This window comes from Ovis aries, chromosome 3 (genome assembly GCF_016772045.2).
Source record: "Ovis aries strain OAR_USU_Benz2616 breed Rambouillet chromosome 3, ARS-UI_Ramb_v3.0, whole genome shotgun sequence".
NCBI classification, from domain to species: Eukaryota; Metazoa; Chordata; class Mammalia; order Artiodactyla; family Bovidae; genus Ovis; species Ovis aries.
The window spans coordinates 22,560,904-22,632,992 of NC_056056.1; positions in this window are offsets into that span (position 1 = coordinate 22,560,904).

Sequence of the window (72,089 nt, forward strand, 5' to 3'; positions counted from 1 at the left end):
AAAAATATGAAATAATTAGTGCTTTTTTCATTAAAGTTCTGCTTCTATTTACTAATTAATAAAAATAATAACTGGAAGTCTAAAGGTTAAAGTAGTAAGTATTACATTTTGAGTGTCTTCAATAAATAAATTAGACATTTTATAGTGGATTCTGTCTTTTTTGCTATACTTTGGATCAACTGGAAAAGTAAAAACAGGATTTTTTTTTTCACTCAATTAAAAAAAAAGACTTCTAGCATAAATGTTAGGGAAAGATAGTTCACTTGTCTAGAATTTCTTAGAAATAAAAATAACAAAATTTGTATATTTTTATCCTATCTCTAATAGGAGCATTCAAATGGTCCATTACAACCCAGAATTATTTTAATGAACTTTAATGAGTCATTGATGCAGTCTAACAGTGCGCAATAAATGCCAAAAATGTTTGTGCCTTCTAAATCCCGTTAAATTTGTGCCTACATATCTAATTCCCTGGTTTCCAAAACAATCTTTCTATTTTTAATGTGCAAAGTTTCACATTCAAATGAGATACAAGGAACTAAAATATGAAGCTTTTAAAATGAGATTTAAGGATATGTAAAAATCAGATGTGCTAATTTTAAACGAAAGTATTATTTTCATCCTAAAATTCTCACTTAATCAGATTTAATTTTCTACAAAGTACATAGTCATTAAACTATATTAAGATGAGTCATAAGACTCTCCAGACTAATGGAAACTTTATAGATACTGTTGCAGAAATGAAGAAGAAGAAGAAAAAAAAAAAACACTTGGGAAGTGGAGAGAGAACAGCATTATTACATTAAGATTTTTCCTTAAATATAACTCTCTATAAAAAAATCATAATTTTATGACAAGTTCAGAAGATATCCATTTTTTATTAGATATAAATTGAAAGAAACTAATTTTCCTTGATATGGCTAAAGAATTTTTCCATATTCAACATAAAACTTTAATGCTGAAAGAAAGTGGTTTGGAAATTATGTTTACTAATTGTTATCTCATCACTTCTACAATGAATTGAATAAAATTTAACATAATATTAATAATTTATCTTTAACATAACAAAAATGCAAAATTTAAAGATTCAATGGAGGGACTATTCTGGTGGTGCAGTGGATAAGACCCTGTGCTTCCACTAGAAGGGAGGAGGCTTGATCCTTGATCAAGGAACTAATATTCTCCATACCTTTCACATGGCCAATATAAAGAAGCAAATATTTATGGAAATCTCCAAATCCCCACAGAACCACAGGCTTTGAAATGAGGAGGTTGGATTGATTCCTTTATTTGACGGTGTTGTTTCCAAAAGATATTTTTAACATATAAAATGTGTTATTTAGGTGGGCAAACAGAGACACTGTTAGTATTTATTAAGTTGTTTTATCTTCACATAAAAGGGATTCAATATAAAGGAATAATATCATGAGTAAAAGTTTAACAGAGTCATTTGGAGAAATATTTGAGAATGGATCTCTGTCTTTTCAGGGTGGTCTTCAGTTTCCTGAGCTCTGAAGAGCCTTGGCTAGCATTTTAAAATTCATTCCCTGAATGTTTATTGCACAACATACACTAGGAAGAGTTGTGGGCAGTGGTGGTGCATAAAAATCATTGAAACATAGTCCTTTCTCTCTTGTTACAGTTAAATAGCTGCATACAATGGAAAAAGACTTGAAATTATATGGTATATGCATATATATATACACACACACACGAATATATATATGTATATACACACAACATATATTTGACATATATAGTATGTATATACATACATATGTGTATATATATGTGTATATAAATAGATGTCACTCTATAATCAAAGACAATTAAAAAATATATTTTGCTATTGAGACATGGACGTTCCCTTGTAGCTCAGTTGACAAAGAATCTGCCTGCAATGCAGGGGACCCAGGTTCGAGTCCTTGGTCGGGAAGATACCCTGGAAAAGGAGATGGTGACCCATTCCAGTATTCTTGCCTGGAGAATCTCATGGACAGAGGAACCTGGAGGGCTACCATGGTGTTGCAAGAGTCAGACATGACTTAGCGACTAAACCATCCATTGAGGCATGAAAAGGCAGAAGTCCTGTAATTCTAAGTAGTTGAAAGAATTCTCAAACTCATTTCACAACAGTGTTATTTCTTCCTCATTATCCCTATATTCCTATTAACACCTGACAAAATTGTATTCTTCAGACATATTTTAGAAAAAGATACGTGATAACTGTGGTTCTCCAAATTGGTTGATGAGTATAAACACCCAAGGATGTCTCAGACCATGTTGTGGAGATACTGATTCAGTTTTTTATGTCTTGGATAGAAACACAGCATTTGTATTAAAAAATAATATAAGAAAGAAAGGGCAAGGACAAGATAAGGGGAAAAGAAAAAAATACAGTTATATTTCAGATGTTTTGCAGGCTCCATTTCAGACCACTGAAATAAAGTATCTCAATAAAGTAAGTCACACAAAGTTTTTGATTTCCAGGTGCATATAAAAGCTATGTTTGCACTATACTATTTTCTATTAAAAGTCCGATAGCATTATGTTTTAAAAGAAAACTAATGTGTGTTCCTTAATTAGAAAATACCTTAATGCTAAAAAATGCTAACCATCTGACAGCATAAGGTTGTCATACACCTTCAGTTTATGAAAACAGCAATATCTGGGAAGCCTGAATGAAGCAAAGTGCAATCAAAAGAGGTTTTCATGTACAGTTATTCGTCAGTATCTGTCTGGGATTGATTCCAGGACCCCCACAAGAGACCAAAATCCACCAGTACGCAAGTCCTTTATATAAAATGCCATAATACTTGTATATGATGTTATATACTTCCTCCTGTATACTTTAATTCATCTCTAGATTACTTATCACACCTACTACAATGTAAATGCTATGTAAATAACTGTAAATGCAATGTAAATGCTGTGTGAATTATTTCCTGCATGTAGCAATTTCTAATTTTACTTTTTGCAGAGTTCTGAATTTATTTCAATATTTTTGAGTCATGCTTAGTTGAATTTGCAGACAGAAAACCCATAGAAACATGATACAGCATGGCCATGTTTCAGAAATAAGACAAATTGAAAATTATATAGGAAAATAGTTTAGCAAGAGGTAATATAATCATATTGTTCTTCAGAATGACTGTTCCAGACACAAAGAAGTATGAGCAGAGGGAAACCTATTTTAATAATCCAGGAATATAGTTTTGGTCCTGGATTGATCCTATGGGAGCTGAACATGGTGAAAGCCAGAAGCAATTCTGAGAGGGAGCCATTAAGATGAATGAGTTGGATTTGGGGATAATGAAAGAGGAGATTTCAATGATCATTGCAGCCTTTGCATAAAGCAAAATAATAATGATAGTAATGGCAATGGCATTAACTGAATACAAAGAAAGAAATGAAACTTTCAGGGTTTTTTGTAAGAAATTATAATATTAACATTATGGAGAGTTTACTGTATGCCAATTAGTTTTCTAAGTGCTTCACACATAATAAATCATTTAATCCTCAGAGCTATTTTGTGATGTAAGTACTCCTGTTATTTCCAAAATATCAATGAAGAAAGTGAGATTAGAAATTGACCCAACATTAAAAATTATTAAATGGCATGGACAAGGATTGAGACCCATTTAGTCTAACTCTGGAAAGTGAAAGTATTAGTTGCTCAGTCCTGCCCAACGCTTTGCAACCCAGTGGACTGTAGCCTGCCAGGCTCCTCTCTCCATGGGATTCTTCAGGCAAGAATACTGGAGTGGGTTGCCATTCCCTTCTTCAGGGGATCTTCCTGACCCAGGGATTGAACCTTGGTCTCCCACATCGCATACAGATTATTTACTGTCTGAGCCACCAGGGAAGCCCAGTCCAACTCTAGGATATGTGCTAATAGCTAATGCTAATTCAGTGGTCTACAGGCTTTCAGTAAACAGTAGCCAAGTGTTTCTCTCTTTATCTCTGCTTTTTTGAAATACATAAGACCATCTAATATGACAATTAAAACTGCATATTTTGAGGTTTTTTTAATGTATTTAAATGAAACATTTGTAAAATAGTACTTCAAATTGGCAAGGAAAAATTGAGATATACAGAAATAATGTCTATGTATTTTATTGGAACAGTCAGTATAAAGCTGAAGTAGATTATGATAAGATGTAAACTACAAGCTCTAGAGAAATTTTAAAAAAACAGTAAGAAAATAATTTTTCAAATTTTAATTAATTCATCAATGTTCAAATAACCAGTGATAAGATATATAGGTCCTGGGGCGTAATGTACAGAATGGTGGCTATAGTTAACAATGCTGTATTGTAAATTTTGGATCACTAACAGAATACATCTTAAAAGTGCTCATCTCAGAAAAAAAAAATTAACCTTGTGGTGATGGATGTCAACTAAACTTTATATGGCAGTCATTTTACGATGACAATGATATATGCAATGACATAGATTATTAGGTTGTGTACTTAAAATAACTCAATGTTATATGTGAATTTTATCTAATGATTCAGTGGTACAATTCTCGCCTGCCACCTGAAGGCCTATGTTCAAATCCCAGTCCTTGCAGCCACAGCATCCCCTTTGGGCATCTCAGGTGGTAGTAGTGGGAAAGAATCTGCCTGCCAATACAGGAGATGCAAGAGACATGGGTTTGATCCCTGGGTCAGGAAAATCCCCTGGAAGAGGAAATGCACTCCACTCCAGTATTCTTGCCTGAAAAATCCCATGGGCAGAAGAGGCTGGCAAGCTACAGTCCATGGGACCGCAAAAATTAAGACAGGATTGAACAAGCACACACATAATTAATATAAGAGGAATCAAAATATTACAACGTAAAATATTCACTTAATATTATTACAAGGACATGGTTTGATGATTATGGAGTCTGGCAAAGCCCAAAATCTGCAGTCAATGTCCCAATTAAAGTACAAAGGCAGGAAGGCTGCTGTAAACCCAGGAACAGCTGATGTTCCGGTTCTAATGCCAAGAGGCAGGACAATTCTCTTTTATTTGGGAGAGAAGAATCTGCTTTATTGAGTCTGCCAGTTAGATATCAATCTCACCCAAAAACATCCTTTGGAAACATCCATTGTTTAACCAAATATCTAAGCATGTCATGACTCAGTCAAATTGATATATTAAAATTAACCATCATAGTGTATTTTCTAATTTTGTGATCCTATTTTGCCTCTTAATGTCCTTAATTCTACCAACTGCTTCCAGAAGAGACTTCTCTCTTGTTGACATTTTCTCCAACATCCTATTGTATGTCTGATATTTGCTTTAGAAGTCTTTTAGAAATATCAAACTTAGAATGTCCAAGGCAGAAAACTCATTCCTACAGTTTCATTAAGAACAATAAAGAAATGCAAAAGTGATGGAAAATGGCTAACAACTCATACTATTATGATAAATCATTTAGAGACAAAAGCAAATAAACATACTAAGATGTGTAAGATATGGTTTTGGTACCTAGGAAAATATGACATTTTAACATCTGTAAATTCATTTGTAATTTGAAACAGTTCTTATCAGCATGACTCTTACAATATTAAAAGATTAACAAACCAAAAGTCCGATGTATACTGGTTGTTTGAAAATATCATGGCTATTTGATGCAATGCATTCAAAAACTGATTCAATATTTTGTTTTTTTAAATGAGTATTCTGGTAATCTTTCAGCTCAGTAACAGCCACCAGCACCCCCGCACCCCCCCCCCGCAACACACACACACACACACACACACACACACCAAGAAATTGAGTCAGAGACAAATTACCAAATTTAATTTTAATTACTCTGTGATATTTGGCATTTAATCGGCATACAGAAAGTAATCATTCATGCATACATGTAATCATCATAACTCTTGTCCTGATGATGATGGAATATATGATTTCTGTGGTTTTTCATTCTTATGTTTTCTGTTTTATGTATTTATACGCATTTTAGAGATGGAAGCTTTCATATATTTGATGAAAAATTGTCACAAGAAAGTAGAAAAATACTTGATAGACTAAATCCAAGTAATGTACATCAAGCAAATTGGTTTGAACACTATCACACCAAAAGAGCAACATAGTTCTTGCAGTTCAAAAATTTAAGTCAGTAAATAATTAGTGAGTATCTTCCAGTTGCAGAGTCATAGTGGTACATTTCCTCAAAAATAATTAAGTCTATGAAAGACTGAGGTGACAAAATAATGTAGAAATAAGACAAATATTGTATAAACACACCTGTATGTGTGTGAGAGAGAAAGATTTAACTTTAATCATATAAAGAAGACGTCCTAATTTTCTGAGTTAATTTAAAAAAAACTTCTGTTAAATACGTAGCTTTTGAAATGGGCCTTGGAAGTCTGAAGGTAGAAATATGAAAAGGAAAACAAAAAGTTTCATAGCTGAAGCTACAATGTAAGGAATACTTTAGAGAATCACTGATTGATTGACGGGCTGTGTTTTATTCCGATTTAGTTTGTCAAATCAATAAAAACAAGCCAGGAAAAAAAAAAAGGCACTAGAGGACAAAGACTCAATAAGTAAAAATGAAAATAATAATGCTTGATAATCTCTTCACTGTCCTTGTGATTAATTTAGCTTTCAGATATATCTGATATTAAAAAGAACCCATTGTTAATAATACTTTTGAATTTGCTATAAGGGAAAATTAATATGTTTTTGAATAAGACCTACGACGTGTGCCTATTTCTATAAGCTTACAGTCAAAAATATCTTCCTAAAAGCAACTGATTTCCAGCAGGGTCATCTAAGTCTGCAGCTCTGTGTCTGTGAAACCAAGATTAAACACGCTTTCTTGTGTCATAAACATGCTTATAATTCCCTCTACCTTGGTCACTCTAAGGACACACTTGAATTTATTCCAAATGGGAAAATGAAAGCATATCATTCATTTTTACTTTCTAGTATTTTATGCATGTGCTTTCCTGGTGGCTCAGATGGTAAGGAATCTGCCTGCAAGGTGGGAGACCCAGGTTTAATCCCTGGGTCAGGAAGATCCCCTGGAGAAAGGCTACCCACTCCAGTATTCTTCCCTGGAGAATGCCATGGACAGAGGAGCTTGGTGGACTACAATCCATGGGGTCACAAAGAGTCAGACACAACTGAGAGACTAACACTTTTCACTTTGATACTATTCACCATCTTCGGGATATGTATTACATTTGTCCTAAGTTCAGCAGACAGCCAATATGAAGATGAATGCAAGATCTATATTTTAACTCTGACTGACAAGGACCAAGGTGACCAATGGTATTTCTTTTAAAATTATTCCCTTTTTCTGCCATATGTGTTTATGTTTTTAGGAATCAAGTCATATATTCTCTATGTTAATTACCATTCATCAATTAGTATCTCCTCTTTTAAAAATAGTACATTTAATATATACTTTAATAAAAGATGTGATTTAAAGAAATGGATCAGTAGCATTACTACTATCAGTTAAGGAAGAAGAGAAACAAAGTACCCATTATGAATGGATGAATGGATGGATGAATAGATGTAAATCAGATGAATGCGTGAATGAATGAAATCAGAATTCTCGCTATATATGGGAAATTCTCATGTGGTTAAGAGATAATTGTTGAATTCAAGTAAACTTATAAGCAAGTGAAAATAACATCTTCAATTTCTTTGGAGCTCTCTGTTTCACCTAGTTCCACTTTTTAGTGTGAATAAGAAATATGCCATCAGGTACACTTAAATATATGTCACAATTTAGACACATTCAGAAAATGTAAGGTGTCCATTTAGAAAGAAACATTTAGAAAAAGAATATCCAAAGCATTCTATGCGCTTTGCATAGACTCTAAAAATTTCTACCAACCTAACTTGTTTTGATAACCTCTATATATAATGTCTCATTTAATCCACAAAGTAAATAAATAGCTTGATCACAGGATAGACTTAAAGCAAAAGAGAAAGCAAAGATTTAAATCAGAATCTGGTTCCAAAAGCTATATTTTATACAAATTAGCATACTTCTCCAGAGTATGGGAAAGTATTTTCTCCTTCTGAATTATAAATACAAAGGAAGAAAAATATAGCCAATACCTACCCCACTGATAAATCATGCCTTATATATTTCAATTCAATTATACAACTATCTGTGTACACAGATGCAGAAGTTCCCACAAATATCTTAGTGTAGTATACTATTTGTTGTTGTTATTGTGATATAGTATTAAACAACAAGTTCAGTTCAGCTCATTCACTCATTCGTGTCCAAATCTTTGCAACCCCATGGACTGGAGCAGGATAGGCTTCCCTGTTCATCACCAGCCCCAAGAGATCACATCTTGATAAATTAAACTCTGCTCCTGTGTATTGTATGTTGATACTTGAAGCAGCAGTTCAGTTCAGTTCAGTTCAATCACTCAGTAGTGTCTGACTCTTTATGACCCCATGAACTGCAGTACCCTGTCCATCACCAACTCCCAGAGTCCACCCAAACCCATGTCCATTGAGTCGGTGATGCCATCCAGCCATGTCATCCTATGTTGTCCCCTTCTCCTCCCACCTTCAATCTTTCCCAGCATCAGGGCCTTTTCCAATGAGTCGGCACTTTGCAATGGGTGGCCAAAATAATGGAGTTTCACCTTCAACATCAGTCCTTGCAAAGAACACCCAGGACTGATCTCCTTTACGATGGATTGGTTGGATCTCCTTGCAGTCCAAGGGACTCTCAAGAGCCTTCTCCAACACCACAGTTCAAAAGCATCAATTCTTTGGTGCTCAGCTTTCTTTATAGTCTAACTCTCACATCCACACATGACCACTGGAAAAACCATAGCCTAGACTAGACACACCTTTGTTGAAGAAGTAATGTCTCTGCTTTTTAATATGCTGTCTAGGTTGGTCATAACTTTCCTTCCAAGGAGTTAGTGTCTTTTAATTTCATGATTGTAACCACCATCTGCAGTGATTTTAGAGCACAGAAAGATAAAGTCAGCGACTGTTTCCGTGGTTTCCCCATCTATTTCCCATGAAGTGATGGGGCCAGATGCCATGATCTTCATTTTCTTAATGTTGAGCTTTAAGCCAACTTTTTCAATCTCCTCTTTCACTTTCAAGAGTCTCTTTAAAAGAACAGACTTTTGGACTCTGTGGGAGAGGGCAGGATGATTTGGGAGAATGGCATTGAAACACGTATACTATCATGTAAGAAATGAATCGCTAGTCTAGGTTCGATACAGGATACAGGATGCTTGGGGCTGGTGCACTGGGATGACCTAGAGAGATGATATGGGGAGTGTGGTGGGAGGGGGGTTCAGGGTTGGGAGCTCATGTACACCTGTGGTGGATTCATGTCAATGTATGGCAAAACTAATACAGTATTGTAAAGTAAAAAAATAAAATTTAAATAATAAAAAAGAGGCTCTTTAGTTCTTCTTCACTTTCTGCCAAAGGGTGGTGTCATCTGCGTATCTGAGGTGATTGATATTTCTCCCAGCAATCTTGATTCCAGCTTGTGCTTCTAGTCTAGCATTTCTCGTGATGTACTCTGCATATAAGTTAAATAAGCAGGGTGACAATATATAGTCTTGATGTATTCCTTTTCCTATTTGAACCAGTCTGTTGTTCCATGTCTAGTTCTAACTGTTGCTTCCTGACCTGCATACAGGTTTCTCAAGAGGCAGGTCAGGTGGGCTGGTATTCCCATCTCTTTTAGAATTTTCCACAGTTTATTGTGATCCACACGGTCCAAGGCTTTGACATAGTCAATAAAGCAGAAATAGATGTTTTTCTGGAACTCTCTTGCTTTTTCCATCATCCAGCAGATGTTGGCAATTTGATTTCTGGTTTCTCTGCCTTTTCTAAAGCCAGCTTGAACATCTGGAAGTTCATGGTTCACGTATTGTTGAAGTCTGGCTTGGAGAATTTTGAGCCTTATTTTACTAGCGTGTGAGATGAGCGAAATTGTGTAGTAGTTTGAGCATTCTTTGGCATTGCCTTTCTTTGTGATTGGAATGAGAACTGACCTTTTCCAGTCCTGTGGCCACTGCTGAGTTTTTCAAGTTTGCTGGCATATTGAGTGCAGCACTTTCACAGCATCATCTTTCAGGATTTGAAATAGCTCAACTGGAATTCCATCTCCTCCACTAGCTTTGTTCGTAGTGATGCTTCCTAAGGCCCACTTCCCTTCTCAGTCCAGGATGTCTGGCTCTAAGTGAGTGATCACACCATCGTGATTTTCTGGGTCATGAAGATCTTTTGTATACTGTTCTTCCGTGTATTCTTGCCACCTCTTCTTAATATCTTCTGCTTCTGTTAGGTCCAGACAATTTCTGTCCTTTATCGAGCCCTTCTTTTCATGAAATGTTCCTTTGGTATCTCTAATTTTCTTGAAGAGTTCTCTAGTCTTTGCTATTCTGTTGTTTTCCTCTATTTCTTTGCAATGATCACTGAGGAAAGCTTTCTTATCTCTTCTTGCTATTCTTTGGAACTCTGCATTCAAATGGGTATATCTTTCCTTTTCTCCTTTGCTTTTAGCTTCCTTTATTTTCACAGCTATTTGTCAGGTCTCCTCAAACAGCCATTTTGCTCTTTTGCATTTATTTTCCATGGGAATGGTCTTGATCCCTGTCTCCTGTACAGTGTCACGAACCTCTGTCCATAGTTTATCAGGCACTCTGTCTATCAGATCTAGTCCTTTATGTCTATTTCTCACTTCCACTGTATAATCATAAGGGACTTGATTTAGGTCATACCTGAATGGTCTGTGGTTTTCTCCACTTTCTTCAATTTAAGTCTGAATTTGGCAATAAGGAGTTCATGATCTGAGCCACAGTCAGCTCTGGGTCTCGTTTTTGCTGACTGTATAGAGCTTCTCCATCTTCGGCTGCAAAGAATATAATCAATTGGATTTTAGTGTCGACCATCTGGTGATGTCCATATGTAGAGTCTTCTCTTGTGTTGTTGGAAGTGGGTGTATCTATGGCCAGTACAGTCTCTTGACAGAACTGTATTAGCCTTTGCCCTGCTTCATTCTGTACCCCAAGGCCAAATTCGCCTCTTACTCCAGGTGTTTCTTGACTTCCTATGTTTGCATTCCAGTCCCCTATAATGAAAAGGACACCTTTTTTGGGTGTTATTTCTAGAAGGTTTTGTAGGTCTTCATAGAACTGTTCAACTTCAGCTTCTTCAGCATTACTGGTCAGGGCATAGACTTGGATTACTGTAATATTGAATGTTTTGCCTTGGAAATGAACAGAGAAAATTCTGTCGTTTTTGAGATTGCATCCAAGGACTGCATTTTGGACTCTTTTGTTGACCATTATGGCTACTCAATTTTTTTCTAAGGGATTCCTGCCCACAGTAGTAGATATAATGGTCAGCTGAGTTAATTTCACCCATTCCAGTCCATCTTAGCTCGCTGATTCCTAGAATGTTGACATTCACTCTTGTCATCTCCTGTTTGACCGCTTCCAATCTGCCTTGATTCATGGACCTATCATTCCAGGTTCCTATGCAATATTGCTCTTTACAGCATCAGACCTTGCTCCTATTACCAGTCCCATCCACAACTGGGTGTTGTTTTTGCTTTGGCTCCATCCCTTCATTCTTTCTGGAGTTATTTCTCCCCTGATCTCCAACAGCATATTGGGCAGCTACTGACCTGGGGAGTTCATCTTTCAGTGTCCTATCTTTTTGTCTTTTCATATATACTGTTCATGGGGTTCTCAAGGCAAGACTACTGAAGTGGTTTGCCATTCCCTTCTCCACTGGACCACATTCTGTCCGACCTCTCCACCATGACCCACCCGTCTTGGGTGGCTCAGCAGCAGCAGTTCCTCTGCTGTCACCCACATGGCATGGCTTAGAAGCAGCAGTTCACATTTTGTCAATTAGAATTTCATCATTCCCAGAGGTTGACTGACTATAATATAACAAAATAATTTTATTATTTTCTTTTCCTTTGTGGTTTATTACCAGATGGTGAACAGAGTCCCCTGCACTATAAAATAAGACTTCGTTGTTTATTTATTCTATATACAGTAGTTTGCATCTGCTAATCCCAACCTCCCAATCCATCTCGATTCCCCCCTCCTCATTCCCCTCGGCAATCACAAGTCTGTTCTCTGTGTCTGTGAGTCTGTTTGTGTTTAGTAGATAAGTTCATATGTGTCGAATTTTAGATTCCATGTATAAGTTATATATAAAGTAACTTTGAAGATGGAGAATGAGATGAATGAGAAAGGAAAGTAGCTGAAGCAACATATAGAGGGAGATGCCAATCTTGAAAAAGAAGTGGAAGAAAGAGGAGTAAGGGCTCCGGTCCTTGGAAGAATGCAAGGGGATTGAATGCAAAGAACAGGTAGAAGGTTGGGCTAAAGGCTGAAGGGAGAAAGAACGTTTCTTACAACTAGATAAAATTGTGGTGGGGCTTCCCTGGTGGTTCAGGGGTAAAGAACTTGCCTGCTAATGCAGAAAGGGTGGGCTCATTAATTCCTGTTTGGGGAAGATCCCCTGGAGAAGGAAATAGCAACCCACTCCAGTATTCTTACCTGGGAAATCCCATGGACAGAGGAGACTGAAGGTCCATGGAGTTACAAAAGATTCGGATATGACTTAGCAACTAGACAACAAAAAGGTGCAGTACAATGTCTTCCTTCTTCAAAAGTATAAGGCTTTAAATCATGTTATCTCTAAACTTTTAGTTGCTAGCAGAAGTGTATCTTGAGCCTCACCTACTTTTATTTTCCTTTGAGGCTCAGTTGATGAAGTTCGTTTCCTTGGCTACATCTTCAAATCCTCACCCTGCATCCTTCTCACTCATCCTTTTCCAGCTGTTTGGTTACCAAGGCACCTGACTCAGTCCATCTTTTATTCTTTCCCCTGTATTTTCAAGATTACAACTTCAATGACTGATGTCATTTGATAGCTTAAAGTACTGATTATGTGGCCCAGCTGCCTATATTCAAACTCTGATTCCACACTTAGCAGATAACTAACTGGGGCAAGTTGTTTACCATTCATGTCTCAAATGCTTTGTTTATAAAATAGAGATAACAAAGCTAACCCATGCAAAATGCTTAAGAAAAATACCTGTTACATAATAAAATCAGTAAATATATTTTATTTTATCCTGTCTGTCACCCTACAAGTTTTTGATACTCTAAAATTTACCGATAAGATTAAAGCAAAAAGTAAGTTTTAAGGACACTCCTGGCAGTCCAGTGGTTAAGACTCTGTGTTCTCAATGCAGAGTTTCTGGGTTCATTCTCTGGTTAGGGAACTAAGATCCTGCATGCCACATGATGTGGACAAATAATAAATAAATAAAGATATAAAGACACCAATTTCTTTAAAAAATGTAAGGCTTAACACCCGCATAATCCTCTCTTCTCGTCCATACTTCCTCAAAGTGTGTTCTCCATGAAAGTTACATTTTTCTTGACTCCCATTCTGATAAAATGCTCTTCAATCTGGTTTCTGCACAATATTCTATTTAAACTACCTTCATAGCTCTCTATAGCTTTTGACAATATGGATTAGTTTTTTCATACTTAAATTTTTAAGACTTAGATTACATCCTTATACACAGTCTTGATTCTTCCTATCTGTCTCAGACTATAATTTTATCTCCATTTTGGAAGTTTCCTTTTCTTTTGTTAAATAATGCTAATCCTTACAGTCCTATACTCTTCTGATTACTCATATAAAATTATATGCATCCTTGATATAAACTGCTTATGCATTGTTGCATATTTTCACCCAATATCTTTCTTCTGACTTAAAAACACATATGTCTAAGTATACAAGAGACATCTCAATATACTGCTTTATATTTTTATGTCCTGCTTTATATTTTATATCGTTATGATTGCTTTATACTTTCCCCTCCCACATGTTCACATAATATGTTTTCATCTGGCAGGATCTTGACTCACTTGTCCATGTTAGAAACCCCAGGGTAAGGGTAGACACTATTCTCTCATATTCTGATTCAATCGTTAATTTATGCCAACTTCTGAAAATCCTTTTCTTTCCATCATTCCTGATCTAAGACATGTCTTCATCATTCCAGGAACTGACAACTTAAATATCTTTTAAAGTGTTTTGTCTTAAACTTTAACAACTGAATTTAATTTCATCCCAAGAAGTGGAGAGCAACGTGAAAATGAGATTCTGATTGAGTCACTTTACTACTAAGAACTTACTGTAGCTAACGGTTAAAAAAAAAAAAAAAAGACATTCAAAGTTTTTACCTGCATGTCCCCTGTCAGTCTCTTATGGCAAATTTGCTTTTCCTTCTACGCTGTATCAGTTCTGAAGTTCTAGAAGTTACGCTCATGTGCATGCTGGGTTTGAGTTCCCTGTGGTCTGCTTATACTGTTGTCACCACAATTAAAATAACTAAATTTATGAAAAAAAGGTGTTCTTCCTGCTCTTTTTAATTTAATTCATTGTTTTCTTGTCCTTTGATTGGCAATTTCAGCACTGTCTCTTGAGTCTACTTTCCTGAACTCATCTTCCTCACTGGCGAATTGAAGAGCTCTTTTGTAAAACAGCCACGTTGTCTATAAACAGTGGCATCAGGGACTTGTCATATTGATTTTGACTGCATGTTTCATTGATAGCCCATGAGCTCCTCAAGTTCAGTTCAGTCTCTCAGTCGTGTCCGACTCTTTGCGACCCCATGAATCGCAGCACGCCAGGCCTCCCTGTCCATCACCAACTCCTGGAGTTCACTCAGACTCAACGTCCATCGATCAAGTCGGTGATGCCATCCAGCCATCACATCCTCTGTCGTTCCCTTTTCAAGGCAAGTATTATATTATATTAATATTTGTATTCACATAATTTAGCATAGTGTCTCTCCCATATTAAGGCTTGGTTTATGCTTATTACAAAAATGATAAATGGTTCTTTAGAAATAATGAATTTTGTCAGAAATCAAGCCCCACAAATTTATGAATTTTTCTATATTGGTAAACCTTTGGTATAAATGCAACTTTTTCATGATGTATTATCTTTATGCTTTGTTGCTGATTTGCAAAAATAAAAATTTTGGCAGCCTTAGGGGTGCTCTTAAGAAGTATTAATATATACTTTTTTTATTGTTTTATTTTTACCATTTTTGCTGAGATATGGCATCAGGGTTATACTGACCTGAAATCCTTGGAGATCTCTGAATATTCATGTACTTTTATTTCCTTCTGTGCATGAATATATTCACAAACACATGTATTCATGCATGTACTCAAAGTAGTACACGTTTATCTTGTTTTATGAGTATGAACATAAATACTGGGTATGATTCCATGCAACTGTGTGAATGCCTTAGTGAAGTGATGGTAGAAGTTACTATAACATTTACTGGTCAGCACTAATATGCACACACACTTTCCTGTGTCCATGTTTTCATTCCTGGAGAATGCCCTGGTTTGTGCATGTGCGTTTACGTGTGCATGCTCATCCTTGTGACTGCATGCATGAAACCTACATGTGTGTCATATGTATGGAGTTTCATGTGGCTTTAAACATTAAGGTTCAAGTGTACTAGCTAGCTCATAGAGTAAAAATTAACTGTCGATCTCAGAGGAAAAAAAAATTCAAAATGGAAAATTGCCTTTGTTGGATATAAACTCTGTTCTCCTTTTGCTCACTCACGTTTGCATCCTTTATTTTCTAGTGTTTTATATAACCTGATGCTGCCAGGACTGTTTGAAGAATTCTTGCTTCAGGTCCCTTCCAGCAGTCTATGAAAAATTCATACCAGCTCTTGCAAAGACTGAATTCTAGCAAAGACTTTGCTAGGCAGGAGGTGGCAGCTATGTCCTGATATGCACCTGTCTCAGAGTAGCCTCTGAATATAGGGAAAAAGCTTTCCTAAACATTTCCATTTTAATTGTTTGGTAGAGACCAGCTTTCCAGCTGAGAAGCATGAATTTTTCTTCTATTCAATAAGGCAAATGGTTTCTTATCTTCGGATTTTCACTTCTTAAGCTGTACAAGGGTCTTTACACTTTTAAAGTGATTTTCACACATTATCTTAGATGGTCTTCTGTGACCTTGGTCATCTCATTTTTCTGAGTTTCAGTTTCTTTTCAGTTTCTGCAGGACTGTGATAATCATCAGTGTGCTGATAACTAGACACAGGCTCAGTGAAGATGCAAAGGAGATAGTGACAAGCTTGCAAGTTGTAAGATTAATATAAACAGGCCATAACTTTTTCTTATTGTCATTATATTCTTCTCAACAAGAATGCAGAGCATAAAATATTTTATAAGGTGCTCAGTTCAAACACTGAAGAACCAATTTCACATTCTCTGTTGACATGCTTGGAAAACAGAATATACCATAAGCTATTTTCTTTATACAAAATACAACCGAGATAATGCATTTTGTCCACTATATTTAAACTACTGAATTTAATTAATCATCAGTGTTAGCAACTGAGTGGATAAATTGGCATTCTAATATATTGTTGACAGTGTTGCTGTATGCTATTTTGCAAATTGTTTAGCTATATTGATCAAAATTTAAGTTCTGTCTAATCTTTAACCCATTCATTCCCATTCTTGGTATCTGAACTAAGGGAAAAAGATCATACATAAAATTCACATATTCATACATAAATATACAATACACATATATTCAAGTATTTCACAAGGATTGTAAGTTAATACATACTAGATATGTATATAAATAGAGGAGCATGTGCATTCATTTGTAAATACATATTGATGATGAGAGTATATATGAGATGTGCACATTGGTTAACATTTTAATACTTAATTAATCATTAAAAACCAACTCCATGTCTATCTGTAAGTGAGGGTAAATAAACTGTGCTCTATGTCTATCATAGGGCTCTATGAGCCATAAAAAGAATAGTTTACATCTAGTAGTAATATGGAAAAATACCCCATAGTATTACATTAAGTTGCAGAACACTATGCCTGGTGCTGCTGCTGCTGCTGCTAAGTCGCTTCGGTCGTGTCCGACTCTGGGCGACCCCGTCCCTGGGATTCTCCAGGCAAGAACACTGGAGTGGGTTGCCATTTCCTTCTCCAGTGCATGAAAGTGAAAAGTGAAAGTGAAGTCGCTCAGTCATGTCCGACTTTTGGCGACCCCATGGACTGCGGCCCACCAGGCTCCTCCATCCATGGGATTTTCCAGGCAAGAGTACTAGAGTGGGGTGCCATCGCCTTCTCTATGCCTGGTATAAGCCCACTAATCAAAAATAATATTTATAAATATAAATGGATTGGTTTAGAGGCGAAGACAGGCTTTGTCTCTACATGATTCTGTAGTAAGTTTGGATTTTATGATAATGTATCATTTTTATACTAAACAAAAGTTTATCAATATAATGAAGAAACTGTACACTAAAAGAGGATTTTTTTTTTTTTTTGGCCTTTAAATTTATTTATTTATTTATTTTTTGTTTTTGGTTTTTTTTAAATTTTTTATTTTTTTTTTTTAGTTTTTTATTTTTTAAATTTTAAAATCTTTAATTCTTACATGCATTCCCAAACATGAACCCCCCTCCCACTTCCCTCCCCATAACATCTCTCTGGGTCATCCCCATGCACCAGCCCCAAGCATGCTGCATCCTGCGTCAGAAAAGACAGAAAGTATATTAAAGTTCTTCAGAGACCATTCCATTGTACCGCTAACTGAGAGTAGCAGTGTGATCAGCAGTCGGAAGTGAATATCTAATAACTGCATGCTAATTCTGGCTCCTTCAATGCCGCCCTGTGGATCATCTAGAGGAAGCAATTTCGCTGTAGTCTTTTCTTTACAGTTTATTATGGGATTATAATAGCTATAATTTACTTCTCTGGATTTTCCTTCTGAACTAAAATAGTTGTCTTGATTGGAAGCAGTCCCTTGTGAAATGAAGGAGACTATGGGAAGATTTTTCTTAGGGAATGCAGATTCCTCAACAAGCTGTATCACACTGAATGCGCTCACCCTAACATTTTCATTCAGGGGGAACTGGATTGAAATTTCTATTCCAGTAAAGTTAAAATTTAACTTTTTTTTTTCCTATGGGCAGAGTCTTTAACAACTGAGCCACTAGGGAACTTCGTGGGCAGTACAAAGGGCAAGAATTTGTGCTTTGCCAAGTAGCACTTTCTCTGTGTGTTTAAGCTTTAACTGGAACTTGCAAGAACTTAGTGGTGTTCTTTGAGTCTCAGTCTCCTGGGGAATCTAAGAACTATCTTCGGGTGTTCTGTTCTTACTCTTAGAAGTAGACTCCTGAACAGAATCTAAATAGATTTAAAATATACATAAAACAATATTGGGGGTTATCCTAAATGGTGTGGAAAAAAATAAAGTCAAAAATTAGGAATTTTCTTTCTTGACTCTGGCAGTTACTAACTGCAAAAATTTAGTAAATCACATATTCTCTGAAATGCCATTTTGATCATTATGTAATGTCCTTCTTAGTCTCTAGCAAATATGGTGGCTTTGAAATCTACTCTGTTTGAAATTTATAGCTACTCTTTTTTTCTTTAGATTAATGGTAGCATGATACATTTTTCTCTATCCATTTGTCTAAAATTTGTACATATCTTTATATTCAAAGTGGGTTTCCTATAGACAATATAGAGTTGGGTCCTATTTTTTATTTGCTCTGACAATCTGTCTTTGCACTGATACATTTAGACCATTTATCTTCCTAATGACTATTTAGATATATTTAGATTAACATCTACCGTATTGGTTGTGCCATGTGTTTAGCCGTTCAGTGGTGTCTGACTCTTTGTGACCCTTTGGACTGTAGCCCACCAGACTTCTCTGTCCATGAGATTTTTCAGGTAAGAATACTGGAGCAGCTACCATTTCTCCATCTAGAGGATCTTTCTGACTCAGGGATCGAACCCACATCTCCTATATCTCCTGAATTGCAGGCAGATTCTTTAAACCTTGAGAGATCAGGGAAGCCATATTTGTTACTCTTTTCTATTTGTTGTCCTGTTTCTTTGTTCCTATTTTCCCTCCCATTCTTTTATTTTTTTTTTATCTTTTGTGGTTTCAATTATTTTATTAGATTCAGTTTTCTCTTTCTTCTTAGCATGTTAGTTATACATCTCTTTTTCTCATTTTTTAGTGGTTGCCACAGAGGTTGTAAATGCATTTATAATGAATCATACAACACTGTGAGTGCACTAAAAGCCTCTGACCTGCACACTTTAAAATGGTTAACTTTATCTGATTTTTACCTCAATTAAAAAAATTGATGGGAATGAAGCAGTTAAAAATAGACTCTTATAATAGTCAAGATAAGAGGTGATACTAGCTTACACTATCCTAGGAGCAGAGAAGATGGAGAAATTTGAAAAGATGAGGATTTGGTTAGAAAGGAAAATTGATAAGATTGGTGATGGCTTATGCATGGGAGCACAGGAAGATATAAGTTATTAACAATATAAATATTTCCTTGATTCTCGTACTAGTTACTCCCTTCTGGATAATCTATTATTTTGTGATTTTTCTATTATTTTTATTTTTATGATTTCAATAAATCATGCATCACAGGAAATTATAATAGATTGCAGATTTGTTTACTTTGATTCACTCTAAGGTTCCAAAGCATATATTGATCTATTAATTTTGTATCCCCATTGTTTGTCTGACACCAGGTGCTCTATGACTTTGGATGAGCAGGGATGATTACGTATAAACAGTTGTGTTAGTAATGCAAATGCCTGTGAAAGCTTACACATTTCTTAGCCAACATTTTGTTCATGAATATTGAAAATATCAAATGTATCCAAATTAAAATATAAAACATTGCAGTTATAATTGGTGTTGTCCCTATAATATCCTTATTACTAACATTGTATCCATAGATATGCCTGAGTTAACTAAATGAGTAAATGCATTAGAAAATCTCTTTAACATTGTGATGAATTAATGTATGAAATATATTTACACCAAATTTCAATTTTTGGATTTCTCTAAAACAGCCTGATTATTCATTTGCCAGAGAATAAATGGCTTGTTAGAAATGGAAAGCTTTAATATTGTAAATATTTCAACTCTTTTGAAATTAGTCTGCAAATGTAATCTTAATCAAATCTCAAAATATATTTTTAAAAATAGGCAAAATGATCTTAAATATGTCTGTAAGAAGAAATGCAGTATAATAACTGGGTTAGCAATATATTTCTAAAATTAATTATGTTAAACAGACAAAATAATTTACATGGCCCATGGCCATGAGAGAATAGGCAGACACATTAATGAAATAGCATAGAAAATATTTAAAAAGACATTAAACATAAAATTTAAAAGGATGTATGGCAAAACCAATACAATATTGTAAAATAATTAAACTCCAATTAAAATAAATAAATTTATATTTAAAAAATTTTTAAATAAAGGGGAAGGGCTTCCCTCAAGCCAGGCCAGTGTGGGTCAGGCCGTTCTTAAAAAAAAAAAATTAATTTTATTAGTCAGGTAATGAAATACTCAAATATGATGCCAGGAAACCCATTCCTTTGTTGAAAAAAAGCATTGAGCATGTCAGATAATGTATTTCGCATTTATACTAAAATAAACTAAATATAGTTTATATTTCAAAAATCATCAAAGAAGCAAAAGAAAGTATAATGAATAATTCTGTTATAGACTTGGCATATAAAACAGTTTTTAAAGCATATCAGTAAAAGCAGAAACCATGGAGAAAATGACTGATTAGATTTTATAGGTAATTTTTAAAATAAATATACAAAACTGTCAAACAGAATAAAAGTGATAAATTTAAGAAAATTATTTCAGCATATATAAAATAAGAAGATTTGTTATTCTTTACATTTAAAGTTATCACGTATCAGTAATAGAAATATTCTGGAGGATAACTTGAATCTGCATCACAGAAATATCACTAAACTAATAATTAAATTCACAAATATTTTTCCTAAAGAAATTGTCAGATAAGGGAAAGTTGATGTGATACACATATTTTCATCACAGTGTTGTTAAAAGTAGCAAAATAAAACTGGAACAAGCATAAATGTCCAGTAATAGATTTCGGATTACATGAGGTGAATTATTGTGTAAACATAAAATGAAATGATAGAGAAATATGAAATATTAGTGTATATATCTGGGCTTCTCAAGTGGTGCTAGGGGTAAAGAACCCTCCTGCCAGTGCAGGAGATGCAAGAGACATGGGTTCAATCCCTAGGTGGGAAGATCCCCTGACGGTATGGCAATCCACTCCAAGATTCTTGCCTGGAGAATCCCATGGACAGAGGAGCTGATGGGCTATAGATAGGGTTGCAAAGATTCAGACAGGACTGAAGCAGCTTAGGATGCTTCAGTGTTGGTATCTATTGACATGCATAAAATCCTCATATAATTAATATCAAAAAGCAGATTTCAAAAAACATTCTATATGATTATATATGTGTGTACAAGTTTGTGTAGATAGAAAAAATAACTGAAACATATAGCTTGATAGTGAAAAATAAACGTGTGCAAGTATATATATATACACACACACACACACATATATATATATATACTCATGCATCAGTGTGTATGGATATGGATAGAAACAAAGTTAAAGCCTAATGTCATAAATTAAAATGTTAACCATTATTTTTGAGTGATTTTTTGTTGTTACTTTTTCTATTATAGAATTCTTTATCACTTGTAATTTAATCTTTACTATTCAGCTTTGATAATGGGGAGTATTTGCTTTTGTTTGTTCATTTGAATTTTAGACTTCATTCTCTGAAACACTGCATACGCCCCAGATAATGCTAGGATCTGGAAATTTCCACGTAGAAGCCAGTAATCTTGAGGCAGCTGCTACAAGAGCTTCAATCATCTTTAGCTCTGAACAATACTGGAGGTATAATAAAAATGTCTTTTTATTGGTAAAATGGATGGTTTAAGGACGTTGAGATTGGAAATAATAATAATAATGGAGTTCTCAACCTTGCATGAATACAGTACCAGAATAGAGTGTATGAGCAACACCTCAGGCTTGATTCAAACGACTATGCTTCTGGACACTGACTCAGAATTTTTGTTGCCTGAATCCAACTAGGGGTAAGTAAATCGTGGTACTAAAATACTACCATATTTGTTTTGGGAGAACCTTTCATGCAAGGAGCTCTAAGTGCATTTTAAGTGTAACAGAACCAGAAACCATCGTAGAGATTACAGAACAAGTAGCAAGAAAATAGATTTTATGAGTAGCAGCTTGTAACTTGGTGATAGTTCGGAATCAAATAAAGAATTTTTTCCATAGTAACCTAATTTTTTTTCATTATAAGAGGTTGTAAAGAAGATACCTAAAGTAATAATGCTCATCAAAAAGACAGATTAATTGTGAATATCCAGAAAGATGTATCTCACTTTGCAAATATTATGGCTTGTCCTCACACTCATATGCAAATAATTTTTAAGCAGAGGGGATGCATTTTTTGAGGTGCTTTGTGATTTTTTTATTAAATTATTTATTTTAATTGGAGGTTAATTACTGTACAATATTGTAGTGGTTTATGCCATATTGACATGAATCAGCCATGGGTGTACATGTGTTCCCCATCCTGAACCTCCTCCCCCCACCTCCCTCCCTATCCCATCCCTCAGGGTCATCCCAGTGCACCACCCCTGAAGATCCTGTCTTATGCATTGAACCTGGACTGCAATCTATTTCACATATGATAATATACATGTTTCAGTGCTATTCTCTCAAGTCATCCCACCTCGCCTTCTCTCACAGAGTCCAAAAGACTGTTCTTTATTTCTGTGTCTCACATATAGGGTTATTGTTACCATCGTTCTAAATTCCATATATATGCATTGGTATACTATATTGGTGTTTTTCTTTATGACTTACTTCACTCTGTATAATAGGCTCCAGTTTCATCCACCTCATTAGAACTGATTCAGATGCATTCTTTTTAACAGCTGAGTAATATTCCATTGTGTATATGTACCACAGCTCAGCTTTCTTATCCATTTGTCTGCTGATGGAAATATAGGTTGCTTCCATGCCCTGGCTATTGTAAACAGTACTGTGATAAACACTGGGGTACAAGTGTCTCTTTCAATTCTGGTTTAGAGGAGATGCATGTTAAGTGACTGTATATGGAGTAAAATATTTGTCAGTATATTAAAAAGAGTCTCCAAGCCAGGCTTCAACAGTATGTGAACCATGAACTTCCAGATGTTCAAGCTGGATTTACAAAAGGCAGAGGAACCAGAGATCAAATGGCCAATGTCCATTGGATCATTGAAAAAGCAAGAGAGTTCCAGAAAAACATCTACTTCTGCTTCATTAACTATGCAAAAGCCTTTGACTATGTGGATCACAAGAAACTGTGGAAAAATTTTCAAGAGATGGGAATACCAGACTACCTTACCTGCCTCCTGGGAAAGCTGTATGCAGGTCAAGGAACAATAGTTAGAAATAGACATGGAACAATAGACTGGTTCCAAATGGGGAAAGGAGTGCATCAAGCAAGGCTGTCACCCTGCTTATATAACTTATATGCAGAGTATATCATGTGAAATGCTGAGCTGGATGAAGCACAAGCCGGAATCAAAATTGCCAGGAGAAATATCAATAACCTTAGATATACAAATGACACCACCCTTATGGCAGAAAGCAAAGAAGAACTAAAGAGCCTCTTGATGAAAGTGGAAGAGGAGAGTGAAAAAGTTGGCTTACAACTCAACATTCAAAAACTAAGATCATGGCATCTGGTCCCATCACTTCATTGGGAAATAGATGGGAAAACAGTGGCATACTTTATTTTATTAGTGGTTTCTAAAATCACTGCAGATGGTGATTGCAGCCATGAAATTAAAAGATGCTTGTTCCTTGGAAGAAAAGTTATGACCAAACTAGACAGATTATTAAAAAGCAGAGATGTTACTTTGCCAACAAAAGTCCATCTGGTCAAAGCTATGGTTTTTCTAGTAGTCATGTATGGATGTGAGAGTTGAGCTGTAAAGAAAGCTGAGCACCGAAGAATTTATGCTTAATCTGTGTTATTGGAGAACACTCTTGAGAGTCCCTTGAACTGCAAAGGGATCCAACCAGTCCATCCTAAAGGAAATCAGTCCTGGGTATTGATTGGAAGGACTGATGCTGAAGCTAAAACTCCAATCCTTTGGCCACCTGATGTGAAGAACTGACTCACTGGAAAAGACCCTGATGCTGGGAAAGATTGAAGGCAGGAGGAGAAGGGGATGAAAGAAGATGAGATGGTTGGATGGCATCACCAACTCGATGGACATGAGTTTGAGCAAGTTCCAGGATCTGGTGATGGACACGGAAGCCTGGAATGCTGCAGTACATGGGGTCGCAGACAGTTAGACATGACTGAGCATATGAACTGAAAGCAGAGTCAATATGATACAGATTATGTTCTCCAAACATAATACATAAAATTTTATATACATACCTATATATATTTAAAATAGCTCTATGATTTATCTATTGATCTATCCATCACAATAGAGAGTCTTAAGAAAATATATTTTAAAGGAAGAATGATGGTAAATTATTTTCATGGTTTCACATAAAATTTTTAAAACAAAAATCATTAGAGTAAATCTGAATTGTTTACTAGACACAACACTTTAACCAACTAAGCCACTGTACCAAAGACATAATAAAGAATTAACTACATGAAAATAAAAAGTATCAACAAAGACAAAACTTCTCCTTGAAAAAGCGTAATGAAATAGGCATAAATCTAGTAAGCATGATCAAGAATGCACCATAGAGAAGGCAAAGCCAAATTATGTTGAAAATAAGAGAAAGCATACAGCTACAGATATATAGAAAAACATGTAAAAACTAAGAAATACTGACAGGTCAACTCTGGAAATACTAGTAAAATATTAATGGAAATTAGATTAGAAATACAGTTTTAGAAAAATATGTATCACCAAAATAAAATATTAATGAAAATCCTATGGAATATGTACATAACAAAAGCTATATTTGTAGTAAAAAGTTACTTTCTCAGACTGTGAGCAAACTCAGACAAGACTGTCAGAGCTGGAGAGACAACCCATAGATGACTGCATGCTTAGGAGCAAGCACTAACTGTAATAGCTGCAATCAGAACAGTTGGTCTAAATCCCACAAACTCATGAGCTAGACAAATGTCGTTTATATGTTTGTTGCCATCTGAAGTATTGCAGTTGTTTATTATTCAGCACTATTGAGGAAACAGATAATTAATATAAACTCAAAGAGGTAACATGTGTGTGTTCAGTAGCTCAGTCAAGTCCAACTCTGCGACCCCATGGACTGTACCTCTGTCCATGGAATTTTCCAGGCAGGAATACTGGGATGTGTTGCCAGTTCCTCCTGCAAGGAAATCTCATCCCAGAGATCAAACTCTCATCTCCTGTGTCTGCTGCATTGCAGGTGGATTCTTTATGGCCGAGCCTTCTGGGAAGCCTCAGAGATATAACATCACTTGCTTAAAAACATCAGTTGATTAGGCTGAAATTTGAGCCCAGGTCTGTCTGACTTGAAATCCCACTACAGATATATAGAAAAATATGTAAAAAATAAGAAATGCCAAGGACAAGTCAACTCTGAAAATACTAGGACTCAAAATCACGCTACAACAAAGAAAATACGTTCTAGAATAACTTCCTAGGACATGGCTGTTTGGAAGTACACCCACTTATTTTCCAAAGACAGGATCATAGAAAATATGTTCTAATAAAAAGCAATTAAGCTATAATAAATAATTAAAGAGTAGCTAAAAATATGGATATATTTGGAAATTTAAAAGCAAATTCTAAATAATTCAGGAGAAATGATTCATGAAATTAAAAAATATTTAACTGAACCCATTCAAAATTTACTGAATGAAGTTAAACTGCTTCTTGGTAAATTAGCATCCTTAAATGTTTACAACTGACAATAAGAAAGGCTAAAAAATAATTGATTAAGCATCTACTATAAGAAGTCAGAAATTTTACAAATCCATTAAATATAAAATAATGGAAGTAAAGATATAAACAGTTTAATGGCAAACCATTAAATTAAAAAACAATAAAGATAATAAATAAAGCCAAATGTTTCCTTGAATGGCCTGAAAACTTTATAAAGCTAATAAAATTCATTAAGAATAAAAAAAGGAAAGTCATGAATAAACAATATCAGGAATTAAAAGGACTATAAATATAATTGCTTCAGAGTTTAAAAGGATTAGAGACTATTATAAACAGCTTATTGTTGGTATGTATTAGGAAAGAGAAAAAATATAAACAATTTATTGTTGGCATGTATTAGAAGAGGAAAAACATACAAGAAGTGATAAATGAAAACTGACCATCAAGAACAGATGAAAAAAATGAATATTCCTTCAATATTTGAATAAAATTATTATGTTAATAATTATCTACCACAAAGAATAGACAAATTTCCGATGTTTTCACGTTAGCTCCTCTAAACATTGTGAGAAAATTATTCCCATTCTTAAATAAAAAATCTTTTTAAAAAAGTGAGCAAAGTGAAAAGAGTAATGCATATAAACAAGTTCACAAATAATTTTGTGACCATTTGTAAGAATTTTAATAAGAAAACTAGACATGGACCATGTTTAAAAAGGAAACTTTAGACACCATGCTTTCTTATAAACATGGAAGTAAATAAATATAATAGAGGAATAACCTATTAATGCATTCCCATATAACCATTTCTCAATAGAATGCCAATGGCTTTTCAACCCCAAATCTCACAGAAGTCCCATTTTTCAGCAGAATGCATCATGACATGTTTCCATGCATGTGTACATGCTCAGTCACTCAGTTGTGTCTGACTTCCTGCGACCCTATGGACTGTAGCCTTGTCATTTCCTCCAGTTGTTTCCTCCTGAAATCTAGAACCCTTCAAGTCACCCAGGAGGGCTGGAATCACATTCTTCCAAACTCCTGTTAATGTTGATATTTTGGCCTCTTCCCATGAATCACAAATGCTCTTCTTGGTATCTAAAATGATGAATACTTTCTATAAGTTTTCCAATTGACTTTGCCCAGATTCATCAGAAGAATATAAGACACTATAGACTTATGAAATAAATTTCTTAAATAATAAGACTTAAAGGTTAAAATGCCTCCTTGATACATAAACTGCAAGAATGGAAGTTGTGTTAGCAGACATGAAATCAACATTAATCTTATACATATTCGTTAAGGCTCTTGGGGAACCAGGAACATTGACAATAAATGGTAATATTTTGAAGTGAAAGTGTTAGTCACTCAATCTTGTCTGACTCTTTATGACCCCATGGAATATAGCCCACCATGAAATTTTCCAGCAAGAATACTGGAGTGGGTTGCCATTCCTTTCTCCAGGGGATCTTCCCATTCCAGGGATCGAACCTGAGTCTCCTGAATTGCAGGCAGATTCTTTATCATTTAAGCCACCAGGAAAGCCTATTAATCTCTTTTTCTGAGTGGTAAGTCTCAACAGTAGGCCTCTCTCTGGGAGATAGTGAAGGATGGGGAAGCCTGGCATGCTGTAGTCCATGGGATTACAAAGTCGCATGACTGAACCACTGAACAACAGGTCTCAACAGTGGGCTTAATCTATTCAGTACACCATGTTGTAATCAAATGTGCCACCATTCAGGCTTTATTGTTCCATTTTTAGAACACAAGCAGAGTAGGCTTAGTATAATTCTTAAGGCTCTAAGGTTATAAGAATGGTAAATGAGCATTAGCTTTAACTTCAAATCACCAGCTGCATTAACCCTCAACAAGAATCAGCCTGTCTTTTGATGCTCTGAAGCCAAAAAATCACTTCTCATTTCTGTTATAGGCATGAAAGTCCTAGATGACATCTTCCAATATAAGGCATTTCCTCTACATTGAATATCTGTTATTTAGTGTAATCACTTTTGTTAATAACTTGTTCTTGATATTCTGGATCATTTCTTGTACCCTCTATATCAGCACTTGCTGCTTCACCTGGCAATTTGATGTTATAGAGACAGCGTCTTTCCTTAATCCTCAACCACAAATCTCTGCTAGATTCAGACTTCTTTTCTTCAGCTTTGTCACCTCTCTCAGCCTTCATAAAACTGAAGAGGTGGAGCCTTGCTCTGAATTAGGCTTTTGCTTGAGGAAAATGTTGTGTCTGCTGTAATTTTTACCCAGACCACTGAAACTTTCTCCATATCAACAATAGGACTATTTTGCAATTATATCATTTGTGTGTTCACTGAAGTACCACTTTTGATTTCCTTCTAGAGCTTTCCTTGTGCGTCACAACTTGGCTAACTGGTGCAACAGGACTAGCTTTAGGCCTATCTCAGCTTTCAACATGCCTTCCTCATTTCTAGCACTTGGTTTAAAGTCAGAGATGTGTGACTCTTCCTTTCACTTGAACACTTAGAGACCATTGGAGGGTTATTGATTGGCCCGATTTCAATACTGATATATTTCAGGGGATAGAGGAGCCAAGGAGGTGTGGAGAGATGTTGGAATGAATTGGTGGCGCTGTCAGAACACACATATACTTATCAATTAAGTTCATTGTCTCTTGGGGACACAGTTTGTACTGCTCCCAAACACAGTACTAATGTTACTGATCACAGATCACCGTATCAAATATAGGAATAAGAAAAAAAATTTTTAAATGTTGTAAGAATTACCAAAATGTAACACAGAAACATTAAATGAACAAATGCTGTTGGAAAAATAGTGTTGATAGACTCGCTTAGTGTAGGGTTGCCACAAAACTTCAATTTGTGAAAACGCAGCATCTGGAAAGTACAATACAGTGAAGTGCAATGAAAAAGAGGCTGACCTGTACAAAGTCCCCCAAACTTAATACATCTTAAAAAATGTGTATTAATAGCTTTGAGTTACATTTCAAACACAATTGTAAGCACTACAGAATGATATTTATATGTTTTTAAAAGTCACTCTTTTTTCAACTAATAAGATGTACATTAGGTACCCTTGGGGCTACAATGGCCTTGGAGTTCCATCCTTCTTGTGAGACAACTCACATGGATTCCACTGAACATTTCTAAATGTTAGAGTTGATCTTTATTTTTGCCTTTTTTTTTTAGCACAAATAAATAAATAATGAGAAGGTGTAGAAGAACATTGTGGAAAAGGAAGTAAAGGAAGTGAGAGAAGTGATTTATATGAAAGTGAGCACACACATACAGCACACTCTACCCTGTTACCATGGATCACGTTTCTGCATGATATGACGGATAACTCCAAGCATTTGCCAGAAACACATATCAAGTACATATGTGATATCCTAGTGTATAAAAGAGAATGAAATAATGCCATTTTCAGCAGCAGGGAAGGAACCAGAGATTATCATACCAAGTGAAGTCACAAATAGAAAGACAAATACCATATGATATCACTTATATGTAGAATCTAAAATATGACACAACTGAACCCATTTACAAAACAGAAAAAGACTCACAGGCATAGAGAACAGACCTGTGGTTGTCAAGGAGGAGGGCGTGTCAAGGAGGGATGGAGTGGGAGCTTCTAACCAGCAGATGGAAACTATTATATAGAAAATGCGTAAACAGCAAAGACCTACTGTATAGCACCAGAAACTATATTCAATATCCTATAATAAATGGTAAGGGAAAATAATATTTAAAATAATGTAAATATATATGCACACATTAATATATATATACACACATATACATAACTGAACTACTCTGCTGTGCAGCAGAAATTGACACAACATGGTAAATCAACTATACTTCAAACAATCACACTAAAAGTAGAAACAAATATAATGCCTGTGTTATGTGAGACTATGGCTGAGGACTGGACTTCAGGGTGCTGTTGCTAAGTCACTTCAGTCGTGTCCGACTCTGTGTGACCCCATAGACAGCAGCCCACCAGGCTCCCCCGTCCCTGGGATTCTCCAGGCAAGAACACTAGAGTGGGTTTCCATTTCCTTCTCCAATGCATGAAAGTGAAAAGTGAAAGTGAAGTCGCTCAGTCTTGCCTGATTGTTAGCGACCCCATAGACAGCAGACCACCAGACTTCTCCATCCATGGGATTTTCCAGGCAAGAGTATCGGAGTGGGGTGCCATTGCCTTCTCAGTTCCAAAATGCTTTTGACAGGGTTGAACAAGAGGTTATAGTTGCCTTGAAAAGTAACATGGAAAATGAAAAATTATATATCTGAGACTAAAATTGTATGCAAAAATGTAGAATAGGGCAATGTGATGCCTTTTCCAGAGTCTCTCACTCTCCAGGTTGGGAGCAGATGTCATCTGAGAGGCCATTTCTCATCATTCTGCACACGGGTCACCATACTGAGTTCCCCAGGAGACAAGACACAATGAAAGTTCTAGTCAGTTATGCACACCTTATTGATGATTTTTGCTACTTTTTTTCTTCCATAGGTACCTAAGACACAACTAAATTAAGAAAAAAATAAAGTCTTATTTATCATATTCTCTCTTGAAAAAAACCTCAGAATCATCCTTAAATGCCACTTCCTGTCTGTGTCACATATATCCCCTTCTCAAGGACTTAATGAGGCCCAAACTCAAGAGATAAAAAGGAAGAGTGAGGGAAAAAAAGAAAAAAAGGTGGAAGACTGAAAAATCAAGCTTAGAAAGACCTTGCTGCTGCTGCTGCTAAGTCTCTTCAGTTGTGTCCGACTTTGTGCGACCCCATAGACGGCAGCCCACCAGGCTCCCCCATCCCTGGAATTCTCCAGGCAAGAACACTGGAGTGGGTTGCCATTTCCTTCTCCAATGCATGAAAGTGAAAAGTGAAAGTGAAGTCTCTCAGTCATGTCCAAAAGACCTTACATCCTTTTGAATTGAATCAAATAAAGCTTCAAGTTTGTCTTTCCTCCCCTCTCACAAAATCTCTTAGCTTCTGGCACATTCACTTACCTCCTTTGTTTCTGAGATTATTTCATTGTTTCTACTTGTTCATCAGGAAAACAAGAGGAAACAGAGACCTGCATCCTTACTCTGGGATTTCTGGAGGTCTGCTTGTTGGATTTTGCTAGACAGCAGATCATTTGCCAGCTTCCAGGGGCTAAACATTTATCTCTTTTCCTTGCAAGAAATTGCTGTTCAGGAGAAATTTTAATGAGACCATATCACTATTAGCATTCATTTTTAGAATAATATTTAGTAGTCATTTACAGACCATGATTTCTTGGCTACTCACCAAATTGGGAGGTTCAGCCCTGGTTGTGTCCTTGAAGCAGAGTTTTTGGTTTGTCACAGCACAAAATATTACTACATTTTTAATTCCAAGCAGGCCTGTTGCTGCAAATTGAAGAGTCTGTTGCCTTCCCTGCAAATAAGGGCACTACACTCCTGGCTTGGTGATGCTTCATGTGGTTTATCAAACACTGCTTTAGAAAGTAGATAAACACAAGGGGGATATCATATTAAGCAAAGTGTAATTCATTCCCACCTTACTCTAAGTTTATTCAATTAAATTGCTTTAGACTGAGATAAGGCCATTTAAAATTTCAGGAAGTAATTTGTTCAACCACTGGAAAGACTTTAAGCATTTGCAAAGCAAAATTTGCCTTACCTTTCTAGGCTCCCAAACCAAGCTCAGAGAGAAAGTAGCCTTGCCAGCAATATATAGGATATATTTGGCCCCTGTTATTTAGGATTTGATAACAAACTCGTAAAAAAAAAAGCTCAAATATCTCATTTTAATAATGGTTATTCAAGAAAGGGGAGCAAGGTCTATGCAAACTTCAAACTTTCATCATGTAGATCAGAGTGATAGTTTAAACTCACTCAATGCCTACTTAAGGTTCCCTGCATGCAAAATAGTTAAAAAAACTTAACTCATTTCTATGAATTTTTAAGTTCTAATTATACATGCCTAGGTACTAAATATTATGAGAGTGGCATGTCTGGAAGCCATTATCCAGACTCTGAATAGAAATTAGTATTTAATGTTCAACCCTATGCTTTGAAAAGCCAAGTAACCCTGGCTTGAATCCTGACTTGTCAACTTGTCAAGGTCTCTTATCTTGGGAATTTAACTTAACCTTTGTGTGCCTTTATTAATTCAACTATAAAATGTCAACAATAGTATATAATATTATTCACTAGTATTGTGATGAATATTAGCTAAATTTTTACAGCTAAAGTTCAAAGCACAGTATCTGGTCCATAATATGTTCTTGAAAAGTGTAAGTCCCATTCTAGGAAGGATTGCTATAGGGAAAGATCATCTGAAAAATATATGTCCTTTTCACTTTGGTAGACCCACAGTAGCATCCTGTTTTATGTTACTGAATACCTATTGCCAATTCATTCTTGTGTTAAAAGAGTAGTTTTCTCCTGTTTTTCAGAAAGGAGAAAATTGCAAATTGATTTGTTTTTGTTCTAGTTATGGTTGCGTTGGCTGTTGCTGGCTTTGTTGTTGTTGCTGTTGTTTTCCCAGATAGCCAGGAAGCTCCACAATTATGCTGCTGATGCTGCTGCTGCTAAGTCGCTTCAGTCATGTCCAACGGCATCCAACCAGGCTCCTCTGTCCCTGCGATTCTCCAGGCAAGAATACTAGAGTGGGTTGCCATTTCCTTCTCCAATGCATGCATGCATGCTAAGTCACTTCAGTTGTGTCCGACTCTGTGCCACCCCATGGACAGCAGCCCACCAGGCTCCTCTGTCTACAGGATTCTCTAGGCAAGAGTACTGGAGTGGGTTGCCATTTCCTTGTCACAGCCCACAATCTTTGCATCTTATTCTTTGCATCTTTTCTTCTTCAAAAAACATTTGTTCTTCCTCCTTGGTTGTATTTAAGCATTAATTTTTATAACCTACTTCACATCCTCTCTAACTTTAATCTTACCATTGGAAGTGGTCTGATTTATAACTATTGAAATACGTTTACATACTCATAGGGAATGGAGTTTTCCTTGGTGGCTCAGTGGTAAAGAAACTGTCTGCCAAGCAATAGATGTGGATTTGATCCTTCAGTTGAGAAGATGTTCTGGAGAAGGAAAGGATAACCCACTCCAGTATTCTTGCCTGGGATATCTCATGAACAGAGAAGCCTGGGGGCTGCAGTCCATGGGGTCACAAAAGAGTCGGACACAACTTAGCAGTTAAACAACAATGAAACAAAATATGGAATGGAAGTCCTAATGGGAAGAGAAATAGAAGAGGAAAAAATGCTCCACTATGTAATATTAGCTGCCCACTATGTAAGAGCCACAGCTGGTCAATACTGGGGGAAAAACAGGCATGAATCCTGAGTCATTGTGTTATGAAACCTAGATGACAGTCCATGTGCTACTTGACATCTTTAAACCTCACAGGGCCTCAGAGATCCAGGCATGGGTCTTCCTGCTCTCTCCAGATGTGTGCCCCACCCCTCAGGAAAGTTCCTCCACATTGCACAATGTACCAGCTGCAACCAATCCAAGCATCAACCTAATGGATTTCAGCTCCCCAACAGTGTGAGAAGTTATTCAATAAATTGACCACATCTTTGTGCAGGTCCTAAGAATTACTTGACCCTCTTATCACTACAAAGCCTGCCTCATGAAATTCCAAGAGCAGCTCACTTGGTCCTCCCTGGTATCTGGTGTCCTCCCCACCAAAGCCGTGCAATCATATGACTAATAAAGCAACGTCCATCTCATCTCTCCAAGGTCAGGTGTCACGCATTTAGCTGGCTGTACTATTTAGGACAAACATCAGTGGGATGAAAGAAGGTAGGCAGAAAGGTAATGAATACCAGTGGGTTGGATTAGGGGTAAAACGTGAACCAAGGGAGGCAAAAAGTCTGATATTCTTATGTGGCATTTTATAATCTCTTTCAAGCAAATCTATGTTTTGGTGAGGCAAAAAGCTCACCTTATTATATGCTCTACTAGTTTGGAGGTTATGGTATAAATTTTTATTACTTAGTGATACCAGACCACCTGACCTGCCTCCTGAGAAATCTGTACGCAGGTCAAGAAGCAACAGTTAGAAATGGACAAGGAACAACAGATGGTTCAAATCCGGAAAAGAGTATGTTAAGGCTGCCTATTGTCACCCTGCTTATTCAACTATATGCAGAATACATCATGGGAAATGCCAGGCTGGATGAGGCACAAGCTGGAATCAAGATTTCCAAGATAAATATCAATAACCTCAGGTAAGCAGATGATATCACCCTTATGGCAGAAAGTGAAGAAGAATGAAAGAGCCTCTTGATGAAGGTGAAAGAGGAGAGTGAAAAAGTTGGCTTAAAGCTCAACATTCAGAAAACGAAGATCATGGCATCCGGTCCCATCACTTCATGGCAAGTAGATGGGGAAACAGTGAAAACAGTGGCTGACTTTATTTTGGGGGACTCCAAAATCACTGAAGATGGTGACTGTAGCCATGAAATTAAAAGACGCTTGCTCCTTGGAAGAAAAGCTATGATCAAACTAGACAGCATATTAAAAAGCAGAGTCATTACTTTGCCAACAAAGGTCCATCTAGTCAAGGTTATGGTTTTTCCATTGGTCATGTATGGATGTGAGTTGGACTATAAAGAAAGCAGAGTGCTGAAGAATTGATGCTTTTGAACTATAGTGTTGAAGAAAACTCTTGAGAGTCCCTTGGACTGCTGGGAGATCCAACCAGTCCATCCTTAAGGAAATCAGCCCTGAATATTAATTGGAAGAGCTGATGTTGAAGCTGAAACTCCAATACTTTGGCCACCTGATGTGAAGAACTAACTCATTTGAAAAGACCCTGATGCTGGGAAAGATTGAAGGCAGGAGGAGAAGCAGACAACAGAGGATGAGATGGTTGGATGTCATCACCAACTCAATGGACATGAGTTTGAGTAAGCTCTGGGAGTTGGTCATGGACAGGGAAGGCTGGCCTGCTGCAGTCCATGGAGTTGCAAGGGATCAGAAACAACTGAGCAACTGAAGTGAACTGAGTAACTATTCTTAAGTTTGAATGTACATAGGTCATATTGTTATCTAGATTTTATTCCCATTTTCTGGGAAAAATAAAAAGAAATGATATCATTTCATCAAAGTTATGTAAAAATGTGTGATGTCTATTTTATTTATATGCAAAATATATTTTGCATATGTGATATAATTTATGAACAATATATAAGTTTGGTGTAACTAATATGTAATTAGGTCATAAATAGTTATGATTTCTTTTTAATTTATTACTCCCACTTCTTTTCCATTTTCCTCTCGAGTCTAGTGGGTGCTTCATTCTCTGATTCCTGCAGAGTCACTGAACTCCGAGCCACATCTCCTATTTACTGCCATGGACCAGGAGTTGTCTGATAATTTAGCACGCACTCACAAAGGAGATTCTCCATTATGCTTATTGATCTGAAAGATATTTTTGTTAGTTTTATTATTCTTTTTTTAATTTTAAATATAAATTTATTTATTTTAATTGGAGGTTAATTACTTTACAATATTGTATTTGTTTTGCCATACATCAACATGAATCCGCCACGGGTATACACGTGTTCCCCATCCTGAACCCCTCTCCCTCCTCCTTCCCCGTACCATCCCTCTGAGATGACCCAGAGGGATGGTACTTTTATTATTCTTATCATAGTTTTTTGCAGAACTTTATTGCTTCCTCATTTCCAGTTACTATTATAATTAATCCTGAAGTGTTTATTTTTGTTGGTTTCTAACATAGAAACTTGATTCTTTAGAAATTTTGTTGTTCAGTTGCTCAGTCATGTACGACTCTTTGCAATCCCCTGGACTATAGCCCACCAGGCTCCTCTGACCATGGGACTTCCCAGACAAGAATACTGGAGTGGCCTGCCATTTCCTTCTCTAGGGGATCTTCCCAATCCAGGGACTGAACCCATGTCTTCTGCATTGGTAGGTAGATTCTTTACCATGAGCCATCAAGGAATCCCTAATCCTGTATAATTTAATGAAGCAATCTTAAGCAGAAATCAACACTGGACTTAAAAAAAATTTTGTGATAACCCTGATTGAGATGGTGTCGGTCGTAAACAAGGAGTCAATCATTCACCTAATGAATGCGTATGTATCATCTCTTGTGGGCCAATTTCCTTTCTAAGGATTAGGTAGAATACAGAGAAGCTCCAAAAGATGATTAATACTCAATCCCATGCTCCAGTGATGCCATAGTCTGCCTGAGGAATAGACACATATGTGCCGTTCTATTGCACCATGATTAATATTATAATAGATGTACATACTGGTTGTTATTTGTGTGTTTTGATGACGTGAGGATAAGTGATTATATCTAGCTGGGTGAGAGAAAGTTGGAAAAATCTTCACAGTGAAGTGAATCTTGTAGAGTTAATAAGATTTAGCCAAGCAAGGAGAAAAATTAAGGATGACTCTGTGGATCACAACAAACTATGGAAAATTCTTAAAGACATGAGACTACCACACCACCTGACCTGCCTCCTGAGAAATCTGTATGCAGGTGGAGAAGCAACAGTTAGAACTGGACATGGAACAACAAACTGGTTCCAAATCTGGAAAGGAGTACATCAAGGCTGCCTATTGTCACCCTGCTTATTTAACTTATATGCAGAATACATCATGCAAAATGCCAGGCTGGATGAAGCACAAGCTGGAATCAAGATTGCCAGGAGAAATATCAATAACCTCAGATATGCTGGTGACACCACCCTTATGGCAGAAAGTGAAGAACTAAAGAGCCTCTTGATGAAAGTGAAAGAGGAGAGTGGAAAAGTTGGCTTAAAGCTCAACATTCAGAAAACTAAGATAATGTCATCTGGTCCCATCACTTCATGGCAAATAGATAAGGAAATAAAGGAAACAGTGACAGACTTTATTGGGGGGGGGGCTCCAAAATCATTGCAGACTGTGACTGTAGCCTTGAAATTAAAAGATACTTTCTCCTTGGAGGTAAGGCTATGACCAACCTAGACAGCATATTAAAAAGCAGAGACATTACTTTGCCAACAAAAGTCCGTCTCGTCAAAGCTATGGTTTTTCCAGTAGTCATGTATGAATGTGAGGGCTGGACTATAATGAAAGCAGAGTGCCGAAGAATTAATGCTATTGAACTGTGGTGTTGGAGAAGACTCTTGAGAGTCCCTTGCACTCAAGCAGATCCAGCCAGTCCATCCTTAAGGAGATCAGTCCTGAATATTCATTGGAAGGACTAATGCTGAAGCTGAAACTCCAATCCTTTGGCCTGATGCAAAAAAACTGACTCATTGGAGAAGACCCTGATGCTGGGCAAGATTGAAGGTGGGAGAAGAGGCTAACAGAGGATGAGATGGTTGGATGGCATCACTGCCTTGATGGACATGAGTTTGAGTAAGATCTGGGAGTTGGTGATGGACAGCAAAGCCTGGTGTACTGCAGTCCATAGGGTCTCGAAGAATTGGACAGGACTGAGAGACTGAACTGAATTGAACTGGAAGGGAAACAGAAGCCAATCAGAAGCAAAGGGTGTGGTGGGCATTCATTCATTCATCCATTTACCAATTGGCTAATCAGACGATTTATTCAATAAACAGGAATCTAGGACTTATATAGGGCTAAATATTGTACAAGGCACCTATAGAGAACTTGCCCCAGTGGCTCGGACCATAAAGCATCTGCCTGCAATGCAGGAGACCGGGGTTCGATCCCTGAGGCATGAAGATCCCCTGGAGAAATAAGTGGCTACCCACTCCAGTACTCTTGCCTGGAAAATTCCATGGACAGAGGAGCCTGGTTAGTCTACAGTCCATGGGGTCACAAAGAGTTGGACTCGACTTAACGATTTCACTTCACCTATAGAGAAACAAACCCTGCTGTGAGGAATACCGCAGGTCATGGAGAGGGGAATCATGAAACATTTAAGGCACAGCCCACTACCTGTAAGGATGCTGGCAAGCACAGAACTGCTAGGTGCCTATGTCATAGTAAAGCATCTCCTGGAGCATTACTAGTTTAGAAAATTGCTTTTTCTGATAATGAAAATAAAGCCAAAGCTCAGAAGAGTCTAACAAAATCATCTTTCCAAACACTTCCCAAGGCCTCTATTTTTACCTCCTACCTCTTTGCCACATTAAAAGTGCATTTCATTTGTCCTAAATTCATCTCATTCTCCCTATTTCTCAGAAGTGCTTTCAGTCATTCCACTTCACAGCCCTCTACACAGTCATTTGCTGCTGGCGTCAGATTCACCTTCAATCCTGAGTGACAGATTTGGGAAAGAACCCAATTAGAAGCCAGCTAATGAGTCCTCCACGGGCTCCCCTAATAGCCAAATGACTGTTTATTTTCATCTTTTGAATTAAGAAAGAGACTGCAATTCGAGGAAGAGTTTAGAATAAAGAAGCACTAATTGAATCAGAGAAACGCCTGTGCTCCTCAACCTATATGTATTTATGTCCTTTAATCTGATGTTGTCTAAAAGGTGCAAAGTTTTTTAAACATGCTAATTATGTGCTATAAGGAAAGCAGACTCTCAATAAAAGCTACAAATTCACAGCATCGAGGGAAAAAAGACATCAGGGAACAAAGGCATTTTATAGTCTTTTACCCTGGAGTACTTTTTAAATGAAAATACCAAATGAAATAGTCTTTAAAATTGTATTTATTATGATTCTATAATATGATTCTATAATAATAGTGAGATATATTAATCAGATGTTATTTGCAAATATTCACATATTTGAGTGAAAAAGCATTACTCAGTAAGTGAAAAACGCTGAGTTGTCATTACAAAGTCATAAAGAGTGTCTATTGTGTGTCTTTTTTTCTTTTACAGTTTGAGAAGCAGCTGGTAGAGGCTACATTTGATGTTATTCAGAATAGCCGGCTGCAGTGACAGACCACTGGGACTCCAAGGTGACAATCGTTTTATTTTAATTGTTTTTAAATGTGCAATGACTGCAGGAATCTCTGAAAATGTGAATATTTAATAACTCACAATTACTGGGTGCCCCTTTGCCATTTATCCTTATCAGAAACATAGACACCAGCTATCTTCTTTTCAAAAGAGATCAACTATTACTGTGAATGAAGAATCTGTCATGGGTAATACAATCACTCAGATCTAGTCATTGAGTTACTTCTCACACACGAGAGCACAGACACTTCTGAATTTGACCTAGGTGAGGTGAACCCAAGACAAACAAAACCCTGAATATTTGACACTGAGATATGCCATTTTAGTCTTCCATTATTCCTACCACAGCAGTATTCCTTTTGACTCCACAGTTGTGTAATTACTAAAACCATGGTAAATGATGAGTACACAAATATTTTCTTGCTTCTGTTAGCCCAACCAAGTCTCTCGTTCCTAACTGACTTCTAGTGAATGTTAGCCGCTCATTCGTGCCCGACTCTCTGCGACCCCATGGACTGCAGCCCACCAGGCTCCTCTGTCCGTAGGATTTCCAGGCAAGGATACTGGAGTGGCTTGACATTTCCTTCTCCAGGGGATCTTTCTGACCCAGGGATCAAACCCGGGTCTCCTGCGCTGCAGGCAGTTCTTTACTGACTGAGGTACGAGAAAAGAGATATGAGGCTAGCTTTCATCTAGCCACAAGGGGGTCAGAAAGATGTATAGCACAAGGATTAATCCCTAGTCCTCCAAATTTCTTCTAAAGGTCTCTTCTCGCAATGTTTAACTTTTTTATACATTGCAAGAACCATTTTCAATTCCACCACATCAGTACTAGTGATATGTTTCCACAACTATTTCCAGCACATCCCAATCAGGCTTTAGTCAACACTGCTACCCATTGAATGCACGGGTGTGTGTGGGTTCGGTTGTGCTATATGTATATATGCCACCTGGTAGGCCCTTTGAATGGGTATGTGGGCTTATTATTCTAGAAGTACACAAAGACTATATATATATATAGATATAGATATAGATATAGATATAGATATAGCCATGATGGCTAAGCAGTAAAGAATCCACCTGCCAATGCAGGAGCTTCAGAAGAGGCAAGTTCGATCCCTGGGTCAGAAAAATCCCCTGGAGAAGGAAATGGCAATCCACTCTAGTATCTTTGCCTGGAAAATCCCATGGACAGAGGATCCTGACAGGCTATAGTCCATGGGATGACAAAAGAGTCAGACACGACTTAGTGACTAAACAACAAATATAGATATGTCTGTGTGTGTGTGTGTGTGTGTGTGTGTGAGTTTTTCACAGTGTGAAGAATGTATCATTTAAAGACAATTAATTTGAGGTTCATATAGAGATCATAGAACTTTTAGAATCTTTGTTGTGGACAACAAGAGAATGCTGTATTCCAAGTATATTCCACAACACTCAAAGAGCCCAATTGTAGACAAAAATATATGTTTCACAAAAAATTATAGTATGTTGGTTCAAATTAAAATTATAGATTGTCTGCACTTTATTCACCACAGCATTATTTTAAAAAGAGATGGCTTAAGTAGAAATGCCCTTGAAATAGCCTAATAAGGTATTGCATAAAGCACATATGCAAATAATAGAGGAAATGGTAAGAATAAAGGAGATGAACATGAGGCAACTTCCAGGTGATGGAATAGAATCAAACAGAAAGTGGATACATGGTTCCTTGCAAAGTGTTTTATATGGCCTCAAAGGTATTAAAGAGATCATTTATTTGTAGAAAAAAATCAAAGAATAAATAAAGAAGGATAGGCTATTTTTGATGACACAGTTTAGGAAACTGAAATGAATATAAAGCAAATATAGAGATGAAAACCACATTAGAGGCAATAAATTCAAAGTAAAATCAGATCACATTAATCAAGGAGAGAGGGTACAAGTTGAAGAAAAAGTTGAAACATAGTAAAGATAACAAGAGGCAGAATGATATAGTACATAATATTTTATGGACATAAAGGGCATACTGGATCAAACAGTCTATCAACTACATAGCAGCCAAGTATCCTGAACAGTTCCGTTCAGTTGCTCAGTCATGTCTGACTCTTTGTGACCCCATGGACTGCAGCACACTAGGCTCAGGCTTCCTTATCCATCCTGAACAAGTTACCTTTAACCCTCTTATGTCTTAAGATATTCATCCATAAAATGGGAGTGATGATAAATCTACATCTTAGGTGGTTCCAGTATGACCTAGAGATAGTGAACATATGGAATATTACACAGAGCCTGAGACACAGTCAGAGCCTCACAAATGTTAGTCATTACACAAAAATTAGAGAAGATAAAAGAGATTCACAATATATATAAGGAAATGAACAGATATAGCTAAAAACTCTCAATATTTTTGACTCTAGGGGATGAAAAGGCACATCTTATCCTAAGAAGTTTTGAGGCAAAGTTGTCATCTACATAGCTTACCTAGGGGAATTTACTGAATTTCCAGAATCAAGAAGAAAATTTCAGACCTTGGCCAGAAAGTGAAAAAAATAAGGTAAAAAAAAAAATCAGACTGACTGACATATTATTTTCCCAAACTAAGTTTCAATGACAAATTACAATAGAGCTTCACTTCAAAGATCCTACAGAAAAAAGAAAGTATGACCCTAGAACAGTGGAATTGATGTAGATATTCTTCACATGTAAAGAAAACACACGGAAAGAAAAAAATACTTCTGAAGATAATCTATGTCTTGAGTCTTTAGCGTTATGTGTATACATATTCTATTTTTTCAATCTTTGCATATATTAATCAATTTAAGTACCTTTCATAACAGAAGAAATACATATTTCCACCTAAAAATAAGATAATTTTGTTTGAACTTGGAAAACAAAACTCAATTACTTGTGCCTCACCTCTCACTAGCTGTGTGATCCTGGAAAAAGCAAATAATCTGGCTGAGACCCAGTTCTTCCTCTTTCCTGGGCAGTGGTGTAGATACACCAAATCTGGAACTGAAATATTTATGTAAAAACCTTACTCTGCAATTGGTAAAGCTCATTCAGTTTCATTATTTCTGCTCAGCTAGTGAGTAATATAATGCGAAGTGAAAGTCATTCAGTCATGTCCAACTCTTTGCCACCCCATGGACTACACAGTCCATGGAATTCTCCAGGCCAGAACACTGGAGTGGGTAGTCTTTCCCTTCTCCAGGGTATCTTTCCAACCTAGGGAACGAACCCAGGTCTCCCATATTGTGGGTGGATTCTCTATCAGCTGAGCCACAAGGGAAGCCCGGAAGATCCCAAATTATTTCCCTCACAAAGAAAGCATACCCGGAAAAAATATGTCATACAAATAAATGAAGAATCTTGTGCTCTGTACAACATGGTCAACTTTATCAAAAGTTTTTATCTCATAGATGATATATTGCTATTCTCTTTGAAGGCTTTTCTTCCTACGGAGTTCTACTCTTCAAATTCAGCATCTTGAACTTTTTTTCTTTCACAACATACATTAATAATAGAAATTCTAACAGTCTACCCTTGTAAGGTATAAAACAGATATTAAAAAATAATAAATCCAAGCTTTGTTTTTTTAGGTACTGTTGGGTTCCCCTGGTAGCTCAGATGGGAGAGAACCTGCGTGCAATGCAGGAGACCCAAGTTTGATCCCTGGGTTGAGAAGATCCCCTGGAGAAGGGAATGGTTACACACTTTGGTAATCTTGCCTAGAGAACTCCATGGACAAAGGAGGCTAGTGGACTACAGTCAATGGGGTCGCAAAGAGACAGACACAGATGAGTGACCAAAAGGCACAGTTAATGAAAGAACACACCTAAGAGAACATAGCACGCTCAGTCATGTCTGATTCTCTGTAACCTCATGGACTTTACAGTCCATGGAATTTTCCAGGCCAGAATACTGGAGTGGGTAGTCTTTCCCTTCTCCAGGGGATCTTCCCAACCCAGGAATCGAACCCAGGTCTCCCACATTGCAGGCAGATTCCTTACTAGCAGAGCCACACAGGAAGCCCAAGAATACTGGAGTGGGTAGCCTATCCCTTCTCCAGTGGATCTTCCCAACTCAGGAATCAAACCAGGGTCTCCCATATTGCAGGCAGATTCTTTACCAACTGAACTGTCAGGGAAGCCCACTTCAGGCACAGAGACACTTTATGATGCCTATAAAATAAGAGAATGAATTACTCACCAAAGAAAGGAACTTCAAGCTCTATATGTTTTTTTTTTTTTCACATCCTGCTCTTAATTTCCTATAACTAGGTCCATTAAATTTCCCACCTAAATTGCAACCAATCCTAGACCTTGTTCAACCTCAACATGGGGCAGAAAATATTGAAAAATCGTCTCTCTACCCCACCCCCAGTAGGTAGTCATAGAAAGAGTAGGAAGAACTCCACTTACTGAATGGCTACAGTGTGGTAGGCATTTTACCTGTTGGTCTCCAGCCCTGGCAGGTAGTTTCGGTGTCCATCTCTCTGATGAGCACCTGAAATTCAGTGCCGTTTAGTGATTTGCCAAGTAACTGTCATAGTAGGACAGCAGAGCATGGGTTCAAATGTCCATCCACCTGCTTCTGAAGCCCGCATTCTTCTACTCTGCTTTATTACAAATTATAATAGATTTGACTATTGTTTCATCACTTACTGAGCTGAGGGAACTTGAAAATAACTTAAATTTTCAGAGTTTCAGTTTTTTCAGATCCACAATAGACTCATTCATGATACCAATGTCATAGATAGATGCATTATGTAGTAATATATATATATATATATATATATATATATATATACACAATATTTTCTAGTTTTTTTGGGTACAATTGATAAAGGTTGTATATAATTACAGCCACTTGGGAAGACATTTTGACTATTACTCACAAAACTAAATATACCCACACCCAGATGAACCAGCCATCACAGTCCTTGCTATTTACTTAAATGAGGTGAAAACATGTCCACATATAAACCTACACTCTAATGATTTTTAGCGGCTCCATTCATAAGTGCCGAAACTTGGAAGCAATCAGGATTTCCTTCAGTAGATAAATGAATAAAACTACCTGCAGTACATCTGCACAGTGGAATATTATTCAGCACTAAAAATAAATGAACTTCCAAGCCATGAAAAGACATGTTGTTGTTTTTCAGTCCCTAAGTTGTGTCCAACTCTTTGTGGCTCCATGGACTGCAGCGCACCAGGAGTCCCTGTCCTTCACTATCTCTCAGAGTTTGCTAAAATGTATGTTCACTGAGTTGGTGATGCCATCCTACCATCTTATCCTCTGTCACCCTCTTCTCCTCCTGCCATCACTCACGAAGGACGTTAACTGCATATTACTAAGTGAAAGCAGCCAACCTGAAAAGGCTACATATGAAATCATGGCAACCATATGACATTCTGGAAAAGGTGAAACTTTGGAAACAGTAAAAACATCAGTGGATGCCAGGGGTATGGTTCGGGGGGAGGGGAAGATAATCAGGCATAACACACAGAATGCTTAGGGCAGTGAACACTCTATGGTGCTATAACTGGTCAGCCATAGGTAATGGATCTCATACCAAGAACAGATATCTTTTCCCAAACCCACATACCAGAAATGGCAGACCATAATGCCTCTCTTGCTGGTTCTTCAGGTATGCTGTAAGAAACCACAAACTAGAGGGCCATCTGACCTTGAGAGATGAAATGGGAAAAAAAAAAAAAAAAAAACCATGTTCAATGCTCTCTCAAACCAGTTGTCAAAGTAGAATGATGTTTTCTGTGCTGTTTCTCTAAGATATCATTTAGAGAGAAAACTTGTCCAGCCCTAGCGCTGTGCATAATATCATATTATCTCCCTCCACTAATGCCCACATCTGTTAGCTTGTTGGAGACAAAGTTGAATGTTACTTGGAATCAGTGTTGGGCAAATGTTTGAATGAGACATGCAGTCCACCTGGACGGATTGCTAATTTATCTTTGCCAATCTTGACTAGTTTTAGCTCAACACACAATGATACAGTATCTGAGTTGGCAGCTGGGAAATTCCCAGGGAAGTTCTAGGGTCCCAGCTGTCCTTCTGAAGAGTTGGCGAGCTGGAGATAACTGGCAATAAGCCCAACTTCCAGAGCCCAGCTGTGCTGGACATACAGATAAGACTGCAGATGGGGAGCACCAGGTTGCAAGAGCTGAGGTTTTGCAGTGAGGTTTTAAGACCTCATTGCTGGAGGTCAGAAGGGGAAGAAACACAGAGCCCTGCCAGCTGCTGTGCAGTATCGGCAGTGAAGACTGGACTTGAGTTCCCTGTATATGTGTGCATTATGCAAAAAGACAGATTTTATGGGTTTAGCAAAGGGAGTTCAAAATGGCTTTATTTCTATATGCCAGGGAGAAGAGGTGGAATGCCTGATTGACGGAAAACTTGAGAAGCTTGGCTCTGCTTCTTCAATTTCTCCTTTTCCATTTTCATTTCTCTCTTTCCCTCTGGATCCCATTTTCCTTCTCCCCGGTATCAGGAGAGGAGATGATTTTGTTGGAATTGAGTAGTATGATTTAGCTAACTCAGCTTGATGGTTCCGTAGCTCACAAATTTAGGATTCTGAAATTAGCAGAAGAATCGTTTTAGACAACTAGGTCAAGTAAAAGACCAGTATAACAAATGATAGGTGTGTTTTTTTCTTCCTTCTCCAAAAAGTATCCATCCACCAGAGCTGCAGGTGAGAGTAAGGCATAAAATTAAATAAAATAATGTTGGGTGAAGACAGACATATGTCTGAATTCTAGATCTTGGCAATGAACTTGAACTTTCTGAGCATTAGTTTCTCACTCATAAAAATGGAAATAATAAAAATAGACTTGTAGGGTTGTTATAAGGTCTAAGTTAAACATAAAGTTAAAGCTTGGTACCTAATAGTTATTTACAGTTTAGTGTCTTTTTCTACTCAAAAATATAAATAAGTGTTGTTGCTGTTAAGGTTTTGCTACCACCATTATGTGTGGGAAGAATGAGATGCCTTATACATTTCTAAAGATGTTATGGGCTTCCCTCAGAGCTCAGCTGGTAAAGAATCCACCTGCAATGCAGGGGACCCTGGTTCAATTCCTGGGTTGAAAAATGTGCTGGAGAATGGATAGACTACCCACTCCAGTGTTCTTGGGCTTCCCTGTGGCTCAGTTGGTAATGAGACACCATATATCTTTCTAAAGATATTACAATGTCAGAGAAGAAAACTGTAAAGAAGATAAGATAGAGCTTTATTTTACATCCTTGATAATACATCAGGTAGTTATCCACCTATCCATTGGGGGTGGCCCCCTAAAGAAAACTACTATTTTCATCTATCTATCTTTCTTTTCTATCATCTATCTATCTATCTATCTATCTATCTATCTATCTATCTATCAGGTTGGCTGTAAGATTTTATGAAAATAACCAAACAGTTTGGCCAACCTAGTATCTATTTCCCTATCTATATATTTACCCATCCAAACCAACAATAGTAATTTCAGCACCAATCCCAGTATGCCCACTAAAGTAAAAATTGAGATTAGTGGTTCAAATAGCCATGGACCTTCCTGGGCCATTTCAAAGTACTTAGCAATCATGCTTCAATACCAAAAGATATGGAAACACTCTGAAAAGTCTGACAAACAGCCCTGGTTTTCCCTTCTATCTCTCCCTCTATTTTTCTCTCTCTCCTTTTTAAAAAAAATTTGAACTTTAAAAACCTTGGTAAAAGTCAATAAATTAAAAATAACAGAGGTCAAGAAAAATTTTATGTCAAATTTTGAGCTGAACTATCCACAAATGAGATGCTCTCTAACTATAGGGTCTTCCACTCCTGCAGTGTTAACATAAACAAATACATGAACAATAAGAAGAAATCCATCCATTGAGTTCTTGCCTGAATCATTTATACAAGTGTCTATCTCATGGAGTGAGCTTCAGGATTCTGTAAGCCTAGAGCAAAGACTGGCCTCTGACATCCGTGATGGATGCTCAATTCTCAGAACCCATGGGGATGCTGAGCAGGCAGGGTAGAACTGACAGGAGCTTCACTGAGTGTTGCCAACAAAGCATGGCAGATAAGGCACACATTCTACATCTTTACCTTTTCCAGAGTGGAGCGCTGTGTCACTGATGGCTGGGATCAGGGGAAAGAAATCAGATTAGCAGATGGTGGTGGCTCTATCAGTTACCCATTATGGAGGCAATGCACCTCTCATTCTTACTACTGTAGGCGGGGGAAAAATGTCCGGGGACCATTAGCAATGCTAATTCTTGTAACCCATAAAGCCATTATAGAAGGGCATTCTGTGTATGGAAGAGGGTCAGGGAGAGTCGGAGTCCTCACACACATTTCTCAAGAGTCTGGTCAAGGGCTGTGAGATGTCATGTGAAAGCTCATAAAGATCTGAGTTTTAATTGGGAAAAGTCTAATCATAAGTTAGTCTAGCATGTGTTTGAAATGGGAAAAAGAAAAAAAAATAAGTTTGTGGATGCATATAACACAGGGCAATATCCTTAAAGATCAGATCAATAATAAACCCAATTATCTACCAGCCTATAAGCTCTACGTATCTCCAGGAGCTAGCTAACACACAGTCTGGTTCATGGTTAAGAATTAAATAAAAATGTGTTAAATGAATGATTACAAAGATCACAGTATGTTGATACCCTGACAATATCTACTTTACATATTTAAGTATTTTTTGAATATTACATATAATCAGTGTGGTTATAGAAAGACAAGGAATTGGCTATGAACATTATGTGTCCATGTATACATTTAATCATATTACAGTTAATATTTTACAATCTGAAAAGAATTAGAGGCATCAGTGAATAAATTAATAATTATGAAGTTCTTTAGATGAGTGAGGAAGAAATGGAAAAGTATTGCTGTTTTCAGTATCTATTCTGTCTGGTCACTGCCCTAGATTAGCTATTTCAGAGACTGCCATTCACTTAAACTTCATAATAGGTGAGGGTTATCAGTTGCCCAGAGGGGGCAAAGTCACTCCTGAAGCTCTGCTTCCTACTGTATACATACTTTTTTTTTTTTTTTTTTGACTGCACTGCCAGGTATGTGGGATCTTACTTCCTAAGATCAAATCTGCACCCCCTGCATTGGAAACATAGTCTTAACCACTGGACCACCAGGGAAGTCCCTATACATATTATTCTTAAAAATCATCCTCATTTTTATACTTTTGGCAATGCAAAGGAATTCTTTGTGGGTAATATATTCTTAGAAAGTATGTTCTGTCTTCCTTTGACATTAGTAATGAAGTTGAATTCTAATTGCATGAAAATTTAAACTGTTTGAATTCACATAAGTCTTCTGAATAGGAATGTAGAATCTTAGTAGCTTTATAAGGTTGAAAAGCAAGAGGTCTTTTTTCTAGTTTAAACACTGGCTTGGAATGTCTCTAGATTTTTTTTAAAGCTAACTTTATCACTAATGCAGACAAAACTATCTTAAATAAAATATATAATCGAACAGTTTTAGTGGGGCTAGGAATTCAAGTTTCTCAACTGTCAATCAAAACAGATTTGAGATGGATTGCTGGGATCCAACTGCATTAGATACACCCAATCTGTCCCACATATTCTGATGGGGGAAAGTGAAAAATAGTGCCAAGGATAGCAAGTCACTCTATAGTAAGCTAGCTCTATAGACTGAATAGATTCTCCAAATTATGTTTAATTATTCAGAGAAAAGAACATTGTACTGGGCATGAAGAAGCTGAGTCATTAAAACTGCATCTACTACTCTCATATTGCTTGGTGTCTGCAGTGTCTTTTCTCCCTGAGTCTCAGTTATCTTCTCCACTGAACACTGTACATTAGCCCTGAGATCTCTGAGTTCAGACTCCACATGCCTTTATGCTGGGCCCAGCATGGACTTTTTATGGAGTGCAGTTGATTTGAACAGTCTAACAATGAGACATATATATGGAAACCTTACCTCCTCTAAGGCATACAATTAACTTAGATAAAGTTTAACTTATCTCAGTTTACCATTGTTTCAGGTTGGTTATTACCACTTTAGAATATATCTTCCAAAACACATATTTGGGGAAAAAAAAAACAAACCATATTCAAAAGACTCTAATCAGACACATGAAACAGAATTTCAGGCAGGAAAGGAGAAGGAAAGAAAACAAGTGAGCAATAAATTCAGCAAAATACATGTATATGTGTTTGTATATAGAAGCTTCTCTCTCATTATAAAGCTTTCATAAGCCTCTTATCCTTATCCCTCAGAGGGCTGACAGAATGAAAACCATAATCACAGAAAACTAATCAAACTGATCACAAAGACCACAGTCTTGTCAATGAAACTATGAGCCACACCATGTAAGGCCACCCAAGATGGACAGGTCATGGTGGAGAGTTCTGACAGAATGTGGTCCACCAGAGAAGGGAATGGCAAACCACTTCAGTATTCTTCCCTTGAGAACTTCATGAGCAGTATGAAGAGGTGAAAAAGATATGACAATGAAAGATGAACTCCTCAGGTTGGTAGGTGCCCAATATGCTACTAGAGAAAAGTGGAGAAATAACTCCAGAGAGAATGAAAAGATGGAGCCAAAGCAAAAGCAAAAAAAAAAAGCCCAGTTGTGTATGTGACTGGTAATGGAAGTAAAGTCCAGTGCTGTAAAGAACAATATTGCATAGGAATCTGGAATGTTCCGTTCAGGAATCAAGGTAAATTGGAAGTGGTCAAACAGGAGATGGCAAGAGTGAACATTGATATTTTAGGAATCAGTGAACTAAAATGGAGTGGAAGGGGTAAATTTAACTCAGATGACCATTATATCTACTACTGTGGGTAAGAATCCCTTAGAAGAAATAGAGTAGCCCTCATAGTCAACAGAAGAGTCAGAAATGCAGTATTGAGTGCAATCTCAAAAATGACAGAATGATCTCTGTTCGTTTCCAAGGTAAACCATTCAATATCACAGAAATCCAAGTCTACGCTCCAACCAGTAATGCTGAAGAAGCTGAAGTTGAACAATTCTATGAAGACCTACAAGACCTTCTAGAATTAACACTCAAAAAAATGTCATTTTCATCATAGGGGACTGAAATTCAAAAGTAAGAAGTCGAAAATACCTAGAGTAACAAGAAAATTTGGCCTTGAAGTACAAAATAAAGCAGGCCAAAAGCTAAGAGAGTTTTGCCAAGAGAATGCACTAGTCATAGCAAACACCCTCTTTCAACAACACAAGAGAGGACTCTACACATGGATATCACCAGATGGTCAACACTGAACTCATATTGATTATATTCTTTGCGGCCAAAGATGGAGAAGCTCTACACAGTCAGCAAAAATAAGACCAGGAGTTGACTGTGACATGACTCATTGCCAAATTCAGACTGAAATGGAAGAAAGTAGGGAAAACCACTAGACCATTCAGGTATGACCTAAATCAAATCCCTTACAATTACACTGTGGAAGTGACAAATAGATTCAAGGGATTAGATCTGATACAGAGACTGTCTGACGAACTATGGACAGAGTTTCATGACATTCTACAGGAGGCAGGGATTAAGACCATCCCCAAGGAAAAGAAATGCAAAAAAGTAAAAGGGTTGCCAGAGAAGGCTTTACAAATAGCTGAGAAAAGAAAGAAGCTAAAGGCAAAGGAGAAAAGGAAAGACATAAGCATCTGAAAGCAGAGTTCCAAAGAATAGTAAAAAGATATAAGAAAACCTTCCTCAGTGATCAATATAAAGAAATAAAGGAAAACAATAGAATGGGAAAGACTAGAGATCTCTTCAAGAAAATTAGAGATCCCAAGGGAATATTTCATGTAAAGATGGGCACAATAAAGGCCAGAAATGGTATGGACCTAACAGAAGAAAATATTAAGAAAAGGTGGCAAGAGGACACAGAAGAACTATGCAAAAAAAAAAAAAAAAAAAGGATTTTTATGACCCAGATAGCCACAATGGTGTGATCACTCACCTAGATGCAGACATCCTAGAATGTGAAGTCAAGTGGGCCTTAGGAAGCATCACTATGAACTAAAGTAGTGGAGGTGATGGAATTCCGGTTGAGCTATTTCAAATCCTAAAAGATGATGCTGTGAAAATGCTGCACTTAATATGCCTGAAAACTTGGAAAACTCAACAATGCCGACAGGACTGGAAAAGTTCAGTCTTCACTCAAATCACAAAGAAAGGCACTGGCAAAGGATGTTCAAACTACCACACAATTGCACTCATCTCACACGCTAGCAAAGCAATGCTCAAAATTCTTCAAGCTGGGTTTTAACAATAGGTGAACTGTGAACTTCCAGATATTCAAGCTGGGTTTACAAAAGGCAGAGGAACAGAGATCAAAGAGCCAACGTTCGTTGGATCATCGAAAAAGCAAGAGAGTTCCAGAAAAATATCTATTTCTGCTTTATTGACTATGCCAAAGCCTTTGACTATGTGGATCACAACAAACTGTAGAAAATTCTTCAAGAGATGGGAATACCTGACCTGCCTCCTGAGAAATCTGTACGCATGTCAGGAAGCAACAGTTAGAACTGGACATGAAATAACAGACTGATTCCAAATCAGGAAAGAAGTACATCAAGGCTGTATATTGTCACACTGCTTATTTAACTTATACGCAAAGTACATCATGAGAAACACTGGGGTGGAGGAAGCACAAGCTGGTATCAAGATTGCTGGGAGAAATAACAATAACCTCAGATATGCAGATGATAGCACCCTTATGGCAGAAAGCAGAAAAGAACTAAAGAGCTTCTTGACGAAAGTGAAAGAGGAGAGTGAAAAAGTTGGGTTAAAACTCAACATTCAGAAAACTGAGATCATGGCATCTGGTCCCATCACTTCATGGCAAATAGATGGGGAAACAGTGAAAAGAGTGGATGAGTTTATTTTGGGGGGCTCCAAAATCACTGAAGATGGTGACTGCAGCCATGAAATTAAAACAGGCTTGCTCCTTGGAAGAAAAGCTATGACCAACCTAGACAGCATATTAAAAAGCAGAGATATTACTTTGTCAACAAAGATCTGTCTAGTCAACGCTATGTTTTTTCCAGTAGTCATGTATCGATATGAGAGTTGGACTGTAAAGAAAGCTGAGTGCCAAGGAATTGATGCTTTTGAACTGTGTTGTTGGAGAAGACTCTTGAGAGTCCCTTGGACTGCAAGGAGATCCAACCAGTTCATTCTAAAGGAAATCAGTCCTGAATATTCATCAGAAGGACTGATGCTGAAGCAGAAACTCCAATCCTTTGGGTACCTGATGCAAAGGACTGAATCATTTTCAAAGACCCTGATGCTGGGAAAGATTGAAGGCAGTAGGAGAAGGAGATGGCAGAGGATGTGGTGGTTGGATGGCATAACCAATTCGATCAACAAGAGTTTGAGTAAGCTCCTGGAGTTGGTGATGGACAGGGAAGCCTGGCATGCTGCAGTCCATGGGGTCACAAAGAGTCGGTCAAAACTGAGCAACTGAACTGAACTGATACAGAAATATACGTAGACAAATATACACATAGATGCACATATATAAAGGATTGATATATGATTTTTTATCTACCACTAGCTCATTGTTATGTAATTGATAAATAACATTTCTGAGGTGCTTTCAGTTCTTCAAGGGTAGGCATTTCATGAAATGTCCTCACTGATGATCTATATCACTTAGTATCATAATTGATGTCTAACAGATATTCAACAAGTATCATAATACAGAAGAACAAAACATATCATAAAGATCTTCTATTAATAGTCTGATTTATCTCAACAAAACCAAGAAGTATATGTGATACCAAAACATTTCAAAAATCTAGTTTAGAGTATTAGCATTACGGGTCTCAATTCTTCACATCCTTTTGTCTACATACCAATCATGGCCTCATTCTGTGCAGAATATACTTTTCTTAATTATGAAAGAAAAATTTCATCAGGAAGACACAACAATTACAAATGAATATGTGCCTAATATCAGACTCCAAAAATATCTAAAGCAAAGCAATAATTTTAAGAAGTGGAATACACAATTTCACAATCAGAGAAAGATATTTTAACACCTGCTTGTAAGCAATTGTTAAAACAACCAGACCAAAACCAAAAATGAAACATATCTGGACAACACTGTCAATCTCCTTGATTTAATTGATGTATGTAGAAGATTACATCAACTTCAGGCAAACACACATTTTTTCTATTGTTTATGGTACATTTGCCAAAAGAGACCATTTACTAAGCCAGAAAAAAAATGTCAATACATTTAAATAGATTGAAATATAGAGAATATACTATCTGACCAGAGTGGAACTAAATTATAAGTTCATTGAAATAAGCTAGCTAGGTCAGCCTCAACATTTTAAATTAAAATCATTGTAAGTAAGTCATGAATCAAAATGAATTAATAATAATTAGAAATATTTCTAACTGAATGATAGCCCAAAACGATTTCTCTGGGATGCGGCTAAAACTGTGCATGGAGGGGAACATAATTTTACATTCTTACATTAGAAGAGCACATATATCTAAAACTAGTGGATTCAGTTTTCATATTTCGTAGATCACAGTGAAAAGAGAAAAGTAAACCCAAGTGAGGCCAGTGTAAATAAAGGATACTGAAATAAGATAATAACTTTTTGAAAAAATTAGAATAAGGACAGAATTAAAAATTTAACAAATCCCAAAATTGGCTCTTTGAAATGATCAACTAAAATGATCAACTCCTACCTAAGCTGATTAAACAAAAGAAAAGGTGAGAAGTGAGAGAAAGAAAAGGTAAAAGGAAGAAAAGAAAAGGCGAGAGAAGGAAAGGGAGAGACCACATAAACAAAAATCACAACATCAGGAATTAAAGTGAGCTTATTAAATACAGATTTCACAAGTTTTAAAAGTATATTGAGTAAGGAAGATCATGAGCAACTTTAAGCTGATAAATATGGTGAAATAAATTTTATCAAAATTCATGTAAGACGTGGCAAAATCTGGCTAGTTTTATGAGTATTAAATAAATTGAATTCAGAATCAGAAACTTTTCCAGAAAGAGTTCTCCAAGCTCATGTAATTACATTGTTGGGTTACATCAAACTAAGAGAAAATAACTATAACTGTATGCAAATATTTTAGCAAAAAAGAAAGAAAAGAAAAGGAAGGAGATGGCATGATCCTAATACCAAACCTTGACAAAGACATACCAGAGATAAAATTAGAATGAATATTCCTCTGATACACATTCAAAAATTCTTCAAATATAGAAAGTTATATCCAAAACTGTTCAGTGGATCAGAACTCAGTATTATACAAGAAGCTTTGCTTCTCTTTTATGTCATATACTGAAATAATGGAAACTGCCCAGGTTAGCAGTCATTAGCCTCTCGTTTCTGGGGGTTCACCAAAATCTCTAGTTATTGTCTGGTATCTCTGGCTGCTGTCAGGTTTTGACTGGTGACTGCAGTCATCTGAAGGCTGTCCAGAGCATCTGCCCAATACCAGTTGTCCTCTGGGACTGTTGACTAAAACACCTGCATAATATCTCCATTGGACTGTACTTCTCACAATACAGAAACTGGGGTTCCGGTGAGGGATTCCAAGAGCAAACGTTCCACGATGCAGTATGCAGAACCCATGAAGCCAAAGGCTATGGCTGAAAAGAATAGTGTCTTTCCAACATACTATACTCTTCAGTGAGGTCACAGGTCTCACCCAGATTCAAAAGGTGGAAGAAATAGACTCTCTTTCTCAATGGTGGAGTATCAAAGTAACTTGGTAAATCAGCATGATGGATAGGAGACACTGTTTTCACTATCTTGGGAAAATAGAGTCTGCCATAGTTTTGTGGTTCAGTTGGTAAAGAATCCACCTGCAGTGTGGGAGCCCTGGGTTCAATCCCTGGGTTGGGAAGATCTCCTGGAGAAGGGAAAGGCTACCTACTCCATTATTCTGGCCTGGAGAATCCCAAGGACTACAGTCCATGGGGCTGCAAAGAGTCAGACACGACTGAGTGGTTTTCACTTTCACAGTTTACTCTGTGGGCACAAAAATCACATTCTTCTCATGTGCTAAATACACTCACCTTCTGCCCCTAAGAATTCTAGATTTCATCTTATCATGGTATAACCTCAAAGCCTAATATCTCATCATTTAAGTCAAGCCCAGATGCAGATAAGTTCCCCAAGTGTGGTTCATCAGAGGTAGTTCTCCACGTAGAGTTTCTTTTGATACCAAGACCTGCTAACTAAAGAGAAAAGGCATACACCCTACCCTACCCTACACCTTCATTATAAAATGGTGCCAAAATGATACCCACAGGTACTTCTGTTTAGAAGGGGGGGAATTGTAGGTGGCTAGTCTTTACCATCTACAGCAAATCTGAAATCCAGGTGGACATATGACCACTTGCTCAATTTAGCAGCAGCTCTGCTGCTTCATGGCTCATTGCTCCACGCTTTTAGGGCTCTAAGCTCTGCTCTCTGAGTCCTCCCTTTTCTCAATTAAAAACGAGCTAAAAATGTTCCATCTCCCTAGGAAATGAGCTGAAATGCAAATCAGATTGTAAAATGATATCCATACAAACCAAAGAATCTTACTGATGTTATGGTTGAATTCTATGACCCCAAATCCATATGTTGGAATCCTAATGCCTAGTACTTGAGAATGTCACCTTATTTGGAAACAAGCTCATTGTAATTAGTTAAGACAGGGTCACATTTTAAGTGATTTTTTTTTAAATTTTCCATTACAATTTAGTAGGACTTCCCTGTAGCTCAAATGGTAAGGAATCTGCCTGCGAAGCAGGAGACCAGAGTTCAGTCCCTGGGTAGGGAAGATCCTGTGGAGAAGGGAATGGCAATCCATTCCAGTATTCTTGCCTGGAGAATTCCGCAGACAGAGAAGCCTGGCAGGCTACAGTTCATGGGGTCACAAAGAGTCAGACACGTCTGAGCAACTAATACACATATACAGTTTATTACAGGATATTGAATATAGTTCCTTGTGCAACAATAGCACCTTGTTGTTTATTCATTCTACATATAATAGTTTGCATCTGCTAGTCGGAGACTCCCAATCCAACCCTCCCGCACCTGCTTTCACTCTTTAGAACCACTAGTCTGTTCTCTATGTTGAGGTCACGTAGCGTGGAATGAATGACTGGTATCCACTAGGACTACTGTCCTTATAACAGAAGAAATTTGGAGACAGTCACACACACAGTGACAACGCTATGTGAATTTGGAAGAAACGATCTGGGTGATGTGTCTACAAGTGAGGGATTTCCAGCAAACCACCAGAAGGTGGAAGAGGTATAGGTCATATTTTTCCCACATACCCCCAGGAGGAATCAAACTTGCCAACTCCTCCGTGAATAGACTACTAGCCTCCAGAGTTGTAAGACAATAAATTTCCATTGTTTAATCTACCCAGCTTTTGTTACTTCATTATGGCAGCTCTAACAAACTAATGGATCTGGAATCAAGCTTTAGTAGTAATTTTAAGAATACAGGCATTCAAGAGTCTCAGAAAAAACAGATGATCGAAGACAACTCACCTGATGTCCCAGGTCCTTCCTTCTCTTGGCAGATATTCTCTGTCCCAAGATTAATTGATGAGATCCCAAAGCAAAGCTTTACTACAGGTTATCATCTCATACAACAAGGAACATTTAAGTTATGAAATCTCTCTATTTATAGTGCAAGTATAGAGCATATGTGACATTCTTCAAAAAGCATGACTCTTTGAGTGAATTTATTGACCATAAATAATCCTTGCTTGAGGACATTCTAAGGAATCTTTCTCTTAGAAATTCATGCTAAGTTGCTCAGTCATGTCCAGCTCTTTTGTGGCTCCATGGACTATAGCCTGCCCGGTTGCTCTGTCCATGGGATTCTCCAGGCAAGAATACAGAAGCAGGTTTCCATGACCTCCTCCAGGGGATCTTCCCAACCCAGGGGTTGAACCCATGTTTCCTGTGGTTCCTGCATTGCAGGCAGATTCTTTACTGCTGAGCCACCAGGGAAGCCCCTCTTAGAAAACATTATTAGTCAATCGGTCAGGGCTATTGGCTTAAAACTCAACATTTAGAAAACTAAGATCATGGCATTCAGTCCCATCACTTCATGGCAAATAGATGGGAAAACAATGGAAACAATGAAAGACTTCATTTTCTTGGGCTCCAAAATCATTCCAGATGGGGACTTCAGCCATGAAATTAAAAGAGGCTTGCTCCTTGGAAGAAAAGCTATGACCAACCTAGACAGCATATTAAAAAGCAGAGACATTACTTTGTCAAAAAATGTCCATCTAGTCAAAGCTATGCTTTTTCCAGTAGTCATGGATGTGAGATGTGAGACATGGATGTGAGAGTTGGACTATAAAGAAAGCTGAGCACCAAAGAATTGATGCTTTTGAACTGTGTTGTTGGAGAAGACTCTTGAGAGTCCCTTGGACTGCAAGGAGATCCAACCAGTTCATTCTAAAGGAAATCAGTCCTGAATATTCATCAGAAGGACTGATGCTGAAGCTGAAACTCCAATCCTTCGGCCACCTAATGAGAAGAACTGATTCATTTTAAAAGGTCATGATGCTGGGAAAGATTGAAGGCAGTAGAAGGGGATGACAGAGGATGAGATGGTTGGATGGGATCACCAACTCGATGGCCATGAGTTTGAGCAAGCCCCGGGAGTTAGTGATGGACAAGGAAGCCTGGCATCCTGCAGTCTTTGGGGTCTAAAGAATCAGATGTGACTGAGCAACTGAACTGACTTAGACTGGATCGCCTGCCTTTCTTCCCTTAAAGGTGACCCCAATAAAGAAAGTGAATGTATGCAAAGCCCCCTGCCTTTTCTAGTTCCTCCTTAGGAAATGGCCCTTGTTGGCAGCTATTTTCTCATTTGGTTTCCTGTCAGTAAAATGCGGGGCCCCTGGGGTTTCTTCTCACTTTAAATTACTCTTTGTCCTTTTCATTCCAAGCAGGTGGTGCTTCAACCACTACAGTTCTATTAAATTGTTGATTGCTTTCTATGCGTCTTAATGGTCCTTGCTTGATTAGACAGGGTCACACACACACAAACAGACCTCACCTCGGAGACAAATTTCTTCATACCTTAGGCTAAGATGGATGGTACTTTCACACAATGCTCTGAAGATGCTGAAAAGCATTTTCGTCTAATTTGAAAAGAGTCTACAAAATACAGCTTTAAGATTCTTAGAAGTCATATTTCCTAAGACAGAAGTGTTAAGAGCCACCTTAAATATCTTAGAAGCCCTACCAGGTATGTGGTCTCAACAGAGTATGTCAGAGAGGTATCTTGAGATTGCATTTTACTGGCTACATCCTGTTTTAAATAATTGTTCTCACCTTGTGGGTTTTCATAGGAGATACAGGGGGGATGAGAAACAATGTTATTTTTGAAACTCTCTAGTCCCAACTCCTTTATATTTTATACAAATTATAACTTAAAATAATCAATTTCTTTAGTTCCCTTCTCTACTTACTCTTACACAGGAAGATAGAAATTACCACTTGGCCCTCACAATATTATGCCTGGAAATCTCTTTAGCCAGACTGGGTAAATTTGGTGTTGGGTGAAATTTTGATTGTCTGTGTCATTTTAGGGACAGTTTTCCAAAATATTTCATCCACTTATACAGGTGTCACTCTTTGTCCAGCTTTCAATAACAATTTCCTCCTTGCCTTCTAATTCCAGGAACAATCACCTTGAATCCTTTCCAGTTTTCAGTCTCCTCAAGATGTTTCGAGACTCTGACTACCCTCAGTCTCAAAGCCAAGGCCACATGTTTTATGCACAGCAGAATCTCTGCTCCAGGAACCAGTTTCTAATGCAGGTACCAGTTCCTGCTTAAAAGCCAACCATAAATTTAGAAGAAACCAATAACCACTTTTTAAGCTCACAATTTTGGTGGGAATTCAGAAAGGGTTTGGTAGTGACCTCTCATTTCCCTTCCACAGTTTCCAGGGCTTCAGTTCGGATGACTCTTAGCGGAAGAACTATATAGCTATGCTTTAAAATAATAAATGCATATATATCTTACCCAAAATTTCTTGGAAATCTCTTTTTCAGGATATCTGTTTACTAAAAAATCTTTAAAAAGTTATTTAGGCAATCAACTGCACAAAATTCATGCTGGTTGAATAAATTATCTTAGCTCTACACGATAGAATATTATGCAGCTATTATGTACCATAGAGTGGGAACTGTGCCAGTCATCCTGGAGAGATTTTCATAGATAATATTGACAAAAAAAATTATATTCATAGAACTATATTGAATGCCATTTAATTTTTTCCCAGTGCACTACAAAGAATATTATATCTATACAGATGCATGTGTTATATGAATATGGAATAGAAGATAGATGCTAGACTGTTGACTTGGGTAAGAAGGGAGGTTATTTCATGAGTAGTGGGAAAGACTAGAGATAGTAAGACAAGCAAAAAAGATAAACTAAAAATAAAAAAAAACATAATGCCCTAAACACACAATCATATAGACTGTGTATATTATATAGACACATGTAGAACTGCATGTATTTAAACACAAAGAAATTAGAAAATTACCTATATTTACATTTCTTTATTTCATTGAAGTGAAGTGAAGTCGCTCAGTCGTGTCCAACTCTTTGCGACCCCATAGACTGTAGCGTAGCAGGCTCCTCTGTCCATGGGATTTTCCAGGCAACATTACTGGAGTGGATTGCCATTTCCTTTTCCAGGGATCTTCCCAACCCAGGGCTCGAACCCAGGTCTCCTGCATTGTAGACAGACACTTTACCATCTGAGCCACCAGGGAAGTCCCTGTATTTCATTACTTATTATTAAGAAAAACATCCATTTCTCATGTTTATTTCTAAGACATTTGTGTATATATATATATATATATATATATATATAATATGTAAATGCTTTTATACATGAGCACAGAGAAATATGTGCAATATTTCTGGCAAGAAGGCAATAGAATTGAGGAGGAGATAGGTTGAAATTTTATATATAAATATGTTATTGTTTCACTTGCCACACATACATATATACAAGACATCCACAAAGTCATTTAAAAAGGGAAATAAGTTGATACATATTGCTGAAATTTTAGAAATAAGAAGTACTCAACTTCCTTCTACTACGAGAACAAAATTTTTAATATTTGAGCTTGTGTCTTTCCAATCACATGCATGTGTGTGTGCACACATGCACACAGACACACACACACACACACACACACATTTACTGTGACCCTTTGATTAGTTCATGATATTTAGATGTTATGGCCAGGAAGAATACTTAGCCTCTGTCTGCTGTGATTAAATGGATTGATAGAGCCTTCTTCTCAAAGATGTTTTGTTACTTCTCTTAATACCAGACTAATAGGAATGAGCAATGTCTCACTTTAAAGATAGGTCGACATTTTTAAAAACATCAGAAATGGATAGCACTTAGATATGATTTAGTTGATAGGAAAATCATCATCATCTCTTTAACCTTAGAACAGATGCAAATATTGGCCAATACTTTACAACTAAATTTGGTATACAATTCCACAAATTTGAGAGTAATTATTTTCCTCCAACATATTAAATTTGGGAATAAATCTGTGAGAATAAGTTTTAGTAGAATGATTTCTTTTTCCTTGATGACCAAAACTATGCTTATAAAATTTGTAAAAAGGATCATTTTCAACATGTCCATACCAATGGTTATACAACTCAATGAACATTCATTGTCAAGCCTATCAGTATATTGAATATCTAGATGTGTTTGGCACCATGACAGATTCAAAATATATAAATATTAGTGAGACATAATGCTTGTCTTTGTTCAATATGCCTTTTTTATCCTCAAAACACCCCTATGAGGTAGGAAGTGCATTTGTTTTTGTTAACCTAATACAATAAGGCAACTGTGTCTAGACACAGTAGTAATCTAAGTGAAGAGCTTAAAATCCTGCATTTCACCTCGTAAGCTGTAGAACTTGATACGAATCCTATTATTCTCTCAATTTGTAATCTATTTCTGTTATAACAAAAGTTGGCATTCTTCAATATCCATTGACTGTAATTCTCAAACTGGGTTTCCATATTTCAGAAAGTACTCAGGGTTCCCAGGCAATGGCAACAATAACAGCAAAAACCACTGAACCATTTGTAGTATAGGAGTGTATGGTAGATCTTTCTGTGATGATGAAAATATTCTATATCTAAGCTGTCAAGCACATATCCACTAGCTGCATATGGATAATGAACACTGGAAATGTAGCTCATTCATTTGAGGAAATAAAATGTTAACTGCATTTAATTTTAATTATTTTATATGCAATTTTTTATTGCCACATGAGGCTAGGAGATGCCTTATTGGCAGCAGAGCCAGAGCACCACTTTTACTTAGAGAATCATAGCAGAGGGGGTAAATCACATAATTTTATACCAAACAACTGGATAAGTCATAAAATCAACTAAGCACATTGAATCAATATTAAACTTTAAAAGCAGAACTGCTAAGCAAGTTCTCATTTGTGGCTGCTTGAAATAGTCCCCAGATCCCTGAGGACTCTCCTTTGATTGTTGGGAACTTGGATTGAAATACTGGAGAAAATTTGAATACAATAAGAATTAGAATTTTTATTTATGAATTTTAATCTCTGATACACAACAATTAATAGAAAAACAGCAAGTGAAATCATAAATCATAGAACTAAAGGTTAATTCAGTCAAAATAAGTAGGGCCAGAGAAAATTTACCCATTATCTAGTTCAGTGACTTATTTTTGGAAGTAGAATGTCAAACTCAGAGAAGCTATTGACTTACTTCCTCATGTCTAAATAGCTAGTAAGCTGCAAAGTTGAAAGGTCAGGTTGAGAGGTCAAGGTTCCAAGATTTGGGGTCAGAATGTTTTAGATTATCCCCAGCACTTTACTGACATTCAGCCATGTCACACCCAGTTAAGCTTCTTGTCAACATTTCTTTCAAAAAAATAAAAGGCATTTTCTTCTGTCATTTTTTCCTTATATGTTATGGCAGGTAAGCAGAGCAATGGAGAACATTTAAAATGTGGAAGAACAGATGAATTCAGTAAAGTTGCAGGATACAAAAGCAGCATAGAAAAACCAGCTCCATTTCTATACACTAACAAAAAGCTACTCTAAAAAGAAATTAAGAAACCAACCCCATTTACAATAGTATCAGAAGGATGAAACACTTAGGAATAAACTTAACCAAAGAAGTTATGGGTCTGTACTGAGAATTATAAAACACTGTTGAAAGAAACTGAAAGAACAAACTTATGGACATGGGGAGAGGGGAGGAGAGGGTGAAATGTATGTACAGAGTAACATGGAAACTTCTTTTACCTTATGTAAAATAGACAGCCAACAGGAATTTGCTCTGTATCAACTTAGAAGGGTGGGAAAGAGAAGGAGACAGGAGGAAGTTTCAAGAGGGAGGGGATATATGTATACCTATGGCTGATTCATGTTGAGGTTTGACAGAAAACAACAAAATTCTGTAAAGCAATTATCCTTCAATTAAAAAAATATATATTTTTTAAAAACAGAAAGAAACTGAAGAAAAGACAAATAAATGGGAAGACGTCTGTGCTCATGGAGAAGAAGAATAAATATTGCTGAAATGCCCATGCTACCAGAATTAGTCTACAGATTTAATGTAATCCCTATAAAAATCCCAAAAACATTTTCATAGAAACAGAAAAAGCAACAACATAAAATGCATATGGAACCACAAAAGACCCCAAATATTCAATCATATTTGATGAAGAACAATGCTAATGGTATCATACTTCCTGACTTCAAAATACATTACAAAGATATTGTAAATAAACTGTATAGTCCTGGCCTGGACAGACATATAGATCAATGGAACAGAATAAAGATCCAAGAAATAACTCGCACATAAATGGCCAACTGATCTTTAACAAGGGTATGGAGAATATGCAATGCAGAAAGGATAGTCTCTTCAATAAAGGATGTTAAAAACTGGATATTTACATGCAGAAGATTAAATTTGATGTTTATTTCACATCATATACAAAAACCAAGTCAAAATGGGTTAGAGATTTAAATGTAAAATCTGAAACCATACAACTCCTGACCTTTGTGTTGGCAGTGATTTCTCAGATATGGCAGACCAGAAACTTACAGAAACAGAGTAGAGTGGGATGGGAGAGGGGAAAAGGGGGAGTTGGTGATCAATGAGCAAAAGTTTCAGTTAAGCAATATGAATGAGCTCTAGAGGTTTGCTGTGCAACATCGTGTCTCTAGTTAGCAATGGTGTGCGGCACACTTAAAAATTTAAGATGGTTAAGTGTTCTTACCAGAACAAAAAATAAATAAATAAAATGTGAAAGGAAAGTGATATTTTATTTTATTTTTGTGGCACCACAGAGTTTGCAGGATCTTAGTTCCCCCGTCAGAGATCGAACCCAGGTCCCCTGCAGTGGAAGCATGGAGTCCTAACCATTGGACAGCTAGAGAATTCCCCAGAAAAGTGACATTTAAAAATGTACTCCTAGACACAGGGAAGAAAGATAACTGGTGTATTTAGCTCACCCAAACCGTAAATAGGAAACTCCCTGTTTCCATTTGTAACTGTGGGAAGTTTAAAAGTCTAGTTAGGACTCAGAGAAGACTTGTGACGATTTTATTGCAAATAGATTTTATGGCATCTCTGCAGACCCATTATGAAATAGAAACGATCATTAGCAGATGTGATTTAACTAATTTGGAAACAGGCATCAAATCATTTACGCTGTTCACATGGCTTAGCATGAGTCTCAGGGGCATTGCCTTGGATTTCTGAGTAAATAAGGCTTCTTAGGATTACCAAAATCGCTGCTCCAGGAATTCAGGACACAAAGTGAAGGACATGTTCCATTGAAGCTAGCTCTGTTTTTAAAAATAAGACTATCATCCCCACAGATGTCCATAATGTTAATCTCATGAGAAAGAGATTAACAAATCTGTGCCCCTATGCTTTATTCCCCTTTGAAATATAGAAGTGTGTTGCGACATAAGAAAGCAGGGAATACTATGGTCTAGTATTCACAGGGTATTTATTCCTTTGACTTCTTTTACCTGTCTGGGTACCAGTGTTTATACTCTATGACCATTGTTGTCTCTGAGTCGTGGTCATTAGGATAAAAGTAAATATTGTCCATTTCCCCATTTCCAAAATAGCGCTTTTAGCTGGCAAACCAAAATGTCCAAAATTACTCACTGCTATCAGAGTTAACAAAGTGATAATTTTGTCAAGTCACGCTCAAAAACATCAGTGATCTTAATAGATAATATTAGCAGTATCAGACTTTACTTATAACCCCAAGGATACAGGCAATAAAAATACTCAAGCAAACCAGAGAGGGGCTAGAATAACAAGGTAGCTTCCCAGATCTGTCTTTCTGTATCAGGCCTATACTCTGGTTTAGAAAAAGAGATGGGATCTCCAAGTGAGGATTAAAGGTTGTCCTCCAAGTAAATAATATCTAAGTTATGAAGCATCTTCATTTTATACTCCAGAGAGTGGTACCATTTAGGTGACCATCTCCAGGGAGCTAAGTCTTGTTGACTCTAAGTTTATTCACAATTAGTAATCCTTTAACAGGGAAGATCCTGCTAAGGGCTTTTATTAGATATAGACTCTCCCACCAAGCAAATATTATTAGTCTTTTTAACTGAAGATCTATTGACAAGGAGACTAGATACCATCATCTGGCTTTTTTTTTTTTTTCCTTTACTTACTCAAGTAAGCTCTGACCCCAAAGAAAGAGAACGGGTCACATGAAAGCTGTTTAACACCTTCCTTCTAGACAGCAAGAACAACAAATTGCATCCAATAAGATAACTAGTATTTTTAAACATGTGTATATCTTATAATTGTATATTTTAGAATATATGTATTATATATATACACACATACAAGAAGAATATATATTATATATAATATTATAGACTATTATATATATATATATATATATATAGACACATACAGATATATATGAACTTGAGCAAACTCTGGTAGATAGCGCAGGACAGGGAATCCTGACTGCAACAGTCCATGGTGTCACAAAGAGTTGGACATGACTTAGCAACTGAACAACAACAACACACACAGATTTACATATATGTCTAACATCTGATATGTCTATACAAACAGATGTGTGTGTATATATATATATATATATGTCTAACCTGCAGAGACTATGATTTGGTGGATCTGTGATGGGACTTGTTGCTCAGTCGCTCAGCTGTGTCCAACTCTGCGACCCCATGGACTGCAGCACGCCAGGCTTCCCTGTCCTTCACCATCTCCTGGAACTTGCTCAGACTCATGTCCATTGAGCTGGTGATGCCATACAACCATCTCGTCATCTGTTGTCCCCTTCTCCTGCTGCCTTCAATCTTTCCCAGGATCAGGGTCTTTTCTAATCAATCAGCTCTTTGCATCAAGTGACCAAAGTGTTGGAGCTTCAGCTTCAGCATCAGTACTTCTAACGAATATTCAGGACTGATTTCCTTTAGGATTGATTGGTTTGATCTCCTTGCAGTCTGATACGACTAGCTCTTTCTTTCTTTCTTTTTTTTTTTTTAACATGTTACCCACTGACAATTGAAATCTACCATAAAGCCTAGACAGTAAATCAGGACTTTCCCATCTCTTAGGCTTCCCAGGTGGCTCAGTGGATAAAGAACCTGAGCCAATGCAGGAGACATAAGAGACACAGGTTCAATCCCTGAGTCAGAAAGATCCCTGGAGGAGGGCATAGCACCCCACTCCAGTATTCTTGTCTGCAGAATCCCCATGACAGAGGTGTCTGGAAGGCTATAGTCCATGGAGTTGCAAAGATTCAGACATAACAGAAGAGACTTAGCATGCACACGTGCCCACACACCCATCTCTTGACTCCCAACTTGATTTTAATGTGTTTTCAGTTAACTAAAATCATCACTACAAGTCTTGTCCTGGCAGGCACTGTCTGGGGAAAATCATGTTAGTATAACATGGTCACTAATCCTAATGCTGTAAGTGCATCACAAAATTTAAGCCTGAATCTGGAGATCTATACTGGGGGCCTTCTACAGACACCATTAGCATTTTCTAGTGAGGCATTTACTGTGTTGCAGGTAAACATAAAATGAAAACTACAAATCGAATCTAGAGTTTGAGCCCACTGGATTTGAAAAAGTGTTCCAAGGATTACAGATATGTACTTAAAAGATGAATGTTATAAAGAGCAATGGAAGAAACTCCTGAGGAGAGAGAATTCTTGTCAGCTCTTCGTTCTGATTCAACCAAAAGGCAGCCACAGTTTGATTAATTTTTATATTGGGTAGTTAACAAAATTTTAAGTTATATCTAACTACATGCTCTGACTTAAGTACTTGCTATCAGTTCAGTTCAGTCGCTCAGTCGTATCCAACTCTCTGCGACCCCATGAACTGCAGCACACCAGGCCTCCTGTCCATCATAAACTCCCGGAGTTCACTCAAACTCATGTCCATTGAGTTGGTGATGCCATCCAGCCATCTCATCCTCTGTCGTCCCCTTCTCCTTCTGCCCCCAGTCCCTCCCAGCATCAGGGTCTTTTCCAGTGAGTCAGCTCTTCACATCAGGTGGCCGAAGTACTGGAATTTCAGCTTTAGCATCTTTCCTTCCAAAGAACACCCAGGACTGATCTCCTTTAGAATAGACTGGTTGGATCTCCTTGCCGTCCAAGAGACTCTCAAGAGTCTTCTCCAACACCACAGTTCAAAAGCATCAATTCTTCAGCACTCAACTTTCTTCACAGTCCAACTCTCACATCCATACATGACCACTGGAAAAACCATAGCCTTGACTGGATGGACCTTTGTGGGCAAAGTAATGTCTCTGCTTTTGAATATGCTATCTAGGTTGGTCATAACTTTCCTTCCAAGAAGTAAGCGTCTTTTAATTTCATGGTAGCAATCACCATCTGCAGTGATTTTGGAGCCCAAAATAATAAAGTCTGACACTGTTTCCACTGTTTCCCCATCTATTTCCCATGAAGTAATAGGACTAGATGCCATGATCTTCGTTTTCTGAATGTTGAGCTTTAAGCCAAATTTTTCACTCTCCTCTTGTACTTGCTATAGACAGGTACTATTTTAAGTACTATATATATATATATATATATATATATATATATACACACGCATATAATCTCCTGTACTAGGGTTCCTCAGAGAACCAGAACCAATAATATTTGTGCATGGATAGACACCTAGATAGAGTTTAAGGAGTTGGCTTATGTGATTATGTAGGTTGGCAACAGGACTGGAAATTCCAGCATGAACCATCTAAAAATAGAATCCCTTCCTCCTTGGTGACCTCAGGTTTTTCTTTTAAGACCTTCAATTGATTGCATGAGCTTCACCCGCATCGTTAAAGGTAATCTGCTTCACTCAAAGTGTACTGATTGAAATGTTTTTCACACTTAAAAATATTCCTTCACAGCAACATCTATGCTGGTATTTGACCACTCAAATGGGCACTGTAGCCTAGCCAAGTTAACACATAAAAGTAGCCATTGCCTGTACTCTCAGTCACATCTGGCTGTGACTCCACGGACTGCAGCCCATCTGCCCCCCAGGCTCCTGTGTCTATGGGATTTCCCAGGCATGAATACTGCAGTGGATTGCCATGTCCTAATCTAAGGGATCTTCCTTACCCAGGGATTGAACCTGTGCTCCAGCACTGGTAGGTGGATTCTTTCCCTCTGAGCTACCTGGGAAGCAACAAAGTATTCATAAGGTTTGATGGCTTCCTAACCTGGCATAAGCTGTCAGGATGCTTCACAGGTGAGATGGTACTGATTGAGTCTTAAATAACCAGAAGGAGCTCAACACAGAGAGAAATGGAACCCAGGTATTTTAGCTGAAGGAAACTGCTTCTGAGTCTGAAAGTGCTTTACGGTATGCTTTAGAAAGGCCAATATGTATTGCTATTTACTAGCATACTGGGCATGTTTGGTGAGAAGAAAGTGGGAACAGACAGGGAAATGAGGTCAAAAGGCAGAAGTCAGAGCAAAGCATTTTAAGCACCATGATGAATTTGCTAATTTCCTAAGAAATGTCTATCAATGTCTCTTTAGAAAGGATGACTATTTGAAGGAGCAGCAGTAGCTTAGAAGACATGGCAAGATTTACACATCAGGAATATCATGGTTGCTGTCATGGAGAGTTTCTAATTGAGAGAGAGAGACTAGGGTTGGGGAGATGAATTAAGGGGCTGTTGCAATATTCAAGATTTTTTTTTTAATTTGTAAACCACAGAAGAATCAGAATGGCTGCAAGGTTTCTGCCATTGTGTCTAGATATATGACAGGTATATATAGATCTCCATTTGGAGATCAAGTTTGCATAATGAGCCGAAGGACTTTGAAGGAAAGAAAAAGAAACACAGGTCATACTGAGCTTGAGTAACCTCTTAGAAATCCATGAAGCTTCTCACAGAGAGGTGAGGAAAATACCTGGGGGCCTGGTGGTTAGGACTCCATACTTTCACTGCTGAGGGCCCCGGGTTCAATCCCTGGTGGGGGAACTAAGATCTTGCAAGCTTCATGGTGTGACCAAATATTAAAGAACATGTTTTTAATAAACAGGTTTGTAACTCAAGAGTGAAAGCTAGGCAATAAATACAGTCTGTAAACATATGACACAAGTGATAGAAGGGAATCGGTTTTCAAAACCTTGTTTTATAATAATGCCACCAGAAAACAGTAAAACCCTGCAGAAATGAGTCAAGAACTGCTGAATTTACCATGGATACACCAGCTCTGCATACCAATACTTCACGAGCTGCCACATCAGCTACGCTTTGTCTAGCAGGAGAATGAAGTCTTCAGTGACAGGAAAATAGGCTAATACAGTCAATTTCCTCTGACTCATTTTAACCTTATTTGCTAACATATTTGCATTGTCTTTTTATCGAAACACCAGAACAGTTACCTGAAAGATAAAAGAAAAAGAAAGTAATTTCTTGGGCTGGGGGTGGAAGTACTAGCCATATCATCACAAAGTAAGAGGTTTAAAAAAAAAGCTATCAGAATAAGAGAAATAGTAATGGTTATTAGAATATCCTGGGAGACCTTCAGACTCCATGTCATGAAACTTTCTATGTTGTATGAATGTTCTAAGCTCTTTATCTAGAGTAAATCATCTACTCTTCACAGCATCCGCATGCTACAATCAGTGTGTCCCTTCCCATTTTACAGATGAGGGTGATGAGGCACAGAGAATTTAAATCTGCCAAGTTCATCCAATTATTAACTTATGGGGCAGGGTGCTTTATCATGATATTTAACTGCCTCCTGGAGAAGAAACATGGTTTCTGGACTAACCCTACACTATCTCTTGATTAGCATTGGAGATGGTGAAATGGGAAAAAATGTGATGGAAGAAAGTATTAACTGAGTCCCAACTGGGCTATGTCCTTGCTGCATGACAGAATTAATTTATTCCTTTGAGTCTCAAAGTTCTCATTTCTAAAATATACTGGACTTTCTATGCTATGTTACATAAGAAGTGGCATATGGTATTAATGTAGTACTGCATACCCATCCCTTCATTTGCTTCTTAAAAAGGATCTCTGATCTGAGATCCCTGAATATATTTTGTATACCCTATAAAATTACATATAATAATGTGTGTCGGCATCTATTTCCATGTACCTTACTAAAAGGACCATTCTTTGCCAAAATATTGTTTATTCATAAGATTACAAAGAGAAAGAAATAAAATAAATACTACCCTAAAGTATTATACTAAAATTAAGACATATGACACAGCACTCTGAAAATATTTTCTTTCCTTTTCCATTATAGTTTATTATGAGATATTGAATATACCTCCCTGTGCTGAAAATGTTTTCAAGAGCCAGAAAAAATATAAAAAAGAAAAACTCTTGAAATATTTTAATTTACCTTCATGGGAAATCATTTTAGATGTAAACTGTGTTACAGAGATAATGACATGATGGATTCTAACCTGTGGTTATTAATTTGGTAAAAATGTATGTAAGTTTCTGTGTATATGTGTCTAAATTAGAGAAAAGGAGAAAGAAAGAGATAATGAGAGCACCTCAGAAGTGTTTTCCAAGTTCTTAGACTCAAGGAAAACTATTCAAGTTTAGGCCTAATTGGTAAGGTCCTGTGCTGTTCAGGGAGTTTTAAGCTCTGTGTTTGATTCTGTGCACGTATGAAGAAATATAGCAATTGTCATTTCTATTATAAATCAAAAGTAATAAAAATGGTCTGGTTTTATGGGAAATGAGTGCAGTGTGCACTGTTTCTTTATGGCTTTTATGTTTCTAGCTGGCCAAAAGCACCCCTTATTTCAAGCTATACAGCTGTCAGCCTAGGAAGGGCTGAGGGGAATGACAGGATAAATGTGCACTGCATCTGGCATTTGTGTCCTTTTGCTAGAAAAGGTGAAGTTGGGTTAAGATCTCTTCTTTGTGTGTGATGAAGAGCTCAGAATGAGGTCTTTTTGCAACAATACCCCAGACATCCTCTTCAGAGAAGAGCCATTTCTTCCTGGGAGGCTCTTCCCTGAGAGGACACAAAAAGCATTGGAAGAACTAGCTGTCGTAAATGAGTCAGGTTTTTAAAAAAAATGGAAATGAACTAGGTAAAACTTTGACCAAATTGAGAAGACAGAGAGACAAGGTTGAAAAGTTTCGCTGCTCATCCATCCACCTGTTGTCACATTCAGAGCATCATTGAACAGCAATCTAAAGGTCCAAGAGGCTTGAGAATTCATCTAATTCAGAAGTTCACAAATTTAAGCTGTAACATTATTTTATAAAATGTTTTTAAAGGGTTCCTTCTTCTTCTTCCCTCTTGGAGTCTTATATTATTTCACACACACACACACACAAAAGATAGGAATTAAAATTTTTGCACTGATTGAAAAAGAACATGGCATTCCAGGGGGGCATCCTGCATATTTGTCCCGCTATCTGAGCCTCTTAGCAAACATTATAGACTTTTGATTTTATTAATATAGGTTTAAAATCACTCATTTAGTCCAAAGTCTCTCAAGTTGTTTTTAAAGCCAATATGCTCATTGATGGAAGTCTACATTTCAGGACTCCCTTCCACAGCATTCCTGATTAAAGGCTTGTCATCCTATATTTTAATACCACTAACAGCAGAATATTTGATATCTTTTCATTACTATGAATTTTTAATCATCAGAAAGTTCTAACATTCAACTTAAATCATCATCCAAGTCACCGACTATAAATTCTCTCTACAGGGGAAAAATTTGCATGTTTGTTTTTCAAAAACTTGAAATCTTTTCAGTTTCAGAACTTTTTCTACATGGTTGCTAGAACCATCTATTTTGGCCATGCTCTTTTGAATTATCTTTATTTTATTTCTACATATTTAAAAATATGTCATGTCATCAAGAAATACAGAAATAGTGTCCTGTCAAAATTCCTATAATTTTAAAGATGCTATCTGGGGCTATATCAATAATTAATTAAAATGTGAATAATTGAAAAACGCCAATATATTTGAATACCTAACATTATATCTTACACTGATATTATTACACACACTCACATATGTTATTTCATTTACTTCTAATTGAATCCTGGGAGGACAGGTAATACCTACATCGGGCTAGTTTAAAAAAAAAAAAAAGCCTGTTCAAAGGAGGCAAGTCACTGTAGAAGCAATTAATTAGAGTGCAGGTATATCAATTCTAGGTAAGTGAATATAAAATCCAGGGATTGAACCTGAGACTCCTGTGTCTCCTGCATTAGCAGGCAGATTCTTTATCACTGTGCCAACTGGGAAGCCCATAAAAGAGCTGTTATTCACAACATAACTATTATATTTTCACCATAACATGAAGTATCAAAGAGGGTGTTAGGAGACACAGAATAAAAAGTTGTGAAAAACCTACCTGTTGACCATCGGGGAGTTTCACTCTTGCCAGGATGGCATGAGGAACTGCATGAACTTGCTCTGCAGCAAAACAGGTAAATTTAAAAAACAATTAAAGTCTCTGAAATTGATCCCCCAAACATACATGATGTGAAGAGATATTTGTTCAGTAAAACATAGATAATATGAGAAGTGAGAAACTGTGGCATGTGAATCACGACCCATTCACTCTCTGTCTTCCCCACTCTGTAGGATGGACACAATACTTTCCACCAGTACAGGCAAATTACATAGCTATCTGTATCCCCTGGTTCAATCTGGAGAGCAGTAAAGAATCCACCTGCCATGCGGGAGAGACAGGAGATGTGGGTTC